Here is a 71,001-nt window from a genome sequence, read left to right as displayed (position 1 = left end):
CTGTTTTTTTAATTTTTAAATGATCTTTGTTTATCTATTGGATAGAGACAGCCAGAAATTGAGAAAGAAAGGGGGAGACAGAGAGGGAGAGAGACAGAGAGACACCTGCAACTCTGTTTCACCACTTGCAAAGCTTTCCCCCTGCAGGTGGGGACCAGGGGGCTCGAACCTGGGTCCTTGCGCATTATGACATGTGCTCGACCAAGTGTGCCACCACCTGGGCCCTCCTGGTCAGTGCTTACCCACCCTATGGAAAGCTCCTTACACACTACTTTCGATCTAGAAGAATCTTCCCACATCGTTCCCTCTACTATGAGCATGAATGTATTCCTCCATCTCTCAAAATCATTGTGCATGTTAACTCATCGTCAAGCCATTTCTTTAAAAATATAGATTAATTTTTAGGGTGGTGGTAGAGAGCATAATGATTTTGCAAAGAGACTCTCAAGTCTAAGCCTCCAAAATTCCAGGTTCAAGCCCCTGCACCACCATAAAGTCTGAGCTGAGCAGGGCTCTGGCCAAAAAAAAAAAAAAAAAAGAATATGTAAAAATATAGATTCTTTTTTTTTTTTTTTTTTTAATGCTGGGGCTCAGTGCCTATATGACGAATCCACTGCTCCTGGAGGCTATTTTTCCCATTTTGTTGCCCTTGTGGTGTTATTGTTGTTATAGCTGTTATTGTTGTTGGATAGGACAGAGAGAAATGGAGAGAGGAGGGGAAGACAGAGAGGGGGAGAGAAAGACAGACACCTGCAGACCTGCTTCACCGCCTGTGAAGTGACTCCCCTGCAGGTGGGGAGCCGGGGGCTCGAACCGGGATCTTTATACTAGTCCTTGCACTTTGTGCCATGTGTGCTTAACCTGCTGCGCTACCGCCCAACCCCAATTCATTTTTTTATCTCCAAGTTTTTAACTGGTGTACACTATGATAAGATTCTAAGAGGATCATCTCCAAGGTATACACAGCATCTCGCTTATGTGTCACCCATGTCACCCACTGCCCCCACCACCCAAGGCCTCCCCCTCTATTCTTGAATAACTATCATCGTTTCATAGGGTCCAAGCAATAGTTTGGTTATTCATTGAGTGCTTTATCCCTTTCAGGTTTTTATTTAACACAGGTGAGTGAAACAGTTGCTAGACTTTCATTTCCTTCTTTGACATAAACTATATTCACTTTTGGCTGTATACACACTTCGGTGCCCAGAACACGTGTAGACGGTTACGTGTTGCAACTTCTTATTTGCTTTGGATCTTTAAAATTATCTTTATTTATTTATTGGATAGAGACAGTCAGAAATCGAGAAAGGAAATGGGAGATAGAGACAGAGAGAGACAGAGAGACACCTGGAGCCCTGCTTCACCACTTGTGAAGCTTTCCCCCTGCAGGTGGGGACCAGGGGGCTTGAACCTGGGTCCTTGCTCACTGTGACATGTGCGCTCAGCCAGGTGCACCACCACCCGGCCCTCATTTTGCAATTTCTTTTTCTCTTCTTTTCTTTCTCTCTTTTTTCTTTCTTTCTTTCTTTCTTTCTTTCTTTCTTTCTTTCTTTTCTTTCTTTCTTTCTTTCTTTTTTCTTTTTTTTTGTAATTTCTAAAACACCCAACTTACCTTTCCCCCAAGAATCTGTATGTCCTGGGTTATCAAATTCTGGTATGACTCGAATCCCTCTCAGTCGGGCATATTCAATCACCTTCCGGACGTCCTTGGGTCTGTAGACATGAGACAGAGTATAGCTTCCCTGGGAAAGCACATCATGTAAGTGAAGATGCAGGAAGAGAACTCAGCCTCAAAGTTCAACAGCTTTGCTGGCTCTGCTGTGCCTGCCAGAGGCAATTTTCCCAATGTCATAATGTACAAGTCGTTTATTTATTTATTTATTCCCTTTTGTTGCCCTTGTTTTATTGTTGTGGTTATTGATGTCATTGTTGTTGGATAGGACAGAGAGAAATGGAGAGAGGAGGGGAAGACAGAGAGGGGGAGAGAAAGTTAGACACTTGCAGACTTGCTTCACCGCCTGTGAAGTGACTCCCCTGCAGGTGGGGAGCCGGGGGCTCAAACTGGGATCCTTACGCCTGGTCCCTGCGCTTTGCGCCATGTGCGCTTAACCTGCTGTGCTACCGCCCGACTCCCCGTACAAAGTAGTTTTGTCTGATGTTATGAAAGTTAATGACAATAACTCATGTTATTTTTTCTCCCAATTTCTCAGTAACCTCTCAGCACGCTGCAGGTAACTCCACATTGTCCTTCTTCCAGGAAGAGCCGCTATCACACCCCCTAATGACAGTATAACAAGACAGACAGGAGATACTTGTCTCCAGGAACTGGAAACTCCCAAGACATTGCACTGGTCATGCTTAGGGCCAAAGTTCACACAATATCATGAAACGTAGTAGCTGCCTTTCAAAGTCATTTTCACTCTTATCAGTTAAAATAAAACTGATAAATAAAATAAAATTGATTTGATGGGGACAGAGGAATTGAGAGAGAAGGGAGAGCTAGAGAGGAGGAGAGAGAGACATCGGCAGAGTTGCCTCACCACCTGTGTAGCTTTCCTCCTGCAGGTAGGGGACCCCAGTCCCTGAGCACTGTAATGTGTGCGCTGAATCTGCTGTACCCCCAACAGCTCCTCTTATCAACTGTAAATATTGCCCTCATGGACTTTCTAAAATTACCTCAGAGCCTCAGGCATGAGAGTCTTTTGCATAGCCATTATGCTATTCCCCAGCCCTTTTAAAACAATTTTTATTTATTTTAATTTAAAGAGAGAGAGAGAGACCAGAGCACTGTCCAGCTCTGGCTTATGATGGTGCTGGCAATTGAACCTGGGATCTCAGTGCCTCAGTCATGAGAGTCTTTTGCAGAACCATTATGCTATTTCCCCAGCCCCTAAAATTACCTGTTTCTTTTTCTCTTTCCTCCTTTCTTTCTTTCTTTCTTTCTTTCTTTCTTTCTTTCTTTCTTTCTTTCTTTCTTTGTCTCTCTTCCTCTTTCTTTCTCCCCCTAGACCCTACATAGAGTATATGAAAAATTAGAAGTTGGTATTGGTTTTAATTATGAATAAAGATGTATTACTAGTGGGTTGGTAAGCGACCATAATGGTTAAACAAAGGGTCTCTCCTGCCTGAGGTTTCGAAGTCTCTGGTCCAACCCCCTGCGCCACTGTAAGCCAGAGCTGAGCAGGGATTGGGGGGGGGGGTTGGTATTAGTACTGTGGCCCAGTTCTCAGGTACAGACTACAAATTTCAACTACTGAAAATTAGTCCTAACCCACCTCCTAAATCAAACTGGTAGTTAAACAATGTTAATTTAACCACCTATAGACCTACAGGGATGCAGAGGTTACACAGGCTCGTGGGCCCCAGATCAAATCTATGGGGTTTGCAGTTAACAATATTTATAGACTTTTTTCATAATTGGGAGCTACTGTCTTCCCTGATCCAGCTTTCTAGTCCTTTTTACAACTATGACACCATCTCCCCAGACAATAACCTGGGTCCACCTGCATATCAGATGTCAGGCTCAGGCAAAACCTAGTAAAGTCACGGGCCCCTCTGGAATACACCTGAAACAGACCTACTAGCTTTTTCCAAAACGGAGACCCCAAATCTTCATCTGCAATATTCATGCCTTTAGTCATGAATTAGTTCATGACTATTTAGTTCAGGATTAGTCAACAATTTGTTCTGCATTATATCTTAACTCTTTTTCAGCCACCAGGCTCCTGATGTTACCATGATGCTGACCAGACTTCCCTGGACAGACAACCCCACCATGTGTCTTATAGCCCCACCTCCCCAGAGCCCTGCCCCACTAGGGAAAGAGAGAGAAAGGCTGGGAGTATGGATCCACCTGTCAACGCCCATGTTCAGCAGGGAAGCAATTACAGAAGCCAGACCTTCCACCTTCTGCATCCCACAATGACCCTGGGTCCATATTTCCGGAGGGATAAAGAATAGGGAAGCTGTCAGGGGAGGGGACTGGATATGTAGCTCTGGGGGTGGGCATTGTCTGGAAATGTGCCCCTCTTATTCTATGGTTTTGTCACTGTTTCCATTTTATAAATAACAAAAAAATTAATGGGAGTCAGGCAGTAGTGCAGTGGGTTAAGCGCACGTGGTGCAAAGCACAGGGACCTGTGTAAGGATCCCGGTTCGAGGCCCTGGCTCCCCACCTGCAGGGGGGTCATTTCACAGGCGGTGAAGCAGGTCTGCAGGTGTCTGTCTTTCTCTCCCCCCTCTCTGTCTTCCCCTCCTCTCTCCATTTCTCTCTGTCCTATCCAACAACGACAACATTAATAACAACAACAATAAAACAAGGGCAACAAAAGGGAATACATAAATATTAAAAAATTTAGCTACTTGTGTATAGTCAATACAGAGAACAGAATTCAGTTCCTAGGTGCTAAGGGACTACAGTTGATAAAGGCAGACTCGTCAGCCATAGGGCCAGAGGCTTTATTTCTTCAGAAAAATTTTTTTTACAAGAAAGAGACTGGTGTTGATGAATAGAGGACTGATACACTTATTTACAGATGTCAAAATGTATAGATTGTGCCAGGTGGTGGTGCACCTGGCTGAGGGCACCCATTACAGTGCACAAGGACCTGGGTTCAAGCATCTTCATTCCCCACCTGCAGGGGGAGGAAGCTTCACGAGTGGTGAAGCAGGGGTGCAGGTGTCACTCTGTCTCTCTTCCTCTCTATCTTCTCATCCCCTCTCAATTTCTCTGTCTCTATGCAATAATAAATAAATAATTTATTCAAAGTGTATAGATTTCATTTCCATCCACATCCTCAAAAATAATTTCAGGTGAAGAAAAGACAGTTGAGAAATGTGTACAATGACGTCTGCCTGGATCAATGACATTGTTCAGCCATGATAAGATGTTGCGTATTTTGAAAGGAAAACCTTTTTACTAATGAGATGCGGTATCTGGGATCTACTTCAAAGAAATGGCTCAGTGTAAGGAACATGAAATGAGTCAGACTTTGATTACTGAATGTAGGTGATAAGAAGACCCATTGAAGAAGATGCTTGCTAAGTCACTAAGTCCTAACAACATTTTGCTAATCAGATTCCAATAACTCACCTTTTTGCTTAACTGCGGAAACGTGGCGCTCTGGTATGGGAACGCCTGGTCATCCACTATGTGCCAGTGTAGCACGTTGAACTTGTTCATGGCCATGGCGTCCTGCGGGGAAACGTGCTCAAGTCACACATAGCAGAAACAACACTCAACCCAGCTTGCGGCTGCACAGTCAGGACCGTGGCTGATGTGTCTGCTTCTGTCTGAAATCCTTTTCCCAGGCCAAGAAGTCCTCACTGGGGAATGCATGTGCTTTGCTTAGCAAGGCCCAGGATGGAGCCCTGGCAACACACGGGACGTGCTCTGGCCCCGGGGGCGGGGTGTGTGTGGTGTCTCTCCTCTCCCTGCTCCCTCTGTCTCTCTAGCTGAATGAAAAGGCGGCACAGAGCAGTGTCATCTCATGTGTGGGGGCCCCAGTTCAACCCCCCCGAGTTTTCAAGTCAAAGAATGTGCAGGAAGTATGAATGTTCCAATTCATACATTTTACATGCCTGTCATTCTCAGAAAGTCACCACAGGGAATCTTAGTGGAGGAGAAGTGAAGGGTGTTGATCCAAGGGTACAGACTTCCAGTATGGGGTCTGATGTGCAGCAGTGATGGGGTCGATACTGCCCAGGACATTCAGGGAGGATGCCAAGAAGTGGACCTGGGAGTCCTCATCTCACACTGAAAATGTACCTTTCCTTAGCATCGTGTCTAGTGGTATGGTATGTCTTTCCTTTCCTTTTCTTTTCTTTTCTTTTTCTTTCTTTTTTTTTTTCTTTGCCAGAGCCCTGCTCAGCTCTGGCTTATGGTGGTGCAGGGGACTGAACCTGGGACTTTGGAGCCTCAGGCAGGAGTGTCTGTTTGCATAACCATTATGTTGTCTACCCTGCCTATATGATATGCTCTTTTTTTAAAAAAAATTTATTCATTTATTAATGAGCAAAATAAGAGGAGAGAGAGAAAGAACCAGACATCACTCTGGTACATGTGCTGCTGGGGATTGAACTCAAGACGTCATGCTTGAGAGTCTAATGCCTTACTTAGCCACTACACCACCTCCCAGACCACCATATGATATGCTCTTATTAGGGTATCCTAACTGATTTACTGGGATAGTCATTTTGCAACCTGACATGTCAAGTCATTATGCTGTCCACTTTTTTGCTGATACAGGGAAGTATGCCAATTATATTTCAATGAACTGAGAAAATTTGGGATCCGATATATTACTTTTGAAACAAAGATGATTTTAAGAAATTCTTTTATTATCTGCATTTTATTTATGGGTAGAGACAGCTAGAAGTCGAGAGGGAAGGGGAATGACAGAGAGGGAGTGACAGAGAGACACCTGCAGCCCTGCTTTACCACTCCTAAAGCGTGCTCCCTGCAGGTGGGGACTGGGGACTAGAACCCAGGTCCTTGTGCACTGTAACATGTGCTCTCAACCAGGTTTGCTGCCTGCTGGCCCCCAATTTTTTTTTTTTTTTTTTTTGCCACTGAAGCTCCTCTGGGACTTTGCAGCAGTGTGACTCCATTTCTCCCACTAGACTCTTCTCCCTCCTCTCTAAATAAAGGGTGAGGAAGACAGAGGGAGAGAAACAGAAGGCTACCACAGCACTGCTCCTCTGTGAGTGAATCTTCGCCTTTGTGCGGCGCAGCTATGTGGTGACTGGCAAAGGACAGAAAGAGCTTGGCCCACTGTGCTCAAGGCCCCTCTGATGAGATCAGTCCAGAAGACAGTCTCAACAGAAATGACAAGCCAGGGCTCCAGGCTGCTCTGGGGAATCTCCCTAGATATAAACGTGAACTCATACTCTGGTGCACCTGGTTAAGTGCTCACATCACAGCGCACAAGGCACCAGGTTTGAGCCCCTGGTCTCCACCTGCAGGGGAAAAGCTTCACAGGTGGTGAAGCAGGGCTGCAGCTGTCCCTCTGTCTCTCTCCCTGTCTATCTCCCCCTCTCTGTCTCACAATAATAAATAAATAAAGAGATGAAAAAAAAAAACCCACCACCAACAATGTCTTTCTCTTTAACAGTCCTGGCTACATATTAGAAAGTGCCCCCGCCCCACTTCACACCAGGAATCAAGTAGATTTTTTCTCAAGTGGAGTCTCCCCTTCTCAATGGAGGAAAAATACTTCCCTAAAGAAGGAGGGGAGAAAGCCCAGGATTTACACTGATGCACGAAAAATGAATCCACTGGGGCCCGTCCAGCAGTCACACCAGCATAATGTGGCGGCATACAAGGACACATCTTCTGAGAAAAGTAGTATCTAGCTCAAGAAAACTGGTGACAGACAGGGACCTGCACTGTAGGTGAGGGTGTCCGCAGCTAACTCTCCCGGGGAGGCAAGGAGTTGTACCCAGGTGTCAGCAACTGGACTGTAAACCACAGCCCCCCCCCCGAAAAATTATAAAAAAAGAACACATCCTCAGACCAGCAGATGGACTAAAAGACTTACCAAAGTTTTTAAAATAGCTTTAATTGGCAGATAGTGTCTGGCTGTATCAATCAAGATGCCTCTGTGAGGAAACCTTGGAGAATCAGAAACACTGGATTCAATGATGCTGATCTACAAAACACATTTAAAATTTATCTTTAGTATTTCTCTTGACTTAAATAGTGAAGTCTATACCCATCTATGCAAGCATTAAATAAACAATTTAAAAATATCTTTATTTATTTATTGGAGAGAAATGGAGAGGGAAGGGGAGATCGAGAGACACCTGCAGCCCTGCTTCACCACTGTGAAGACCCCATCTGTGAGTTCGCTTACTTATTGAGAGAGAGAGAGAGAGAGAGAGAGAGAAAGGAGAGACAGACAGACATCTGGAGAGAGACAGAGAGACACCTGGAGCCCTGCTTCACCACTTGTGAAGACCCCATCTGTGAGTTCGCTTCCTTATTTGAGAGAGGAGAGACAGACAGACATCTGGAGAGAGATAGAGAGACACCTGCAGCCCTGCTTCATCACTTGTGAAGACCCCATCTGTGAGTTCGTTTCCTTATTTGAAAGAGAGAAAGAGAGAGAGAGAGGGGAGAGAAAGACAGACATCTGGAGAGAGACAGAGAGACACCTGCAGCCCTGCTTCGCCACTTGCAAAGCTTTCCTCCGCAGGTGGGGACTGGGGGCTGGAACTCGGGTCCTTGTGCACTGTAAAGTGTACGCTTAACCAGGTGCGCCACCACACAGCTCTGATAAAACACTTATATAGAAAACAAAGTATGAAAAAAAAAGTGAAAGTATTCAATTTGTGTTTACCACCTAAGATGAAATATTTTGGGAGGAAAAAAAGTTCCAAGAGCAAAGTGGCTGAAAAAGCTTGGTTTTCCTGCAGCAACCTGTTAGCCCCAACAAGCTTTGGCTCCATGTAATAGTCATACTTACAATCCCATTAGGATCTTGATGAATTAACTGGCTAAAGGTCTCTAAGCCTGGGGAAAGTAAAAATACACTCATTATTGTTCTGGTTGATAAAAGAACAAAGCGACACAATAAAAGCTAAGCTGCCCAAACATAACCAGATAAGGCACAAACGTATGAATACTGTGCTGTAATATCCCCCCGAACAGGCTTTCTAAAACCAGAGCTCAGTTTTTAGTCAGTTGTTACCTATTCAACATTGTTACGTAAAAAAATACCTTATTTCATAGTACTCACGCTCTGGGCTTTGTCTGAATGACACACACGTAAAAGGGCAGTGATGTTCACGTTGAGATGAGCCATGAAAGTAAAGGGCAGATACGAACGCTCTCACTCACACTCGGGACTTGAGGCGGGAGCACACAGCGGGGGAACACAAAGCGAAAGGTGGGCTTGGTAGGGTGAGGCACTCTGGGAGGACGGGGCAGGGAGCGGCTGGAGAGAGCCCTGGGGTCCTGGTGCGGGGTGATGCTTACGGCCTAGGTGGCGGGGACCGTGCTCTGCAGAGAACTTCTACAGGGAGATGAAAACATGTGCCTGTGTGCCAACAACTGCACTGTGACTTAAAAACTCTTTTCATTAGCTTTATCTATTGGCTGGAGAGAGAGAAATTGAGAGGGAAGGGGGAGAGAGAGAGGGAGAGAGACACAGAGACACCTGCAGCCCTGCCTCACCACTTGTGAAGATCCCACCAGTTAGATCCCAGTTAGAGTTCCTTATGAGAGAGAGAGAGGAGAGAGAGAGAGAGAGAGAGAGAGAGAGAGGCGAGAGAGAGAGAGAGAGGTGAGAGAGAGAGAAAAGGAGAGGAGAGAGAGAGAGAGAGGAGAGGAGAGAGAGAAGAGGAGAGAGAGAGAGGTGAGAGAGAGAGAGAGAGAAGAGAGGAGAGGAGAGAGAGAGAGAAGAGAGAGAAGAGAGAGAGAGAGAGATATCTGGGACTCCTCCCCATGCTTCCTGTCTGGCAAGGTTCTTGCTCTGCTGGGTGAGCTATCTTTTTTTTTTTTTTTTGCCTTTTCATATTTAGAAATATTTGACTGGGGGGTTGGGCGGTGGCGCAGTGGGTTAAGCGCATGTGGCGCAAAGCGCAGGGACCGGCGTAAGGATCCCGGTTCGAGCCTCTGGCTCCCCACCTGCAGGGGAGTCGCTTCACAGGCGGTGACGCAGGTCTGCAGGTGTCTATCTTTCTCTCCCCCTCTCTGTCTTCCCCTCCTCTCTCCATTTCTCTCTGTCCTATCTAACAACGAATTGCGTCAACAAGGGCAATAATAATAACCACAACAAAGCTACAACAAGGGCAACAAAAGGGGGGAAAAATGGCCTCCAGGAGCGGTGGATTCCTGGTGCAGGCACCGAGCCCAGCAATAACCCTGGAGGAGGAAAAAAAAAAAAAAGAAAAGAAATATTTGACTGAACCTCTATACTATCTAATTTGCAAATCGAATCCTTTTTTAAAGTTATTTGTATTGAGGGGTGGCTAGGGGGCTAATGGTTTACAGTGCAGTTGTTGGGGGGCAAGGTAGACAGCATAGCGGTTATGCAAAGAGACTCTCATGCCTGAGACTTCAAAGCCCCAGGTTCAATCCCTCGCACCTCCATAAGCCACAGTTGAGCAATGCTCTGGTTAAAAAAAAAAAGTGGAAGAAAGAAAGAAAGAAAAAGAAGAAAGTTGTGTGTGTGTGTGTGTGTGTGTGTGTGTAGGAGGCAGTGGTACATCTGGTTGAACACACACATTACAAAGTGCAAGGACCCAGGTTCAAGACCCTGGTTCCCACCTGCGGGGGGGGGGTGCTTCATAAGTGGTGAAGCAGGGCTGCAGGGCCCTCACTGTCTCTCTCTCTCTCCCTTCCCTCTCGATTTCTCTCTGTCTCTATCTAACAATAAGTAAATAAAAATATTCTTAAAAAGAAAAAGAAATTATAAATCAACATTTCCATAACATAGTGATATTGAAGTGGGGGTGGGGTGGGGGCAGAACAGGTTAATAAAAAAAGTGATGGAAAAATAGCTCCAGTGTGGTACCATACATGTGTGAGGCCTGCATTAATTACCCAATTCATTATTGGATTACTTACCAATAAGGGGAGGGAGTTACCTAAACTCGACAGAAGTGAAGACTCAAACTATGACAATGCTGTACTCAGAGCTGCAAAGACTCCGTCCTGAACATGTTTCGTTCATGTGGATTTTTCACTTCATGTCTTTGCTACAGGAGAGTTTATTTAACTGCAGTCGACTTTATACCAAAATCCATCATTTTAGCTAACAACTCCATTTCTAGAGAACATTTTAAGCCAAGAGGAGCTCCAATTTGACACCACTTGCAAATTTCCTAAACACATCCTTCCTCACCTCTCCCCAGACAGTCTCACTGTGGCCAGAGTAACTCTGGGACGAGCTGGGAATTGCCAATACCCTCGTCATTTAGGTCATGTGACTTAGTTTGTTAGCAAACAGAAAATAAGGATTTCTTGCACTAAAATCTTGTCACTGCCCGCTTTCAAAATTATTTTTATCAAGGCAAATATCACTATCACTCTGGTCCCCTAACAAGACAGATCAGACTAGTAAAGTCTTCAAACTGTGTGACATTGTGTATCAACTATCTAAATGATATTTTCAGTAATTACAGTAATAGAGTGAATGTTATAGATACTACCTCCTGTTTTGAAGTGAGATCATCACCATAGTTTACTGTTGTGACTCTAAAGCATAGAACAAAAAAGATAATTGTTGGTCTGCTTCTACATTCTGCTTCTAAGACCCCTTCTGTTTCATTGGTTTAATCCCCCCTGCTTAACCCTGTATTCTGTTTACATAACCACTGTTAACTAAGCACCACCCTGCCTGCAGGGCATTGGTTTAATCCTCACTGTTTTGCATGCTTTTTCCTTCTACCCACCTCCTATCCTATGTACATCTTCTTTGGACCTGACTCTTCCTCCTCAGGATAGATAAGGACAGCATTGTGATTAGAGATGGCTTAGATTGCGCTGTGTTCCACATGAATAAAGACTGAACTGCGTACCACTCAACCATGAGTCCCTGGTTGTCTCTCTCTCCTGCCTGCAAAGCTAGCCCGTCAGATAATTATTTTGATTTAATTGCATCCAACCTGAATATAATCTAAAGTCATCTTTCTTTCCAACTACACCAGAGAATTCAGTTACAATCAGCACTGTCCTGTTCTCCAGCTCTGCTGTTTGCAGGTGACTGCAACAATCCTTTGCTACTTAGAGAATAGAGCAAAAATAATGTTGGAACAACAAGAGTCAATTCCCAAGTCCCTAGACAGAAACAAAATGCCCCCTGGAACAACATGATTGGGTCATTCACAGCTTTGTGGACATCACAGTCCTGGGGGCACCAGTGAGTGGTGGCATTGTAGAAAAGGAATGACCCAGGACAGACAGGCTAAGCCATCTCTCTCTCATGCTTCAGGCGGCACACATCACGGCAATGATCTCACAGTGACAAGTGGATGCTATAAAGGGTTCAAGGAAGCTGCCCTGCTGTGCCGGACTCCCCGAGTCAGAAGCTGAAGATGCCAGAGTCCCTACCGAGTAACAGTGAGACCGCACAGGACTTACCTCGAAGCACTCCCCAGACTGTTCTCGCACTGAGGACGGCCACTGGCTCTTGCACATTCAAAGTATCTTGCATGGGGGGTGGGGTTGGGGAGGGAAAGTTTCTGTTAATGCCTCAATGGCACGGAGTCAATTTCCTAAATGCATAATTAGTATTTCTGGACAATTCTTAACTTTTTTTTTTTAAAAAGGTTTACTTTTTATTTTTATTATTGAATGGAGACAGAGAGAGATTGAGAGGGGAGAGACAGAGAGACACCTGCAGCCCTGCTTCATCGCTTGTGAAGCTTTTCCCCTGCAGGTGGGGACCAGAGGCTTGAACCCGGGTCCTTGTGTGTTGGGTAGTATGACAGCTCTCTTGCTTCTGCTTAACCAAATACTAGTATGCCTGTGTAAGGGATTGGGTTGATCTTATTTACAACAGTCTATTTACATAAATCACTTTTACATTTACATAAAGCACCACACTCTCTCTAGGGCATTAGTGGTTTAGTGGTAAAATTTTCACCTGTTCTGCCCCCTCTCTCTGTCACACCCTGATCTTCCACCAGTCGTTTTTTGCTCCACCCTCTCTATGTCACATCTTGTTTTCACCCTACTTGGAGAGTATAAAAACAGCTGCTCTTCTGATTAAAGACACTTGGAAATTGCTTTCCGGCTCCGAGAGTTCCAGAGTGTATCTCCTGCGAAGTTAGTGCGGCACGAGTTCCTGATCCCTCTCCCACGCAGCAGCCTAGATCGGCTCCAGTTGAGTTCTCTCCAAGCCAGAGAGCACTAGCTCGGGAAGAAGCACCCTTAGGCTATCTCGGCATCTGGGACAAGGCATTCGTGGTCTCTGATTCCCTGTCTGGAGGCGGGGTCGTGGTCTATTTTCTGGACATTGGTTACGCCAATGCCCTTGGCGACTGCACTGAAAGCAAGCCCCTTTTTGCTTATGTAAGGTAGCTGCATAGGCCTGTAACATAGGTCCTTGAAAAGAGCTTGATCTGAGATCCTGTGTAGCTATAATCTAAGTATCTGGGTGTTCGTTTTTAAGAGTGATACAGGCCAGTCGAAAATGCGGAAGCATTCCATCCCAGACTATGGATCGCAGGAGGAGAAAACGAGCGTCAGGATTATAAATCTTCCTTTCCAAACTCGACTGAACACTGGCAATGAATTTAGCGAGGGATTCATCAGGTTCTTGTTGAAGGGAGAGAATGGGCGCTGAGGCCGCTCCCATAGGTGGTGTTAATCGCTCCCATGCTTTTAATGCACACAGGCGTACCTGATCAAAATACCCCAGTGGAAACTTGGCTTCCACCTGTTGAATCTCTGTTTCTAATTGGCCTGTTCTAAACAATGCATCAAAATTCTCCTGACTGATTTTGAATATTTTTCTGCGATTGTTGTAAACATTCGTTGCCAAAGAATGCCTCCCATTGCAGGAAGAGGGGGCCTGGGAGCGTAGCGCGAGTTACATCCCTCCAATCTTGGGGAGTATTAAGGTTCTGAAGCAGGTTTTATAAAACGGACCTGGTCCATGGGGCATGAACACCGTCATCCTTGAAAGCCTGGCGTAGTTCCTTCAGGTCTGTGGTGGAATATGGATACCAGGCCTGAGGTTTTTGTCTATTGGGGGCAACATTGACCGGAAATGTGTGGACTCGCTCTGATAAGTGTGTAGCGGTAGGAGGAGTCACCGAAGTGGAAGCTTCTGGACAAGCGGCTGAAGAAGTGGTTTTGGAGGCTACAGGAGAATTTGGACATGTGTCTGTCAAAACAGGGGTGGGCGAAGAAGCAGCCGTGGAGGCAGCAGGAGGTTCCGGACATGTGTCTGCCAAAATGGGGGTGGCCAAAGAAGTGGCTGTGGAGTCCAAAGGGGAATTCGGACATGTGTCTGCCAAAATAGGGGCCTCAGGGCAAGATGCCAAAATAGGGGCCTCAGGGCAAGATGCAGAGGAATTAGGGTGGGTCAGGATCACCACAGGCCTTTGCTTCTTCTTGTTTTTAAGGTGCTGGTTAAGTTCTATGATCACTTCCTTTATCTCTTGGACCTCAGCCTCTAGGTCCTTAAGCCTTTTGAGAGGTTGCCCTATATATCCCTTAAAAGCTGCTATGATGATCAACAGGATATAAGGTGCAGCCCGAGAAAAATGTCCCAGATATATAAAAATTGTATACTGGAAAAAGAATGCAGAATTTGGAAAAGATTTTCCATGGTGGAGAGATCTCAGGAAAACAATAAGAAAGAAAAAAAAAATCACAGTGCCTTAACACAGTATTGCAGATACCCAAAAGGTGTGTACTTATCTAGGATGTCTTCTTGTAAATCTGCTGCTTACGTGTCTCTGGTTCCGGGCGCCAGATGCCGGGATAGCCTGAGGGTGCTTCTTCCCGAGCTAGTGCTCTCTGGGTTGGAGAGAACTCAACTGGAGCCGATCTAGGCTGCTGCGTGAGAGAGGGATCAGGAACTCGTGCCGCACTAACTTCGCAGGAGATACACTCTGGGACTCTCGGAGCCGGAAAGCAATTTCCAAGTGTCTTTAATCAGAAGAACAGCTGTTTTTATACTCTCCAAGTAGGGTGAAAACAAGATGTGACATAGAGAGGGTGGAGCAAAAAACGACTGGTGGAAGATCAGGGTGTGACAAGGAGAGGATCAGGGTGTGACAAGGAGAGGGGGCAGAGCAGGTGAAAATTTTACCACTAAACCACCAATGCCCTGGAGGGAGTGTGGTGCTTTATGTAAATGTAAAAGTGATTTATGTAAATAGACCGTTTTCAATGAGATCAACCCAACCCCTTATACAGGCATACTGGTGTTTGGTTAAGCAGAAGCCAGGGGGAGCTACCCAACACTTGTGCACTGTAGTGTGAGCACTTGGCTGGGCACACCCCTGCCCCCCTTCTTCCTTTTTATTCAAGGCTTATTTGTACACACCGGGCACATGCTCACCATAAACCCCATGGACTTCATCCCTGAACGCAGGCATTTTTTTGCTACTCCTTGTGCTGACATCTCAGATCTGTTTTCACGCCCAAGGAGGTGGGTTAGTGTGGTGTCTGTGGCAGGGTATACCAGCACTGGGCAACCTCCAGCCACTGGCTATGTCAGAGTGGTGAATAAACACACCTTAAAAAGTATGCCCTAGGGGGTCGGGCGGTGGCGCAGTGGGTTAAGCACATGTGGCGCAAAGCGCAAGGACCGGTGTAAGGATCCTGGTTCGAGCCCCCGGCTCCCCACCTGCAGGGGAGTCGCTTCACAGGTGGTGAAGCAGGTCTACAGGTGTCTGTCTTTCTCTCCCCCTCTATCTCCTCTCCTCTCTCCATTTCTCTCTGTCCTATCCAACAATGAACAACATCAACAATGGCAATAATAATAACCACAACGAGGCTACAACAACAAGGGCAACAAAAAGGGGGGAAAATGCCCTCTAGGAGTGGTGGATTCATGGTGCGGGCACCGAGCCCAGCAATAACCCTGGAGGAAAAAAAAAAGTATGCCCTAAGCCAATTCCAAAGATTCAACAGTATTACTTCACTGTGGCTTACTTAACCAATCATTTTTTGATAACTATGGACTGACTGACATTTAAAAGAAAAATAAAAAAGGAGTCAGGAAGCTGGGTGGGAGTGTCGGCAGGTAGAGTGCGGGATCTATGTGTCTAAGGCTCCTTGCTGTCAACGTGTTGCGGTGCTGCTTTGGCCTCTGTCTCTGTTTCACCTCTGACACTACCATAGGAAATGAATAAATATGTTTAAAGATATTCATGTTAACAATGCAAAGCCATAGCTATAAAGCAACTAGGAAACGTGGTTGTCTAAATCTACAGACACATATACTAAAGAATTTTAATTTTTTAATCAAGGTTTATAGTCCATATACTCTGTGTTGAAAAAGAATGGTTAGGGAAGGCTACAGTCCTCTGTAAGATGCCCAGTCAACAATGTGACTGTCATCAAAGGCAACACTCGGCCTTTTCTCGAGACATCTGCACACCACACTGGACAGAGAATCACAGCACTGCCTCCCATTCCGCAATGACTGTGCCTCCTTTCACAGCCAGGTTGTACTTGTGATTTTGTGTTTTTAAAATCTCATCTTATGGTGTATTGCACCAAGGCAAAAGAGGTTCTGAAAAAGAATGACAGAGGACCTAGTGGGGGCTGTATTGTTAAATGGGAAACTGGGCAATGTGATGCATGTGCAAACTATTGTCTTCACTGTCAAATGTAAAACATTAATCCCCCAATAAAGGAAAGAAAACCATCTTACTGGTTTACCTTTGGCTTACCATTTAGGGGTGATTTCAAAACCAGGAATTACAAAATCCCTGGGGATTACAGGTTACAACAGTTCAACTCTGAGGTACTCACAAGACTCGTCTGAAGAGAGGCTGGGGAAGGAGTCACACTCTGGGTCTTGGGCAACTGAGACGTTGAGTTGCTGAAGTTTGCTTCTACTGGAAAATACTGAAGGGCCATGAGTCTTGTAAGAAAAAATATAGGCATAATATCTGTGTGAGAAATCAAACAAAAATTTAAAGCATTATAAGCAAACTTTAAATATAGGTATAGTGGTGGACATTGTAATAGACTCTTTAAAAATTTATATGATTGTTATTTATTTTATATATATATATAGAGAGGGAGAGATAGATAAGACACCAGAGCACTGCTCATTTCTGGCTTATGGTGGTGCTGGGGATTGAACTTGGGACTTCAGAGCCTTAGGCATGAGAGTATTTAGCAGAACCATTGTGCTGTCTACCCAGCCCTGTAATAGACTTTTATGCAATACAGTATCTGTCCCCTATCTGCAAACTCAAAGCACCCGGGAGAGCTTTTAGACTAGACCAACATCCGGTCCTTCTCAGTCAGAATCTGAGTGGGATCCCAGCATGCCCCTGTCACAGCAGCAACACAGTCTCTCCACCCCCGGCTCTCTCCACCCCTGCTTTCTTCTGTGCGCCATGGGCACGCACACGGGCACGGGCAAGTATGCTGACTGTCTGATCTCCAGCCTGTCACTCCGTGATGTGATCTCAGAACTCCTCCCTCACTTTTACTCTGAAGCACACTCACTTCTTTTTTTTTTTTTAATTTATTTATTCATGAGAAAGACAGGAGGAGAGAGAGAGAGAACCAGACATCACTCTGGTACATGTGCTGCTGGGGATCGAACTCAGGACCTAAGAGTTAAGAATCCAATGCCCTATCCACTGCGCCACCTCCCGGACCACAACACACTCACTTCTGTACTTGAGGCCTATGGCCCTTCTTCTTCTATTTTTAAAAACATTATTTATTCCCTTTTGTGGCCATTGTTGTTTTATTGTTGTAGTTATTATTGCTGTTGGATAGGACAGAGAGAAATGGAGAGAGGAGGGGAAGACAGAGAGGGGGAGAGAAAGACAGACACCTGCAGACCTGCTTCACCGCCTGTGAAGCGACTCCCCTGCATGTGGGGAGCCGGGGACTTGAACTGGGATCCTTACGTCGGTCCTTGTGCTTTGCATCGCGTGCACTTAACCTGCTGTGCTACCACCGGACTCCGGCCTATGGCCCTTCTAAGGGGTGAGCCTTCTCACTCTGTGTGAGCAATCTTACCTATTAATACTTTAATATAACTTTTTTTTCCTTTTCATTCAAAAGGACAGAGAGAACTTGAGAGAAGGAGAGAGAGAGAGAGAGAGAGAGAGAGAGAGACCTGTGACCTGCTTCACTGCATGTGAAGCATCCCCACTGCAGGTGGGGAGCCGAGGCTGGAGCCCAAGCCCTTGCCCGAATCTTTGTGTTCAGTACCAACTGGTGTGTGTCTCCGCCTGGCAAACTCTTTGCTTCAGCTTCTGGGGCCAATCTTCAGTTCTCTGCTGACCGTCCCAAGGCCTGAAGCATTTTCAGGGTCTCAAGCTGTTCTGCCTGGTGGCAGATGTGCCACTACCCAGTCCACCCCCCACTTTTTAAAAAAAGAAATTGAAGCTGTTGAGGCCGGGTGGTGGCACATCTGGTTAAGTGAACACATTACAGAGCACAAGGACCCAGGTTCGAGCCCCCACTCCCCACCACAGGAGGAAAGATTTGCAAGTGGTGGAAGCAGTGCTGAGTGTCTCTCTGTTTCTTTCCCTCGATTTCCCCCTTCCTCTCAATTTCTGTCTGTATCAAATAAATAAAGATAATAAAAAATTAAAAAGAAATTGAAGCTAGAATGTGGGGGAAAAAGTCAATGTATATAAAAAATAGGGTAAAAGTTTTGAAACAAGGATGATGGACATATTTAAAAGATGCCAGCCTGTATCTAAGACTGTGGGAGAAGTCCAGCAGCTGCTAGGGGGTGGCCGGGGATCCAGCCCTCTGGTGATGGGAGCGGCAGAAACAAAAAAAGCTGCGGTGCTTGTGGTGTAGAACTCTACACTGTGAACTTACGGTCTTGTAACAAATCATGAACAATGGATAAAAATTCTTGAGGGGCAGGGAGGTGAGGCAGAGAGGTAGAGAGGGTAAGGAAAAGAAAGAAAGAAATCGAAGCTGTCAGCAGGTTATCCCAAACGAGGAAAGTGCTGGCCCTGTGGACCGAAACTCCCAGAACAGAGTAATTCTGAGTTCTGAGGCAGCAGTGTACGACATTATTTGGGCTAAGCAAGTCTTTTAAGAATGGGGGGAATGAAATGACTAGCTGATTAAAACAATCAGCGACTGAAACATTCTAGACCTCATTCTCCAGTTGGAAGAAGCAGCCACTTGCAGCTAGCTCTGACTAGGGTCCAGGCACTATGCATTCCTACACACCTTGGGTTCTGAGAAAACCTCCATCCGTTTGCAGTCCTTCTGACCTCTTCTACCCCCGTCACCGTGTTTTTATTCTGAAATAGTTTCTGCCCCGTCTGAGTTCCTAAATGTCCTTTTCAGTGCTTTCAAGTCTGAGACACAAGGACATGTTTATATCCCAGTTCGTAGCAAGACAGGGTGTGATCTGTAGCCACGTCACACACAGGGATGTAGTCTTTAGCCATGTCACGCGCAGGGATGTGATCTGTAGCCATGTCACGCGCAGGGATGTGATCTGTAGCCATGTCACGTGCAGCAGTAATCAGCCGGGGGAACCTATTCAGATGGTCACCTGCACCGCCGTGAACTGCCAAGCCTCCTTTGTTAACCGGCCTACAGCTGACCGGTGCCCTGGCCACAGAGCCCCGCTAGCTGTGCCAGAACACTTTCTTGCCATCCTCTCACTTCTCCAACAGGCACGTTACTGTTCTCATCCGCAGATGCACAAGGAAAAACCCAACCTTACAAACAGAGCTAGATCTCAAACACGCTAAGCTGTTTGCTTGTGAAAGATTTCCTCCCATGATTCCCACTCCACAACCACCAGGAACCTTCTAATTCTCAGTATCCTAAGGCACCTGTCTTGGTTCTTCAACTTTTCACCCTAACTCCAGACATTGCTGACCTCAAAGAATCATCTAATTACACAAAATCTAAAGACAAAAGCAACCCAGAGGCTCTCGAGACCCTGTGAACACAGCAAGGGTCACAAGCAGGGACTAAGAGGCAGTCCAGACGGTACTGCGCTCACAACGCCCCTCAGGGCAGACCCACCTGCACCAGCCTCAGGTGAGGATGCCACCCCTGATCTAGGGAGACACCCCGAGCAATCTCCATTGTATAGGGTGCTGGGCGGGGTGGACAGCATAATGGTTTCTGCAAAGAGACTCTCCTGCCTGAGGCTCCAAAGTCCCAGGTTCAGCTCCCACTCCCCACACCACCACAAACCAGAGCTGAGCTGAGCAGGACTCTGGCAAAAAGAAAGAAAAGGAAAGAAAGAAAAAAGGGAAGAAGGGAAGGAAGGAAGGAAGGGAGGGAGGGAGGGAGGGTAAAGCATTTCCTGAGGCCAGTGAAAGAGCCCCTTGGATAGTGTTGTTTTGCCATGTGTACATGGCCCCCACCACATTGAAGAATGCTTTGGTGCTGTCTGTCTATCTGTCTGTCTGTCTCCTTCTCTCTCTCTGTCTTTGTCTAAAAAAGGAAAAACTGCAAAGAAGAAAGTCCATGCTGCTGGACAGTCATCCATTTCCCATTCACTGTGTCCACAGGGGGAGCAGACATAGAGACGGTAGCAGTGTGAGGGTCCGTAGCTAAGCACTGAGGGGGGTCCACCCACTGCAGTGTGCTGGTCACTATGAGACAAGAACCACTGGAAAGGAAGAGAAGACGGGGGACAACGGGCAAGTTACACGAATACAGACAGGTGGCTGTAGAAATAACAGTCAACCCACATCTGTGACCTTGGGAGAACTGCTGTCGCTTCCCATGGAGGGAGTGGGGACACAGAAGTCTGGTGGTGGGAATGGTGCAGAATCACACCCCTGTTATCTCATGATTTTGTAAATCAACACTAAATTATTACTGAAATTAAACTAAATAGAAATGACAACAAAAGACCCAGGGTCAGGTCCTGCAGGAGGAAAGCTGCACACTGGGTCGGACACTGAGATAACTGGTGGCTTTCCTGATCTCTCCGTTTCTCTTCATTTTTAACTTTCTGACTTTCACTCTATCAGAAAAAAAAAACTTTCAGAAATGGTGGAGCCATGCAGGCATCCAGCCCCAGCAAATACCTTGGTGGCAAGCAAACAAACACCAATGACAAATATACAAACACTAAACAGGAAACTGCTGGGAGCAGAACGTAAGGCTGGCTCTGGGAAACAAAAAGAGAAGCAGCTAACGGTCTTTGATGACATGAACAAGGGCATAGCACACACAGTACAAAACACAATGATTCGCACAAGGATCTGGGTTCGAGCCCCCGACTCCCCACCTACAGAGGGGACGCTTCACAAGCAGTGAAGCAGGGCTGCAGGTGTCTCTCTTTCTCTCTCTCTCTCTCTCTCTCTATCTCCCTCTCCTCTCTCAGTTTCTTTCTGTCCTGTCCAATACAATGGAGAAAATGGCCGTCAGGAGCAGTGGATTCATAGTGCTGACACCGAGCCCCAGTGATGACCCTGGAGGCAAAGAAACAAACACAGACAGCCAACTTTTATAAGGCACAGACATTTTGGGAGGCAGAGGGAGTATTAAGGCAGGATTCCAGCCTTAAGCAGGTTTTTTTTTTATTTTATAGATTTGGGGTGGGCAGTCAATTACTAACCTGGGAAATTCCTGCTTAGGGCATTTACCTTCGAGAATTCCCTTCACATAACTTGCTCCCAGGGCCGGGTGGTGGTGGTGGTTGAGCGCACATATTACAGTGCAGAAGGACCCTGGTTCGAGTTCCCGGACCCTACCTGAATGGCGAAAGCTTTGCGAGTGGTGAAGCAGGACTGCAGGTGTCTCTCCCTCCCTCCCTCTCGATCTCCTCTTTCCCTCTTGACTTCTTTCTATTTATTTATATACATATATCTCCAGGGTTATTGTTGGGGCTTGGTGCCAGCACTACAAATTCGCTGCTCTTTTGGCCATTTTCCCCATTTCTTGGGCATAGGACTGAGAGAAACTGAGAGAGTGTGGTTCCTTGCACTTCTTATTGTGTGTGCTACCGTCCGACCTCCAGATTTATTTTATTAAATAGAATTTTATTTTAATGAGGGGGATAAAGAGTGAAAGGTATAGAGAGCTAGAGAGAGAGGGGGAGGGAGAAAGACAGATAGATAGATAGAGAGAGAGAGAGACAGAGACTCCAGAGCCCTACTCAGCTCTGGCTGATGGTGGTGCTGGGGATTGAATCTGGGACCCTTGGTGCCTCAGGCATGAAAGACTTTTTGCAGAACCATGATGCTGTCTCCCTATTCCACCCCCCCCCTTCGATTTCCGACTGGCCTCTAAGAAATAAAGATAATAAAAATAAATAAAATAAATAAGCTCCTCCCAACTCCCTTTCACCAGCCCCACGTCGGTCCGGAAGACACCCAGCCCGGATTCCGAACCGCTTCTTCACCCGGCACCGCCTGCAAAGCCCGGGTCACTCGGGCTCAGGAGTGTTCCACCCGCAGGAGCCGGGCGACCAGAGCAGCGTGGGGGCTGCGTGTCAGCCCTGCCAGGCCTGCGCGCAGGTGGCATCTTCGGGCTGGCACAGGGCCCTCGCCTGCCCCGAGCACTCACCGCCGAAACGCCTCCTGCAGGAGCGAGCAGAAGGGGTCCGCCCTGGAAGAGGGGTCGTGGCTGATGCGGAAGGTTTCCGGCGACAGGTGCAGCAGGTGCGGCGACAGCTGCACGGACAAGGGCAGGGGCCACAGGCCGGGGTTCCGCAGGGCAGAGGCCGCCGCCAGCAGCGCGCAGAGCAGCAGGTGCAGCCGCATGGCCGCGCACCTGCCGGGGAGGGTCTGCGGGGCGCACCTGCCGCACCTGCCGGGGAGGGTCTGCGGGGCGCACCTGCCGCACCTGCCGGGGAGGGTCTGCGGGGCGCACCTGCCGCACCTGCCGGGGAGGGTCTGCGGGGCGCACCTGCCGCACCTGCCGGGGAGGGTCTGCGGGGCGCACCTGCCGCACCTGCCGGGGAGGGTCTGCGGGGCGCACCTGCCGCACCTGCCGGGGAGGGTCTGCGGGGCGCACCTGCCGCACCTGCCGGGGAGGGTCTGCGGGGCGCACCTGCCGCACCTGCCGGGGAGGGTCTGCGGGGCGCACCTGCCGCACCTGCCGGGGAGGGTCTGCGGGGCGCAGCTCGCGTCTGGAGGGGCTCGGCCCAGCACTCAGGTTTAACCACTGGCTGGGGGGCGGCGCCCCAATCCGACCCGCCCCCACCCGCCTCCTCCCCCTTTCCTCTCAGCAAGCCCAGCCCAGATTGCTCCAGGGTAGGTGATGTGAGACCCACCCCCAGCCCCCAACAAGGCCAGGGGGTCTGGGAAGAAGGGGGCCTGGCGATGGAGCTGGAGAACCATGGCGACTGTGTCTCCCGAGAGAACTGGAGAATCCCAGCGCAGTACTCCCACCCCCAAACTGGAGAATCCGAGCGTGCACAGTATTCCCACCCCCAAACACCAGATAAGCGATGCATTTCTCGGTGACTTGGGCGCAGTGCTAACAGCTTTGACCGGTGCTTTCTCCCCCCCAGGGCTCCCCAGGGCTGGGCTCCCAGCAGGTGCGAGGCTGAATGGTCTGCAGCTGAAGCCCCTGCGGGCATCTCTTGGCAGCTAAGAGGAGGGGACATTTAAATCTTTACAAGGAAACTGTGGACCAAGTTAATAAATTTATGATACAAGGAGAAAATGTACTTGATTTTTGTTGTTTTTTACTATTTAAAAAAATTTTTTTATTGGGGGATTAATGGTTTGCAGTCGACAGTAAAATACAGTAGTTTGTACACGTGTTACATGTCTCAGTTTTCCACATCACACTCTAACCTCCACTGGGTCCTCCTCTGCCATCCTGTTCCAGGACCTGAACACTCCCCCCACCCCAGAGTCTTTTATTTTGGTGCAGGACACCAACTCCAGTCCAAGTTCTGCTTTGTGATTTCCCTTCCGATCTTGTTTTTCAACTTCTATCTGTGAGTGAGATAATCCCAGACTCATCCTTCTGAAAAAAAAAAAGTCTTACTAATACAGAAACGTTATGGGCTCAGTTTAGGTAAGATGATACTGATGTGAACGTATCGGAATTAGTGTTCTTTTTTTTTTTAAATTACTTATTTATTATTGGATAGAGACAGAGAAATAGAGAGGGAGAGAGACAGAGAGACACCCGCAGCCCTGCTTCACCACTTGTGAAGCTTTCCCCCTGCAGGTGGGGGCCAGGGCCTTGAACCCGGGTCCTTGTGCACTGTCATGTGAGCACATAACCAGAGGCACCACCGCCTGGCTCTAGGAACTGTCCTTGTCATGAGGGGCCAGTGCAATCCAAGTACTTTTCAGAATAGCTTGAGAGTCAGGAGAAAGCTCACGTGCAGGAGCACACTGTGAAGGAGGCGCTGGGCTCACAGAGCACGGCAGGAACTCCACGGATGATGGAGCAGTGCTCGCTGTCCCTCACTGTCTCCGCTCTGTCCATAGAAAGAAAAAAGATGGGGAGATAGCGTCATGGTTATGCAAAAGGAAATGCACGTCTAAGGCTTCAAAGTCCCAGATTCAATCCCCTGCACCATCTCAGGTCAGAGCTGAGCAGGGCTCTGTTCTCTCTCTTTCTGCATCTTTTTCTCCTTAAAATAAATCAATTCAGACAAATCTAGTAATACTGTTGATAATGATAGTGATGGCAGAAGTGTACCGTGTAGGCCACACGCCGTTAGGGCACATTCTACGCACAGGGGCTCATCCTCCGAAAGTATTTTTTTTAGGTTTGACTCATGGGAGTCGGGCGGTAGTGCAGAGGGTTAAGTGCAGGTGGCGCAAAGCACAAGGACCGGCATAAGGATCCTGGTTCGAGCCCCCGGCTCCTCACCTACAGGGGAGTCGCTTCATAGGCGGTGAAGCAGGTCTGCAGGTGTCTTTGTCTCCCCCTCTCTGTCTTCCCCTCCTCTCTCCATTTCTCTTTGTCCTATCCAACAATGATGACATCAATAACAATAACTACAACAACAATAAAAAACCAAGGGCAACAAAAGGGAAAATAAATAAATAAATATAAAAAAAGTTTGACTCATGACCCATCGCAAAATAGAATAAGGACATCACAACCTTTAATCAAGCTCACCAATTAGACAACTATTACACAGATAAGTTCACAGATAAGGTTCAAAGAAAGTATTAGAAATAATAACTTATTCTTTTGAAAAATAGGTAATACCAAAAATAAGTAAATAAGAGGAAAGAAAAATAGGTAGTACTGTGAGAAAGGCTAGGTTCCATCACCATCCTAGTCAGGTGTTTCTGAGGTAGAACAGAGACTCTCCATGGACGGATCAGAAGGAAGAGAGCAAGATATCGTGGCACATGTCAGGAGAACTGAGGGCTGTAAACCCCCAAGGACAGGAGAGCGGATCTGTGTCCAGGGCTTGGGGACCTGGGGGTAAAGAGCCAGGTGGGGTTTCCCATAACAGGGAGGAGATGGCTTCTCCTTGAGAGTGAAAGGTAAATTTCATGTAAAGAGGGCAGGGGAGGCAGCATAATGGTTCTGCAAAAGGCTCTCATGCCTGAGGCTCCAAGGGCTCAGGTTCAGTTCCCAGCCCCACTCTAAGCCAGAGAGGAGAAGTGCTCCTGTCTCTCTCTTTCTCATGAAAATAAATAAATAATATGTTTTAAAATATTTTTATATTTATTTTATTTATTCCTTTTTGTAGCCCTTGTTTTTTTTACTGTTGTTGCAGTTATTATTGTTGTTATTGTTGTAGTTATTGATGTCGTCGTTTTTGGGTAGGACAGAGAGAAATGGAGAGAGGAGGGAAGACAGAGAGGGAGAGAGAAAGTCAGACACCTGCAGACCTGCTTCACCACTTGAGAAGGGGCTCCCCTGAACCGCGATCCTTACGCTGGTCCTTGCGCTTTGCGCCACTGCACTTAACCTGCTGCGCTACCGCCCGACTCCCATAAATAATATATTTTTAAAAATTTTGTGGGGTAGTCGGGCGGTAGCGCAGCGGGTTAAGCGCACGTGGTGCAAAGCGCAAGGACTGGTGTAAAGAATCTGGTTCAAGCCCCCACCTGCAGGGGAGTCACTTCACAGGCAGTGATGCAGGTCTGCAGGTGTCTATCTTTCTCTTCTCCTCTCTGTCTTCCCCTCTTCTCTCCATTTCTCTCTGTCCTATCCAACAACAACGACATCAATAATAACTACAATAATAATAACAATAATAATTGCCACAACAGTAAAAAAACAAGGACAACAAAAGGGAATAAATAAAATAAATATTAAAAAAGGGAAAAATTTTCATGGGGAATATTATCATGTATGAATTGAATGCCTGGAGCACACCACCCACACTCTGGGCTTTCAGGTGTGGGAACTGGGAACTGGGAATGGGGAGTGCTTTCTTTCAGGTGTGGGAACTGGGAACTGGGAGTGCTTTTTCTGCCAGAAATGGGCAGAGCACTGAGGTGGGGAGAACTTCTCAGCCTCGAGGGCCTTCTCTGGCGCTCACCCGGCACAACCCTCCTTCCTAAGAATCCACAGTGGGCTAGAGGTTCACAAGAACGGGCATGACTTCAATCAGTGTGACCCAACACATCAACAAAAGCAAGACCAAAGACCACATGGGCATATCAATAGATGCAGAGAAAGCCTTTGACAAAATACAACACCCCTTTATGATCAAAACACTACAAAAAATGGGAATGGATGGAAAATTCCTCAAGATAGTGGAGTCTATATATAGCAAACCTACAGCCAACATCACACTCAATGGTGAAAAACTGGCAGCATTTCCCCTCAGATCAGGTACTAGACAGGGCTGCCCACTATCACCATTACTATTGAACACAGTGTTGGAAGTTCTTGCCATAGCAATCAGGCAGGAGCAAGGAATTAAAGGCATACAGATTGGAAGAGAAGAAGCCAAACTCTCCCTATTTGCAGATGACATGATAGTATACATGGAAAAACCTAAGGAATCCAGCAAGAAGCTTTTGGAAATCATCAGGCAATACAGTAAGGTGTCAGGCTACAAAATTAACATTCAAAAGTCAGTGGCATTCCTCTATGCAAACACTAAGTTAGAAGAAATTGAAATCCAGAAAATAATTCCTTTTACTATAGCAACAAAAACAATAAAATATCTAGGAGTAAATCTAACCAAAGAAGTGAAAGACTTGTATACTGAAAATTATGAGTCACTACTCAAAGAAATTGAAAAAGACACAAAGAAGTGGAAAGATATTCCATGTTCATGGGTTGGAAGAATTAACATCATCAAAATGAATATATTACCCAGAGCCATCTACAAATTTAATGCTATCCCCATCAAGATCCCAAGCACATTTTTTAGGAGAATAGAACAAATGGTACAAATGTTTATCTGGAACCAGAAAAGACCTAGAATTGCCAAAACAATCTTGAGAAAAAAAGAACAGAACCGGAGGCATCACACTGCCAGATCTCAAACTATATTATAGGGCCATTGTCATCAAAACTGCTTGGTACTGGAACATGAATAGACACACTGACCAGTGGAATAGAATTGAGAGCCCAGAAATGAGGCCCCACACCTATGGACATCTAATCTTTGACAAAGGGGCCCAGACTATTATATGGGGGAAGCAGAGTCTCTTCAACAAACGGTGTTGGAAACAATGGGTTGAAACATGCAGAAGAATGAAACTGAATCACTGTATTTCACCGAATACAAAAGTAAATTCCAAGTGGATCAAGGACTTGGATGTTAGACCAGAAACTATCAGATACTTAGAGGAAAATATTGGAAGAACTTTTTTCCGCATAAATTTTAAAGACATTTTCAATGAAACGAATCCAATTACAAGGAAGACTAAGGCAAGTATAAACCTATGGGACTACATCAAATTAAAAAGCTTCTTCACAGCAAAAGAAACCACTACCCAAATCAAGAGACCCCTCACAGAATGGGAGAAGATCTTTACATGCCATACATCAGATAAGAGTTTAATAACCAACATATATAAAGAGCTTGCCAGACTCAACAACAAGACAACAAATAACCCCATCCAAAAATGGGGGGAGGACTTGGACAGAATATTCACCACAGAAGAGATCCAAAAGGCTGAGAAACACATGAAAAAATGTTCCAAGTCTCTGATTGTCAGAGAAATGCAAATCAAGACAACAAAGAGATATCACTTCACTCCTGTGAGAATGTCACACATCAGAAAAGGTAACAGCAGCAAATGCTGGAGAGGGTGTGGGGTCAAAGGAACCCTCCTGCACTGCTGGTGGGAATGTCACTTGGTCCAACCTCTGTGGAGAGCAGTCTGGAGAACTCTCAGAAGGCTAGAAATGGACCTACCCTATGACCCTGCAATTCCCCTCCTGGGGATATATCCTAAGGAACCCAACACATCCATCCAAAAAGATCTGCGTACACATATGTTCTTGGCAGCACAATTTGTAATAGCCAAAACCTGGAAGCAACCCAGGTGTCCAACAACAGATGAGTGGCTGAGCAAGTTGTGGTCTATATACACAATGGAATACTACTCAGCTGTTAAAAATGGTGACTTCACCGTTTTCAGCCGATCTTGGATGGACCTTGAAAAAATCATGTTGAGTGAAATAAGTCAGAAACAGAAAGATGAATACGGGATGATCTCACTCTCAGGCCGAAGTTGAAAAACAAGATCAGAAAAGAAAACACAAGTCGAACCTGAAATGGAATTGGAGTATTACACCAAAGTAAAAGACTCTGGGGTGGGTGGGTGGGGAGAATGCAGGTCCATGAAGGATGACAGAGGACCTGGTGGGGGTTGTATTGTTAAATGGGAATCTGGGGAATGTTATGCATGTACAAACTATTGTATTTACTGTTGAATGTAAAACATTAATCCCCCAATAAAGAAATAAAAAAAAAGAGTGGGCATGACTTTCAGCTCCGCTGCTAAGGTGACGTTACTGGAAGACCTTCCTGTCAAGTGGTGACTTAGCTTCTGCACCTGGGTACCCCTAGCCTCACTCAAATTAAAAAAAGTTACACTTCTAATGAATTCTTGAGGGCGTCTCACACACACATGTGCCTGTGTATTTATATGTGTGTTGTGTGTGTGATAAGTGTGCATTTGGGTCTACTAATATAACACTCATTTGTAACATTATGTAGGCTTCAAGTATATTGCCTTAAAATCAACATTTACATTTTTTATTATCTTTCTATTTATTGAACAGAGACAGCCAAAAATCAAGAGCGAATGGGGTGATAGAGAGGGAGAGAGGGAGAGAGAGACCTGCAGGGATATCACTTCACACCACTCCTACCACCAGTCTTGTGCCCTCCAGCAGTGACTGACATAGTTGACGCCTAAGGTCATGTAGATGGTTGGATGTGTGTGACTGTGTGTGACTGTGTGTGTGTGAGTGTGTGTATGTGAGTGTGTGAGTGTATGTGTGAGTGTGTGTGCATGTGTGTGTGAGTGTGTGTGTGTGTGTGAGTGTGTGTGTGAGTGTGTGAGTGTATGTGTGAGTGTGTGCATGCGTGTGTGAGTGTGTGTGCACATATGTGAGTGTGTGTGAGTGTGTGTGAGTGAGTGTGTGTGAGTGTGTGTGTGTGAGTGTGTGAGTGAGTGTGTATGTATGAGTGTGTGAGTGTGTGTGAGTGTGTGAGTGAGTGTGTGTATGTGTGAGTGTGTGTGAGTGTGTGTGTGTGTGAGTTATGTATGTGAGTGTGTGGGAGTGTGTGCGTGCATGTATGAGTGTGTGTGAGTACATGTGAGTGTGTGTGTGAGTGTATGTGTGAGTGTGTGTGTGAGAGAGAGTGAGTGTGTGTGAGTTATATATGTGAGTGTGTGTGAGTGTATGTGGGCATGTATGAGTGTGTATGCATATATGTGAGTGTGTGAGTGTATGTGTGTGTGCGCGTATGTGAGTTGTGTGTGTGCATGCATGTGTGAGTGTGTGTGTGTGTGAGAGAGTGTGTGTGTGTGTGAATGAGTGTGTGAGTGTGTGTGAGTTATGTATGTGAGTGTGTGGGAGTGTGTGCGTGCATGTATGAGTGTGTGTGAGTACATGTGAGTGTGTGTGTGAGTGTATGTGTGAGTGTGTGTGTGTGAGAGAGTGAGTGTGTGTGAGTTATATATGTGAGTGTGTGTGAGTGTATGTGTGCATGTATGAGTGTGTATGCATATATGTGAGTGTGTGAGTGTATGTGTGTGTGCGCGTATGTGAGTTGTGTGTGTGCATGCATGTGTGAGTGTGTGTGAGAGAGAGTGTGAGTGTGTGTGTGCATGTATGAGTGTGTGTGCGTACATGTGAGTGTGTGTGTATGTGTGTATGTGAGTGTGTGAGTGTATGTGTGAGTGTGTGTGTGAGAGTGTTTGAGTGTGTGTGAGTTATATATGTGAGTGTGTGTGAGTGTATGTGTGCATGTATGAGTGTGTATGCGTATATGTGAGTGTGTGTATGTGAGTTTGTGAGTGTATGTGTGAGTGTGTGTGCGCGTATGTGAGTTGTGTGTGTGCATGCATGTGTGAGTGTGTGTGAGTGTGTGTGTGTGAGTGTGTGTGTCAGTGTGTGTGAGTGAGTGTGTGTGTGTGAATGTGTGTATGAGTGTGTGTGAGTGTGTGTGTGTGAGTGTGTGTGGGAGTGTGTGTGTGCATGTATGAGTGTGTGTGCGTACATGTGAGTATGTGTGTATGTGTGTGTGTGAGTGTATGTGTGAGTGTGTGTATGTGAGAGAGTGTTTGAGTGTGTGTGAGTTATATATGTGAGTGTGTGTGAGTGTATGTATGAGTGTGTATGCATATATGTGAGTGTGTGAGTGTATGTGTGAGTGTGTGTGCGCATATGTGAGTTGTGTGTACATGCATGTGTGAGTGTGTGTGAGTGTGTGTGTGAGAGAGAGTGTGAGTGTGTGAGTGCGTGTGTGTGTGAGTTATGTATGTGAGTGTGTGGGAGTGTGTGTGCATTTATGAGTGTGTGTGCGTACATGTGAGTGTGTGTGTATGTGTGTATGTGAGTGTGTGAGTGTACTTGTGAGTGTGTGTGTGTGAGAGTGTTTGTGAGTTATATATGTGAGTGTGTGGGAGTGTGTGTGTGCATGTATGAGTGTGTATGCGTACATGTGTGTGTATGTGAGTGTGTGAGTGTGTGTGAGTGAGTGTGTGTGAGTGTGTGTGAGTGTATGTGAGTGTGTGTGTATGTGAGTGTGTGTGTGTGTGTAGTCTTTTTTTATTTGTATATTTTTGTTTTGTTTTTTGCTAATTTTTATTCACCTTCGTGGTTCTACTTCCACTTCCTTTTTCAGCCGCATCTACACCAATAAGGGTTTCCTGGTGTCCTTCCTTTTTCCCCTTCCCTCTCAGCTAAGAGAAACAGGTGTTCCTCCCTGTCAGTGATGAAATAAAAACAAATGTTCCTGGTCACAAGCATTTCAGGTCCTGGTGGAACTGGGACTCAGAGCCCTCTGGTCATCTTCCCCTAGTGTTTCCCCCTGTGGGAATATCAACCAAAAGTCCTTTTTGGGGTGCAGAAGGAAGGCTTCTGTAATAGTTTCTCCAGTGGACATGGATGTTGGCTGGTCTATCCTCAGTTGAGGGGGAGGTGGAGATAGAGAGGAAAAGAGACAGACAGACACCCGCAGCCCTGCTTTACCACTCGTGAAGCTTTCCCCCTGCAGGTGGAACCAGGGGCCTGACCCTGGCTCCCTGCACCTTGTAATATGTGCGCTCAGCCAGGTGCGCCACCACCCAGCCCCCAAGGATTCGGCCGTCTTGATAGACAGCGCTCCATCCCTCAGCTAAATCTGCTGCTTCTTTTCCAGGAATCTTCTTCCAGGGTTTCCTGTATTTATCCCCCCCCCCAAGTTTTATTTATGTAGTTATCCATTCCATTTATATAAATAAATAAGTATTGTTTTCGATGGGTTATGTTGTTTTCACCGGGCTGGCTTCACGGGCCGGTAACAGATGACCAGGGACTCCTGGCTGGGTTGTACGCAGTATCTCTTTATTCATGCAGGACGCAGCACAATCTAAGACGAGCTAAGCTAAACTCAAAGTACAGTACCGTAAAACTCACAATGCTGTCTTTATATATACTTGCCAAGTAGGGTGGAAACAGGATGTGACATAGAGAGGGTGGAGAGAAAAGTGACTGACAAAATCAGAGTGTGACAAGGAGGGGGCAGATTAGGCGAGAATCCTATCACTGAACCACAAATGCCCTGGAGGGAGGGAGGTGCTTGTTAACAGTGGTTATGTAAATAGAATGAAGTGGTTATGTAAATAGAATAGTGTTAAGCAGGGGGATTTAAACCAAATGAAACAGAAGGGGTCTCATGCATACCAACAAATAAGCAAGGGGTTCTCACCTGTATTTTCTAGTACGCATTCAGAAGAGTTTGGTTTTACATTAAACTTTTTATCTGTTTAGAATTCATTTTTACCTATGGCATTAGTAACATGTGGCTGTTTACTTCCCCGATAGCTTCAGCAGTTTCTGAAGGCTCTGTTCTTGCTCCAGAGCAAGCCTTATGTTCTTTTGTTATAAAGTTGTTCATGTAATTGTGGATCTACTTTGGGGGCTTTCAATTCTGTTCCACTGACCCATGTGTTTTGTTTTTATTTTTGTTGTTTTTGTTTTTCCCTCTGAGATTATCTGTGGGACTTGGTGCCAGCACTCTGAATTCACCATACCCGGAGGCCATTTTTTTCCTTTTCCTTTTTAAATTTTATTCAATAATATAGAGAGAAATTGAGGGTGGGGGGGGGAGATAGAGAGACACCTGCAGCCCTACTTCCCCACCTGTGAAGCTTTCCCCCCTGCAGGTGGGGACCAGGGGCTTGAACCCAGGTCCTTGTGCGCTGTAGTTGTGCGCTTAACCAGGTGCGCATCACCACCTGGACCCCAATAATGACAGTTTTACATCTTCCTTTCCAGCTGAGACACATTTCCTTTCTCTCACTTGTCTAATAAAGGCTTCTATGGAGTTAACTTTTGTCCTTGTTCTCTTAACGATGTCAGGGCCTCACACCCCTGCACTACTTCCCAGCCCCATCTGCTAATTTTATCCACTTTTTCTTGCAAAGGAATGCCAGCCTCGAATATGAAATAATATAGAGGTTCAAAAAAAAAAAAAGATTTATTTCAAAGGTACTTTACGTCATTTGAAATGAAACTGATTGTACAACAGAACGTGGTAGGACGTGTTCCTATTTGTTGCTTCCTCCTCCTCCTCCTCCTCCTCCTCCTCCTCTTTTTCCGTCTTCTCCTTCGTCTCTTCCTTCTTTCCCTTCTCCTCCTCCCTCCTCTCCTTTTCCAGTGTTTCCTCTTGTCTTGGCTCATTTTTCTATGTTGTACTCATGATCACAGTATCCAGTAAAAAGAGGTTGCGCAGCTATGCCTCGCCTGTGGAACACGTCAAATGTGAGTAAGATGTTTAGACGCGGCTCAGTGAAGACAAAAGAGTCAGGCCAGAATCACTGAAGCCCCGGATGAATGGCTGAAGCGAGACTGTCAAGTGGATTCGTGGCCATGCGTGAAGCCGCGCCACAATTCAGCCCGCTTCTGAAGTAGACGCAGAAGCTCAAAGAGCTTCTCTTGGAGGCACTCCTTTCCCTTCTACAAGAAGATGCTCGCTACCATCTCACATGCAGTGACGCACATTTTCATCAACAGCACAGACTCAGAAAGGCAGCAAGAGGCTGCACTGACTAAGGAGGCTTGAAAAACTCACCCAGGACTAAACAAAGCCAGAAAGATTGATGTGCGTCTCACCTGACCATCCTGCAGCGGTGAACTGTCAGTCTGTTGTAGGCTTCCTTGGTGGAGCTGACCTCTTTGTTGCTCCAGAGTCTCTCCCCAACTGCACTCGCCCGAGGCCTAAAACCACACCCCCAGTACCAAAAAGCTTATATTCAAATTTTCTTTCTTCCTTTTTTTCTTTTTCCTTCAGGTTTATCACTGGCGCTGGGTCCCTGCTCTATGAATCTACTGCTCCTGGAGGCCATCCCCCGCCCCCATTTTGTGGCCCTTGCCATTATTTGTTGTTGTTGTTGGATAGGACAGAGAGAAATGGAGAGAGGAGGGGAAGACAGAGAGGGGGAGAGAAAGACAGACACCTGCAGACCTGCTTCACCGCCTGGGTCCCCTACGCCTACACTGAACTTCTCTGTTCCAGACTCTTGGAAACAGAGTTGGCAGTCAGCTGAGGTCAAGAACAAACACCTCATCACAGACCCCTGCGAGCGTCAACCCAGCTTTGACCTAGCACGTTATGACTGGGCCCTCCTCCATCGCTATGGAACAGGCCATGGCCGGTGCGCCGCTATGTTCCATCGCTGGGGAGCCAGAGACGACCCGAACTGCCCCTGCGGCTCCAGACAGACTATGACCCACAGAGTCAACGACTGCCACCTCTCCAGATTCAAAGGAGGTCTCGAAACTTTACATCAGGCTCAACCTGACACTGTTGACTGGCTACGGAAGAAGGGCAAACGCTAGAAGAAGAACCGCCTGGGAAGCGACTCCCCTGCAGGTGGGGAGCCGGGGGCTCGAACTGGGATCCTTATGCCAGTCCTTGCGCTTTGTGCCACCTGCGGTTAACCCACTATGCTACTGCCCAGCCCCCTCATATTTCCTTCAGTAGGCACATGACTCCCGTGCTTCGGGAAACCCTGGGGCTGTTATACCGGGAGCAGAAAGGGAAAGTCTGGCACCTACGTCGAGTGCTCTCAAAGTCCGTACCACAGTCTCGGCATGAGGTTGGTGGCGTCCACAAACTCTCCCCACAGACAAGCTTCTCCTCCGAGGACAAGTTGTTTCTGCCTCTCAGAACCTGCATGAAGGCCACAGGTTTGACAGCAGCTAAATGGCGGCACCTCAAGGCTCAGGTGCAGAGACAACACAGATCTTGCTTTATCCTCAGCAGTCAGCATGGCCTTGACAGACGCCCTCAGCTGTGGCGCACACACAGAAAGACTGACTAGAAGTGGAAGGAATAACCTAAGATGGAAACGCTGAGAGACTGGGGCCGGGCGGTGGCGCACCTGGTTGAGAGCACATGTTACACATGCTACATATGTTACACATGCTACACATGTTACACATGAGCATGGGGCGGGCTGTGCTGTCTCCTCTCTGTGTCTCTCACCAGCTAGGAGGGGGGCAGTTGGGACTGGTGTAATGAATGGTGCAGACTGGAAGCTCCAGTGTCAAAATAAATGAATGAGTGAAAGAAAGGGAGGGAGGGAGAGAGAGGGAGAGAGAGAGAGAGAGAGAGAGAGAGAGAGGGAGAGAGAGAGAGAGAGAAGAACTGTAATAGCAAAGCAGTGGTTCCCAGAGGACAAGGAGGATAAAGCAGGTAGTGGGGCTAAGTGTCTGGTGACGGACGACGGGAATTGAATGGGATCAAGAAGCCGTCTCTGCAGAAGTCGGTCTACCGCACCATGAACAGAGAAACGGCAGAGAGAGCGCCAAGACGCGGCTGTGAGAATGGGGCTGGCATCTAGGAGAAGCTGCTTTGGAAGTTCTTTTGCTTAAGTATGAATATATTGTCATTCGTAAAGGTTGTTGTTGTTGTTTTTTTTTTTCCTCCAGAGTTAATGTTGGGGCTTAGTATTGATACTACAAATCCACTGCTAAAAGGGCCATGTTTCCCTTTTAATTGGACAGGACAGAGAGAAATTGAGAGAGAAAGGGGAGACAGAGAGACATCTGCAGACCTGCTTTGCCACTTGTGAAGCTTCCCCCTTGCAGGTGGGGAGCCGGAGGCTTGAACCCGGATCATTCTGCTTCGTACTATGTGCGCTTAACCCGGTGTGCCACCACCCAGCCCCTCATTCATGACGTTTAAAGGATCCTGACAGCTGCTGTTTTCAGTCACTACAAACAGAAAATGCCAAGTTGAGGACAGTGACTCAGCAACAAGCCGGTGATGATGCCTAGTGGGAGGTTCAGGAAGAAAAGTCACAAACCAAGCCAAGGACCGGCGGCGTAAGGATCCCGGTTCGAGCCCCCAGCTCCCCACCTGCAGGGGAGTCGCTTCACAGGCAGTGAAGCAGGTCTGCAGGTGTCTGTCTTTCTCTCCCCCTCTCTGTCTTCCCCTCCTCTCTCCATTTCTCTCCTATCCAACAATGATGACATCAAAAACAACAACAATAGTAATAACTGTAACAACAATAAAAAAAGCAAGGGCAACAAAAGGGGGGAAATAAAATAAAATAAATAAATAAACAAATAAATAAAAAGAAAAGCCACAAGCCAAGGTTCTGACAGTTGCTTCACTTACCAGGAAAATTAAGAGGTTCCACGGCATAGTACGCCCTCCAGTCCTCCCCGGAGTTGATGTAGTCCAAATACCAGGGGGCGGAGAGGAGCACAGGGTAGCCGGCTGCCGTGACCCTGGCTTGTTCTAAGTGGTAATCCCTATTGATCCATACTTGAACTACTGTGTCAGGATGAAGCTGTTCCAGTCACAAATCAAAGATACACCGTTAGAACTGCCAAGTATAACAGAGGACGCTGAATCTCAGGGTGCGGCAGCTAGGGACACAGCCTCTAAGAACACTGAGAAGCAAGTGCTTTCTTCCTCTCCCAACCACCTGGAGATAATTTCAAACTCTGCTTGTCGTGGGGTCTTGAAATTTGAAGCTCTGTCAGACTTAAGGCTGGCTATTCAACGTTAAGCCATTTTGATATTACATCACTCACAGCCAATTTCATCACACTACTGTCTTATTTATTTTGGCAACTGTGGAGACATCATCTGTTTTCTGGAAAAAGTAATATTAGCAGCTGGGCTTGCAGACTCTCAGTTGCCCCAAAGGAAAAGATCTGTGATTATGTCAGAGAGGAGTGCTATTCACATATAAGGGTGCTCACTGAGCTGGGGAGATAAGGGGCATGGGGTCTGCCGGAAAGAGTGAATCTCCATGCCTGCTAGCCAGTAGCCAGAGACAGGTGGTGCTCGAGTTCAACAAACAAGCCTGTGCTGACAGTTTTCCTTACAATAAAATTACCTTAATAGCGATGGAGACTTCTGTGTTTCTCTTTCCTTCCTTCCTTCCTTCCTTCCTTCCTTCCTTCCTTCCTTCCTTTCTTCTTTTCTTTCTTTCTTTCTTTCTTTCTTTCTTTCTTTCTTTCTTTCTCTCTTTCTTTCTTTTTCTCCCATACAAAAATATTTAGTGGCTTTTATTGCCTTTATTTAAATTTTTTATTTGTCATTAATAGTTTCTTATTAAGATGGTAAGATTGCAACGTCTAGCTCCACACCACACCCACCACCGAAGTTTTGAGTCCCCACCCTCCCACCTCCCAAAGAGAACTAACAGAGTTCTCACAAGTCTTACAAATAGTTTGCTGCTCCTGTTTTGTTTGGATTTTTTTTTTTTTTTTTTTTGGTGGGGCAAGCTCATGTGAATCAGCTCTCTGGGTTCCACATCTGAGTGAAGCCATCTGGCCGCTGTCTCTCATCTCTTCACTTATTTCACTAAACATCATCACCTCTAGTTCCATTCATTTTGTCCCAAAGGACACACTATCCTCTTTTCTGATCTCGGAGTGGTATCCATGGAGTATCTGTCCCATGAGCCAGTCATCTGATGATGGCTATCTAGGCTGCGTCCACTCTTTGACTATCATGAATAACGCAGCCGTGAACACAGGGTTGCATGTGTCCTTTCTAATTAGTGCATCAGTGTCACTGGACAGACGTCCAGGAGTGGTATTTCCATTTTTATTTGTTTAAGGACTCTGCATAAAGACTCATATTTCTATAGATTTATTCTGATCTCCTGAAAAGAGGACCTGACCTTAACGTGTGTCAGTTGGCTGTTAGTAATGAGATGGAGGGAGGGAGGAGGGGCCAGTGGGCGCATGCATAAAGGAGCAAAGTCCCTGGGGGCAAGGAAACAAAGACTGCCGGTTCCAGCCTCCCTTTCCCACCAGAGAAGCTTAGGAGATGGGAGCTGATTTTTTGTAACATCGGGAGAAGCTTCATGAGAATGCCTTCCTGTGTGAAATACCCCGTCTTCCATGTTGCCAGAATCACATGTGGCCCTTACCTTCGCATGATCATCAAAAGCCTCTTGCCAGATGATGGGCCTCTTCTTTAGAGTGGAAATAATATTCAAAACCCTACCATTAAAAAAAAATTACCCAGTTACTTCCGATCACAAGTTTAACAATAGCTTTACTTTATGGATTTTATTTTTTTTGCACCAGTGTTTTGCACAGGTACAGCTTCACCGTTCCATGGCCAACATTTAATTCTTTTTTATTTTTATTTCAGAGAGAAAGCATGTGAGAGAGACAGAGACAAAGGCAGAGGGATGGTCAGCGCAGCACTGCCCCGCAGCATGTGGAGCTAGCGCATTCTCCCTCTGCCCCTTCGTGGAAAGAGTTTGCGGTTCCCACTGTAAAGCCCCGCTCTTCAGCAGGCATCGGTACAGGGTAGAGGTGGCTTATACGTGCACGTCCCAAAACAACGATCCCTCACACCACCGCTCACCGGACATTCAGAATATGGCTACTGGAATAAAGACTTGACTCCTTCCTTCTCTTCCTTTTGAAGTGAAACACAGAGAGTCAGAACAAAAGCCTCTTCCAGCCCCAGGGGCGCAGTTCAGCGCACGACGCCCTAGGTTTGATGCCCAGCGACACGAGACAACAACAAAAACCCCACAGAAAGCAAACCTGAGAATACGGGACGATCTCTCAGCAGAAGTTGAAAACAAGATCAGAAGAGAAAACACAAGCAGAACCTGAACTGGAGTTGGCGTATTGCACCCAAGTAAAAGAAGACTCTGAGGTGGGTGGCTGGGGAGAATACAGGTCCAAGAAGGATGACAGAGGACCTGGCGGGGGCTGTACTGTTATATGGAAAACTGGGGAATGTTATGCATGTACAAACTACTGTATTTACTGTCAAATGTAAAACATTAATTCCCAATAAAGAAATTAAAAACAACAACAACAACAAACCTTAAAGTTTGGGGAAGGAAGGATGGTTTCCATAGAGAAGAAGAGATAGAGGAAGATACAGCTGGTGACGGGGCCCAGGCTCACATCAGAGGGTGGATACCAGACTTCAGGCGGGAGCAAAGTGAGCCCGGACAGAAGCGACAGTGCGATTCTACAGAACCAAGGGATCTCAGGGAGAAACGTCTCAACACATACGAGTGTGGTTCCCACACTGGGGAGGGAGCACAGGTGTAGAACACAAGAAGCATTCTAGGACTCAGCAGAGGGGTAGGTCCCAGAGGCTGGGTGCTGATGGAGAGTCCAGCTGACAGGGGCCTCACAGCTGTTGTCACCTAGCTCAAGTCACTGTAAGAGGCCTACAGTCACCTTTTAACCTTTTATTTTATTTTATTTTATTTATTATTTTATTTATAATTGGATAGAGACAGAGAGATAGAGACAGCCCTGCTTCACTACTTGTGAAGATTTCCCCCTGCAGGTGGGGGCTGGGGGCTTGAACCTGGGTCCTTGAGCACCGTAACCAGGTGCCTAATATCCTGGCCCCTCAGACAGCTTTTTTTCTCAGTTTAATCACATAGTGAATGTTGTTCCCCTCTTTATGACTATTTATCTGGGTAACATTTATACTTTGGCAAGAGGTTGGTGAGATATTGGGAAAACAAAACACTACTAACTAACGGGAACATCCCTACCAGACATTCCTTGAATAAAAACCCAAATAGGCTTCTCAGGAACTTACTTTTGAATGTAGAAGGATTCTAGTTCTCTAACATCTTTGAAACGTTTATTCTGCTTCATGAACTTTTGGATTTCTGCATTGGACTTCCTTAAATAAAAATAGAGTATAATTGAAATTTTTGATTTGATTTGTTGTTTATTTATTTCCTTTTGTTGTCCTGTTGTTTTATTGTTGTAGTTATTATTGTTGTTGTTATTGATGTCATCGTTGTTGGACAGGACAGACAGAAATGGAGAGAGGAGGGGAAGACAGAGAGGGGGAGAGAAAGACAGACACCTGCAGACCTGCTTCACCACCTGTGAAGTGACGCCCCTGCAGGTGGGGAGCCGAGGGCTCGTACCGGGATCCTTACGCCGGTCCTTGCGCTTTGTGCCACATGCGCTTAACCCGCTGCACTACCGCCCGACTCCCCACATTAAAAAAAAAATTTTTTTTAAATATTTATTTATTTATTCTCTTTTGTTGCCCTTGTTTTATTGTAGTTATTATTATTGATGTTGTTTTTGTTGGATAGGACAGAGAAATGGAGAGAGGAGGGGAAGACAGAGAGGGGGAGAGAAAGACAGACACCTGCAGACCTGCTTCACCGCCTGTGAAGCGACTCCCCTGTAGGTGGGGAGCCGGGGGCTCGAACTGGGATCCTTACGCCGGTCCTTGTGCTTTCTGCCACCTGCGCCTAACCTGCTGCACTACCGCCGACTCCCGCTGTTTATTTATTTTTCTCCATGTCTAATCCGTGTTTTTATACTGGTCTACAGGATTACAAAATTACAGGCTATAGTTCCACACTTCATCCTCCACCAGATTCTGTGCCCTATCCCCATCCCCAGCGATAACCACCAGAGTTCTCATGATGCCTGAGAGACAGCTGGGCCACTTTTTTCTTACATATATATAATCTCATGTGCTTCAATTCCCTATATTCCATATATGCTGAGTCTATTTTTCAAAAATATTGTCTTTATTTATTTATTGAATAAAGACAGAGAGAAATTGAGAGGGAAGGGGAAGATAGAGAGGAAGAGAGACAGAGACACCTGCAGCCCTGCTTCACCACTCATGGAGCTTTCCCCCTGCAGGTGGGGTCCAGGGGCTTGAACCTGGGTCCTTGTGTGCTGTAACATGTGCGCTCAACCAGGTGTGACACCACCCAGGCCCTCATCCTGAATCTATTTAAAGTATCATATATCCCAAACATCCTGTGTATAGATATGAAACTATTAACGTTTGTATGTGTTCTCTTCATTTCACTCTGCAAATGTTTTTTTCTGGCTGCTGGTTTTCTGTAGAACTGACTTTCCCTCCCCCCACCTTTCTCTGTCTCTGAAAATGAATTTTTTTTTTTTTAACCAGAGCACTGATTAGCTCTGGCTCATGGTGGCGCAGGGGATGGAACCTGGGACTTTGGAGCCTCAGGCATGAGAGTCTTTTTGAATAACCATTATGCTGTCCACCCCGCCCACATAGCCATCGTTACTATAGTCTTCTAAATTTTTCAGTTTTCTTCTTCACTCCCTCCACTCTCCCTTTCCCCTCTCCCTTTCCCCTCTCCTCTCCTTTCTTCCTCCTCCTCCTCCTCTCCTCCTCCTTCTCTCCCTCCCTCTCCCTCCCCCCATTCTCTCTCTGAGGTCACAGCTTCTTTCAATACACAGGGGACAGGCTAAAACATGGCTTTTATTGATTCTTTGTTAAGCCATCTATTTCTGTATTCTAAAAAACCAGCTAGCAGCTCAGAAACTGTGTTGCCAAGTTTAGTCCTTGCAAAAAGATATTATCCACAAAGGCTCCCTCTTTCCTGGCAACCCTATACTGTTACTTTCAGATGCAACATGTAATAAGATAGAATGCTACAGGCATAAAGGATCGCCATACCAACAGAGCAAGTCCACTTCATCTCCTCCCAAGTGAATGAACTCATCTGGAAACACTCGACTGATTTCTGCGAAAAGTCTGGACAGGAAGGTGTAAGTCGAATTCAGAGCAGGGTTGATAGGTCCATACACTGTCGAAAACTTCTCTTTAGCGTCACACACAGTCAAAAGGTTCTTCTGACCTGCAAGAGAATGTAGAGATTCTTTTTTAAAAAATGTTTAATCACGAACACGTGACTTTGTACACGGCTTTTATCTGTTTATTGTCGTGAAGTCATAAGAGGTTTTATGCGGAAATTGATGAGCGTATTTCCTGTGGTGATCTCTGTCAAATGAGGTGAGGGCAAAGCCTTTTCCTTTGTTTTCTGTATTTATTTATTTATTTTTGGATAGAGACAGAGAAATTGAGATGGAAGGGGGAGAAAGAGTGACACCTGCAGCCCCCGTCTCATCACTCGTGAAGCCTCCTGCCTGCAGGCGGGAAGTGCATGTTAAACCCAGGTCCTTACACACTGTAGTGTGTGTGCTGAACCAGGTTCCCCACCACCTGGCCCCAAATGCATTTTCATTCTTTTTATAACAAGCCTTCTTTTCCTTTAAACTCCCTGAGATATCATCCAGACATCCATTTCAAATATCAGTGACTCCAAGTCTTTCAGCTTGCCCCCCCCCACCCCTTTTTTTAAAGCTGTGTCAGGTTTTCTCTCTTTAACACAAGTAGACATCCTAGCTGCAGTTCACATGTAACCTAGCAACAACAGCTGCATCAACAACAAAACACTCCTCTGCTCCTTCTGCTCCTTTTATCTGGTCTGGGTATCACCATCCTTAGTCATTGAGTCTTGTTCCTTCACCCACAGGCAATGAATTGGCTCCCACCACTACTCTGGCCCAGGGTTTAATTCTTTTGTTTGTTTGTTAGTTTGTTTATTATTAGAGAGAGAGAGGGAAATTGAGAGTGGGAGAGGAAGATAGAGAAGGAGAGAGGCTGAGAGATACCTGCAGCCCTGCTTCACCGCTCACGAAGCTTTTCTCCCTGCAGGTGGGGACCAGGGACTTGAACCCAGGTCCGCATACACTGTAATGCGTGCACTTAACCACGTACACCACTGCCTGGCCCCACGGCAATCTGTCACTTTACAGGACTTCCTGTCACCAGGTTCCATTATGCCACTTTGCAAGAAAGCCCACTCAGCTCGGTGGGTCATGAAGCCTCCAACGGTCCGCATTCAGATTCTCCACTGTCTATACTTCTCGACTTATTTCTCTCTATTCTCCACGTCTACCATAAGGATAGTACTTATCTGGAAGTGTACCACATTTAGAAAGCTTCTAAAAATAGAAAAACAAGAGACAAAGAAAATGATTTACTAGAGCTAGGAAGGTGTCAAAAATAGATTTGCACAATGCAGTCACGACTGAGTCCAAAGCGAAGAATAGATCCATCAGGTTATTCCAGAAAGCTCTTTGATGCATTTGTGTTTCTTGCTTGTCTATTAGATACTTTTGAGGGATTAAAATGCTACCACTACTCTGAACAAGCAATCAAATCAACCTGCTATATATAAAAAGGGCCAGGCAGGTGAAGTAAGGGCATACATGACTGAGGCTTACAGAACACTACCGTGCAGAAACATCGTTCTGTGCTGCCTTGAGCTAGGAGTGAAGCACATAGTAAAACATGGAATATGCTAAAATCAACTAACAATGTAGTACACAATCTATCCTACAATAAGCATTTAATACTGGTAAAAGAACAACACTCATCCAGTGATTGTAAATGTAGGGCACTATGTGAAATCCTTTTTTACTAATTTTTTAAATATTTATTTATTCCCTTTTGTTGCACTTGTTATATTGTTGTTGTTATTGATCTAATTGTTGTTGGATAGGACAGAGAGAAATGGAGAGAGGAGGGGAAGACAGAGAGGGGGAGAGATAGACAGACACCTGCAGACCTGCTTCACCGTCTGTGAGGTGACTCCCCTGCAGGTGGGGAGCCGGGGGCTCAAACCGGGATCCTTACGCCGGTCCTTGAGCTTTGTGTCACCTGCGCTTAACCTGCTGAGCTACTGCCCAACTCGTGCAGAGTACTTGTAGTGATTAATTTTTATGTGATGCTAGGGGTGTGGCTTGGGACCCCACACAATCACAGTACAGCCAGGCCACCTCTCGCATAACTGTTATTTTGTCTTTTTTGAGAGGGAGTAGGGAGACAGAGCTAGAGACCCAAAGTTTTGCCCCACCATCTTTGGAGTTCTGCCTATCTTCTTTGTCTTTGTGAAGCTTATGTGGTGCCAGGACTCCAGCCCAGGGCCTTGGCATGTAAGGCAGGCATTCTGCTGCTTCTCACATTCCTGACCCTTCCCTGTGGCTTTCAAACTGGTCACTTAATCATCTAAACATGACTTAGTAGATAACTACTACTATTACTGCCACCACCACCCCCAGGTTAGAGGTGGGGAAGCAAAGGCTGAGATGTTCCTTCAGTTGTTTAAAATGACAAAAAGCAGGGTTCTGATGTAGGGTTCTGATTTAACACCCCAGTGGCAGTGATGAGCAATTCTGTGCGTTGATGCCACGAATCCCAACTCAAGGACACTCCTCTTCCAGACGCATGAGTATGTTCCTTCACCTTTCAAAGGCTTTTATTGATTTTGATTTTCATTTTTTTTTTGGAGGCAGAGCCTTGCACATGCACAATTTCACTACTCAGGACTACTTTTTTTATTCATTTACTCATTCATTCATTCATTCATTCATTCACTCATTCATTCAGACAGAGAGAGAGAGAGAGAGACTGCAGTTCCAGAGCTTTTGGGGGCTGGGGGGCATATCTTGCAGATGGTGGCGGGCTTCAAACCTGGGTGCTTGGTCACATGCTTGCAAGGCACATGGCCCACCTAGTGAGCAACGTCTCCAGCCTTTTCGGGAATATTTTAAGTGACCTCTTTGTGAAACTGCTGCTTGGGTTCATTCATATTTATTCATTTGTTTACTTCATCACCAGGATTATTGTTGGGGCTCAGTGCCTGCGTGACGAATTCACCACTCCGAGGGGTTGTTTCCCTTCCTTTCTTTCTGTCTCTCTTTCTTCCTTCCTCCCTCCCTCCCTTTTATTATTTTTTTTTGATAGACACAGAAATAAATTGAAAAGGAAGGAGGGATAGAGAAAGAGACACTTGACACAGTGCTTCACTGCTCATTAAGCTTCCCGCCACAGGTGGGGACCAGGGGCTTGAACCCAGGTCCTTGTGCCTGGAGACCTGTTGGTTCTATTGGCTGTGCCGCTGCCCAGTCTCTTGAATTCATTCATTATATTATACTTTTTTTCAATATCCTTTTTTCCTTTGGCCTTTGTTTTTGTGCTGCAGGCAGTGCTTAGGGAGTTTGACCGGCTCGAATTCTGTCCTCTGACTCTATCCTACCCACCTGTGAGTCGCGATGAAAGAAATAAGGTGAGTAAACACCATTCACAAAGATACGGACTTGCCATGTTCACACTTTGTAAGTCATGAAACACGCTTTACCTTTACCCCAAGACTGTGTGTGTCCAGGGGTATCAAACTCTGGCAGGACTCGGATCCCTCGGCGCCGGGCAAATTCAATCACCTCACGGACATCCTTTGGTCTATACACATGAGTCAGAGTATAGCTTCCCTGTGAATGCAGTCATGAAAATTAAAACGTAGCAAGTCAGGATTTGTCTCTGGAAGTTGTTAAAAGTTCTGTTCTTCCCAGACAATATTTTTACCCCACCAGCATGTTAGCTGCTGGGCTCAGGTAGAAACTAGTAAAGTCACGGGCCCCTTGGAATAGACCTAAAATAGACTCCCAGATCCTTCCCACATAAAGACTGAAAATCTTACCCGCTCTATTCTTACCTTTGGGTTTCTGGTTACTAAACAATTTGCCCTGCTTTATATCTTGCCACCTTTCAGCACCAAGTTGCAGATGTTACCTACCATGTCACCATCCTGACTTCCCTGGGCAGACGCCCTCACCCAAGTGTCCTGGAATCTCCCCCCCCCCCCAGAACCCTGCCCCACTAGGGACAGACAGAGACAGGCTGGGGGTGTGGATCCACCTGCCAACACCCATGTCCAGCAGAGAAGCAATGACAGAAGCCAGAACTCCCACCTTCTGCAACCCATAATGAATTTTAGTCCATACTCCCAGAGGGAGGGGGCAGGTGGTAGCACATCTGGTTAACTGCACACATTGCAGTGCGCAAGGAACCCGGTTCAAGCCCCTGGTCCCCACCTGCAGTGGGAAAGCTTCATCAGTGGTGGAGCAGGGCTGCAGGTGTCTCTCTGTCTCCCCTCCCCTCTCTATCTCTATCCAGTAATGAATAAATAAATCATTAAAACTAATCTTGCTAGCCTACTTGATTATAACTATTACTAATTATGTATGTTGATTGACAGATTAATAATGAATGCTTTGGCTTCCCACACTCCAGTTTTTTTTTTTTTTTTTACATTTTTCATAGCTCTTAAGATGGTTTACATTTGCAATAAGACATTAACTATGAAAACACAAGTTTTAGGACTTTGGGAGGCATAGCTATGGAATAACAGGGGATAGAACTGAACTTCCCCAACCAGCAAATATCTGAAAATACAAGTTTTATAGAACTTAAAAACTATGTCACAGCCTGTTAAAAGTTCAAACGTTACACGTTTACCTGGTATGTTTATATTCTCCCCATAAGAGGCAGCAATGAAGCAGAAACTTCTCATGACATTCTCTGAGAAGCAGCCTTGTAGACATATGACAGTAACGTGAATTACTATTCACCTTTTTGCTTAACTGCGGAAACGTGGCACTCTGGTATGGGAACGCCTGGTCATCCACTATGTGCCAGTGTAGCACGTTGAACTTGTTCATGGCCATGGCGTCCTGCGGGGAAACGTGCTCAAGTCACACACAGCAGAAACAACACTCAACCCAGCTTGCGGCTGCACAGTCAGGACCGTGGGTAATGTGTCTGTGCCCTTTTAACTGCTCCATCCCAGTAGCTGGGGGCAGAGGGAGAAGAGAGGAATGCAGGAGTTGCCTATGGGAGGACCTAGATTAGACCCCACACCACAAATACTCTGTCTCTCTGTCTCTGTGTCTCTGTCTCTCTGCCTCTCACTGTCTCTCTGTCTCTTTCTGTCTCTCTGTATCTCTCTGTCTCTCTGTCTCCCTCCAGGGGTTATCCCTGGGGCTCAGTGCCGGCACTATGAGTCCACTGCTCCTGGAGGCCATCTATTCCATTTTACTGGACAGGACAGAGAGAAACTGAGGGCAGGGGAGATAGAGAGGGAGAGAAAAAGAAAGAGACCTGCAGATCTGCTTTGCAGGTGGGGAGCCAGGGGCTTGAACCTGGGTTCTTGCGCTTAGTACTAAGTGCACTTAACCAGGTGCACTACTGCCCGGCCCCCTGGTTTCTCTCTATCTCATAAACATAATGATAAACTTTCTGTAGGCAAAAACTCTATCAACGTAGTTTTCAAAATAAATTTAGAAAATGTAATATAATGAATGATGGATCAATGGATCATAAGATAGAGTCAGATGCAGAGCTCTTGATAATAGATTTATAACCCATGTAATAGAAAGGAGAACTTAGACCAACACAGCTAACATTCCGGAGACAAAAGCATCATCAAGAATGAGTTTACACAAAGTGTTTGCAAGACCGGGAGAGCTAGGGTGCTTATTTTGGTTCCTTAGACTTTCAGGGTTCTAGAATTCACTGTGCAGGATTCCTCTCTCTCTCTCTTTCTCCCACTCTTTTCCTTACTGGGGGGATTAGTGGTTTACAGTCAACAGTAAAATACAGTGGCTGGTCCATGTGCAACAGCATTTCTCAGTTCTCTAACCCCCCACCAGGCCCTCCTCTGCCATCCTGTTCCAGGACCTGAACTCTCCCCCACCCGAGTCCTTGACTTTGGTGCAGTACACCAACTCTAGTCCGACTTCTGCTTTGTGTTTCCCCTTCTGTTCTTATTTTTCAACTTCTGACTATGAGTGAGATCATCCCATACTCATCCTCTTTCTGGCTGATCTCACTTCACATTATTTCTTCAAGCTCCATCCAAGATGGGGTGAAGAAGGTGAAGTCACCATTTTTAATAGCTGAGTAGTATTCCATGGTGTATATAGACCACAACATGCTCAGCCACTCATCTGTTGTTGAACACCTGGGTTGCTTCCAGGTTTTGGCTATTACAAATTGTGCTGCTATGAACATAGGTGCATGTTGGTATGCTTCTAAAAACCCCTTCTGTTTCATTAGTTTAATACCCCCTGCTTAACACTGTATTCTATTTACACAACTACTGTATTCTATTTACATAACCACTGCAGGGCATTGGTTCAATCCCCACTGGTTCATGATATGTTTTTGATGCCTGTATAGGGATTGGTTTGATCCCATTCAAAGCGGTCTATTTAAATCACTTTTACATTTACATAAAGCACCACACTCCCTCCGGGGCATTGGTGGTTTAGTGATAGAATTCTCACCTGCTCCGCCCCCTCTCCTTGTCATACCCTCATTTTCACTAGTTACTTTTCTCTCCACCCTCTCTGCATAGCATCCTGTCCCCACCCTACTGGGCTAGTATATTTATAAGGACAAGATTGTTTGTAGTAGTTTTGAGTTACAAACAATCTTGTCCTTATAAATATACTAGTAGTTTTGAGTTTAGCTTAGCTCGGCTTAGATTGTGCTGCGTCCTGTATGAATAAAGAGATACTGCGTACAACCCAGCCATGAGTCCCGGGTCGTCTGTTACCCGCCCGTGAAGCCAGCCCGGTGAAAACAACAGGTGCACACAGATCTTTTTGGATGGGTATGTTGGGTTCCTTAGGATCTATCCCCAGGAGAGGAATTGCAGGGTCACAGGGCAGGTCCATTTTTAGCCTTCTGAGAGTTCTCCAGACTGTTCTCCACAGGGGCTGGACCTGACATCCTCAAAGGTGGTTCTCTTTGGAGGGTGGAGGGAGGAGATACAGGAACTTGGGTGGAGGGTGTGGTGTATAAGTATACATTGTAAACTTTTAATCTTCTAACAAACTATTAACAACAAATTAAAAATTATTAAAAACAGAGTAAGTTTACAGTTGTCAGTAGAAAACAATACAAATAGCTACTGAATAAGAGAAGCTATAAAAACTAACTAAAAACCAATGGATAGGGGCCAGGTGGTGGCTCACCTGGTTGAGTGCACATGTTACAGTGTGCAAGAACCTGGGTTTGAGTCCCCAGTCCCCACCTGCAGAGGGAAAGCTTTATGAGTGTGAAGCAGGGATGCATCTCTCTCTCTCTCTGCCTCCCCTCTCAATTTCTGGCTGTCTCTATCCAATAAAAATAAAGATAACTTAAAAAAAAACTTTAAAACCCCTAACATTAAGCCAAATCATCACTAGCACAGCAAGTTAGCAAAGAACAGCACCTCTCTAGAAGGCAAACTTTGCACCTTAGGCCAGGAGTCAGAAGGCATCTGTTAAGATGACGTGTAAGCGACTTTAAGTCCCAAAAAAGAAACATCGAAAAAAAAATGAAGGCCTCCTCATGCAGACCATCTCAACAAAACCCAAGTATAATGAAGGTTTCTCTGGAGACAGAAGGTAGGCGGTAGGTAGCTCACTTGGGAGAGCACAGGCCTTCCCGCCGTGAGGACCTGGGTTTGAGCTCTGGCTTCGCATGGTAGCACCACTGACAGCACCAGGGGTGCTCAGTGAATGATGGAGCGATGCTGTGGTGTCTTTCCTCTACCTTCCTCTTCCTCTCTTTCTATCTGAGACAAAAAGAATGACAAAAAATTGCTCTGGGGACAGTGGAAGCTTGCATGTGCAAGATCCCAGTGACACACACAGCCACACACACACATAGTCACACACACAGTCACACACACACACACACATAGTCACGCAGTCACACACACACTCACACCCCAGTGACACACACACACATAGCCACACACACAACAACACACACACACACACACACTCACAGAGTCACACACACAGCCACACATAGTCACACACACAGTCACACTCACACAGTCACACACACACAGTCACACACACACTCACACCCCAGTGACACACACAGCCACACACACACATAGCCACACACACAGCAACACATACACACACACACTCACACAGAGTCACACACACACAGTCACACTCACACAGTCACACACACAGTCACACACACACATAGTCACACACACACACACACACACACACACACACACACACACACACACACACGATTGCTCTGTAGTTCTACATGTTAACCTAGAGGCTCATCAGTGTGAGACTGGCAAAATATATCATGGACTGTAAAAGGATATTCACCCACTTATAGAGATGATATAAACATTAAATATGTCCATAGCATAATGTTTCATTTATTTATTTTTAAATATTTGCTCATTAATTTTAACTAGAGACCAGAGCACTGCTCAGCTCTGATATATACGGTGACGGGGGTTGAACCTGAGACACCAAACATTTACGAACACGAGATACTCCCCAGGCCCCACAATACAGTTGTTGCCTTTCTTTCTTTCTTTCTTTCTTTCTTTCTTTCTTTCTTTCTTTCTTTCTTTCTTTCTTTCTTTCTTTCTTTCTTCTTCTTCTTCTTTTTGCCTCCAGGGTTATTGTTGGGGCTTGGTGCCAGCACTATAAACCCACTGCTCCTGGAGGCCATTGTTTCCATCTTATTGGATAAGACATAGAGAAGTTGAGAGAGGAAGGGGAAACAGAGAAGGAGAAAGACAGACACCTGCAGACCTGCTTCAGTATTTGCATAAAAATGTGACTAGGAGAATCAAGTGTTTAGAAGAAAATATTGGCAGAACTCTTTTCCATATGAGTTTTAAAGACATCTTCAATGACAAACCCAATTACAAAGAAGACTAAAACAGAAATAAACCTATGGGACTGCATCAAATTAAAAAGCTTCTGCACAGCAAAAGAAACCACCACCCAAACAAATAGACCTCCCACAGAATGGGAGAAGATCTTTACATGTCATACATCAGACAAGAGGCTAATAACCAAAATATACAAAGAGCTCTCCAAATTCAGCAACCAGAAAACAAATGATTCCATCCAAAAATGGGGAGAAGATATGAACAGAAGATTCACTAAAGAAGAGACCCAAAAGGCCAACAAACATTTGAGAAAATGCTTCAAGTCTCTGATTGTCAGAGAAATGCAATAAAGACAACAATGAGATACCGCTTCACTCCTGTGAGAATGTCAGATATCAGAAAAGGTAACAGCAACAAATGCTGGAGAAGGTTGTGGGGTCAAAGGAACCCTCCTGCACCGCTGGTGGGAATGTCAATGGATCCAACCCCTGTGGAGAGCAGTCTGGAGAACACCCAGAAGGCTAGAAGTGGGCCTACCCTGTGACCCTGCAATTCCTCTCCTGGGGATAGATCCTAAGGAACCCAACACACCCATCCAAAAAGATCTGTGTGCACCTGTGTTCACAGCAGCACAATTTGTAATAGCCAAAACCTTGAGGCCACCCAGGTGTCCAACAACAGATGAGTGGCTGAGCAAGTTGTGATCTATATACACAATGGAATACTACTCAGCTATTAAAAATGATGAATTCACCTTCTTCCCCTCATCTTGGATAGAGTTTGAAGGAATCATGTGAAGTGAGATCAGCCAGAAAGACAAGGATGAATATGGAATGATCTCACTCATGGACAGAAGTTGAGAAATAAGAACAGAAGGAAAATACAAAACAGAACTTGGACTGGAATTGGTGTTATGCACCAAAGTCAAAGGCCTCTGGGGGGTGGGGAGGGCTCAGGTCCTGGGACAGAATGACGGAGAAGGACCTAACCTGTTCCCACCACCATGAAAGCAGGAGGCTGGGGGCCAAGTGGTAATTCCCTTCTTAAGAGCCTTCTCTTGCTGTTTCCTTGTACTTTTCAACTGAAAGAATACATTTCCCAGCAGAGGGAGGGATGGAAGCCCAGTGCTTATACTTAGTAAGTGAAAAAAAATCCAAAGATTCCAACCCACATGAAAGTACAAATAAGCATTGCCAAGTAATAATATAAAAAGACACGTCATCGGTACAGGCAATGGATCCAGATGAAATAAATACCTACCAGCGTTTTTAAAATAGTCTTAACTGGCAGGTAATGTCTGGCTGTGTCAATTAAAATTCCTCGGTGAGGAAACCTCGGAGAATCAGTAATGCAGGCTTCATTAATGGTGAACTAGAAAACAAAATAAAAATTTAATTTACACTTAGAATCGTCTCTCGGTTTCAGTTCAGCGAGGGCTGCATCTGTCTTTGAATTAAAAATAAACCAGGAGGGTTGAAAGGAATATGTGCAATTTCCTTTTATCCCCTGAGATAAATGTTTGGAGGAAAAAAAAAACCAAAACTTCAAGAACGAATGAGTAGCCAGAAAAGCCATATTTTTCTTATAGTAACATGTTTACCCAGCAAGTTTAGTCACATATAATAATCATACTTACTTTTCGATCAGAGTCTTCATAAATCAATTGGCTAAAGGTCTCTAAACCTAGGGGAATTATAAAATAATAAAAATTTTGTTGTCCAAACATAGATCCATGACCAGGTGTACTAAATAGAAACAATTTAATATATATGCACTCTCTCTGACTGGGACAATTAAATAGAAACCATTGAATATACACGCACTCTCTCTAACTGGAACAATTAAATAGAAACCATTGAATATATATTCACTCCCTCTAACCAGGACAATTAAATAGAAACCATTGAATATATACGCACTCTCAATTAAATAGAAACCATTGAATATATACGTACTCTCAATTAAATAGAAACCATTGAATATATACGCACTCTCAATTAAATAGAAACCATTGAATATATACGCACTCTCTCTAACTTGTTTTCTAAAATCAAAGTTCCACTTAAATCCCTGCCATCATCTAACAGAAAAAATTTATTTCATAGCACCCATTCTCTGGGTAGAGTTTGAATGATAAAGATATTTTATTTTGGAAATACTTAATAAACCAGTTCTTTTTAAAAAAAAATTGTTATCTTTATTTATTGGATAGAGACAGCCAGAAATTGAGAGGGAAAGAGGAGAGAGAAAGAGAGAGACACCTGTAGCCCTGCTTTCAAAGCTTTCCCCCTGCAGGTGGAAACTGGGGGCTCGAATCCAGGTCCTTGTGCCCTGTAACATGTGCGCTCAACCAGGTGCACCACCACCCGGTCCCATAAACCAGGTCTTAAAGGGTCTGAGGAGACAAAGTTTGGCTTTGCTTGACTATTGAAAGCACAGGCTTAAGCAGTTTCTCTAAGGTGCTGAGTGATGGCTCACCTGCTTACACACACACATTACAGCACACAAGGACCGGGGTTCAAGCCTCTGGTCCCCACCTGCAAGGGGAAAGCTTCACTAGCAGTGAAGCAGGGCTGCAGGTATCTCCCCCCCCATCTCCTTCTCTCAGTTTCTCTCTGTCTTTATCCAATAATAAACAAACAAATAAAAATATTTCTTAAAAAAAACCAAAAAAACAGTTCGAGTCCCCAGCTCCCCACCTGCAGGGGAGTCGCTTCACAGGCGGTGAAGCAGGTCTGCAGGTGTCTGTCTTTCTCTCCCCCTCTCTGTCTTCCCCTCCTCTCTCCATTTCTCTCTGTCCTATCCAACAAAGAGGACATCAATAACAACAACAATAACTACCACAACAATAAAAAACAAGGGCAACTAAAAGGAAAATAAATAAATAAATATTTAAAAAATTAAAAAAATTTAAAAACAAAACAAAAAAATTCTATAGTAGGAAACAATAAAGCCATATAGAGTTTACCTCTCAGCACTCCCCAGACTTCGTTGGCCTTAAGGACAGCCACTGATCCTGACACATTTAAAGCATCTAAATGGGGAAAAAATCTGTTTCTTAATACATCAATAATGCACAATAAACTTCCTCAGACATGTAGTCGGTCATGGGATCACTTTTGTTAGAGCGAGAAACAGACAGTGAGGGGGAGAGAGAGCAAGAGGTACCATCTGTGGTACTTCTGCTGCTTGGTGGTCCTCTGTGGTGACAGGATTTGAATGTCCTGTGGGGTGAGTAAATCCTGCCCTTGAACCAATTTTTTAAATATTTGAGTTATGAGAGGAGAGAAAGAGAGAGAGAGAGAGGGAGAGAGAGAAAGAGAGGAGAGAGAGAGAGGAGAGAAAGAGAGAGAGAGAGAGAGAGAGAGAGAGGAGAGAGAGAGAGAGAGAAAGAGAGAGAGAGAGGAGAGAGAGAGAAAGACAGAGAGAGTCCTTTTGATACATAATGTGCCAGGAATTGAATCTTAGATTGCATGCTGACAAACCTTGTTTTCTTTGCTGCATCACCCCCTAGACTGCCATCATTCACCCCCCCCCCCAATTTTTTTATGATTCGTGATTCAGCCATGGTTCACAAGACTCTAAGATTACTGGGATGTAGTTCCACATTACACCCACCACCAAAGCTCTGTGGCCCTACACCCCCACCCCAGGAACTACCAGAGTTCTCACAAAGTCCTAGAGACACTTTAGTTACTTTTTTTTTTTTTTTTGGCAAGTCCATGTGCTTCATTCTCTGAATTTCACATCTGAGCAGAACTGTGTGGTAGCGTCTTCCACTGCCTTCCCTCCTGAACATGAGCACCTCCTCTCTCACTCATTTTGTCCTGAATGACTTAATATCACTTTAAAATGGCAGAGTAGTACCCCAGTGAGTATGTACCCCATAATTTCCTTTTGTTTTACTTGTGACTTAATATTGATCCACAGAATTATAAGATAATGGGTAAAATTCCATACCATTCCTGCTAACAGAGTTCTGAGTCCCCAGTCCCTCCATTGGAAGCTACAGTCATTCTTCTAAGGTCATAGGTATAAGTTGACTATTATTCCTATATAACTGTCTATTTTTATATATTCTCCCTTTTTAAAAACTTTTTTATTAGCTTTATTTATTGGATAGAGACAGCCAGAAATCGAGAGGGTGAGGATGACAGAGAGGGAGAGAGACAGAGAGACACCTGCAGCCCTGCTTCACCACTTGTAAAGCTTTCCCCCTGCAGGTGAGGACCAGGGTCTTGAACCTGGGTCCTTGTGCACTGTAACGTGTGCTCAGCCAGATGTGCCACCTCCTGACCCCTTAGCCCATTTCCCCCCCAAGTTTTCTTCCTTTTTAAGTCACACCTACACCGACTACTACTTCTGAATGTCCTTCCTTTTGCCTCTTCTCTTTCTGGGTCCCGATGGAATTGGGGTTCAGAGCCCCCAGGTCATCCTCCCTTAACATTTCTCCCTCTCTGAGAGTCTAGATCAAAATTCTTTATGGGGTGCAAAAGGCGGGGCTTGGCTTCTGTAACTGCTTCTCCGCTGGACACTGCCACCACTTCCTTAGGCTGTCACGTGCCAGTGAGCACTTAGGCAGCTTCCATATTTTGGCCTTTGTGACTAATGCAGCTGTGAACATCTCTTTGAATTAGTGTTTTCATGTCCTTTGGAGATACCACTAGCAGTGGAATTGCTGGATCATAAGGTCCTTCCATTTTTGTCTGTGGAAGGACTCGGGAAGAGCTTGCATTTCTTTTTTTTTTTAATATTTTATTTTATTTATTTATTCCCTTTTGTTGCCCTTGTTTTATTGTTGTAGTTATTATTGTTGTCGTCATCGTTGGATAGGACAGAGAGAAACGGAGAGAAGAGGGGAAGACAGAGAGGGGGAGAGAAAGATAGACACCTGCAGACCTGCTTCACCGCCTGTGAAGCGACTCCCCTGCAGGTGGGGAGCCGGGGTTCGAACCGGAATCCTTATGCCGGTCCTTGTGCTTTGCGCCACCTGCGCTTAACCCGCTGCGCTACAGCCCGACTCCCCAAGAGCTTGCATTTCTATCAAGAGTGTAGCCAAGTCCCCTTGGCTCCAAACCCTCAACAGCACTAGCCACGTGCTGGGTCGTTGACACTGGCCATCCTCATGGGCTGAGGTGGGATCTCCTCATGGCTTGCTTGTCTGTTTGTTTTCCTTCTATTTTATTTGATGGGGCAGAAAGACACTGAGACAGGAGTGGGGACTAGTGCATTACTCTGCAGAGCAAAAAAGTCTGAGATAACAGTTAGCTCTGAGTGCTGAGAACATGAGTGATGTATTTTCCCTTTTTACATTTTACATGTAAAGATTTTGTTTTCTTTTTCCTTCTTTCTTTCTTTCTTTCTTTCCTTTCTCCCTTCCTTCCTTCCTTTCTTTTTTTCTTCCTTCCTTTCTTTCTTTCTTCTTCTCCTTCCCTTTCCATTTTTTTTTTTTTTACAAGAGCCCTGCTCAGCTCTGGCTTATGGTGGTGTGGAGAACTGAGCCTTGAACTCTGGAGCCTCAGGTATGAGAGTCTCTTTGCATAACCATTATGCTATCTACCCCCACCCTGTAAAGATTTAAAATTTTTTTAAAAATTACCTTTACTTATTGGATAGAGACAGCCAAAAATTGAGAGGGAAGGGGGAGATAGGGAAGGAGAGACAGAGAGACACCTTCAGCCCTGCTTCACCACTTGCAAAGCTTTCCCCCCTGGAGCTGGAGACTGGGGGCTGGAACCTGGGTCTTTGTGCATTGTAACATGTGCATTCAACCAGGTGTGCCACCACCTGACTCCCCCGACCCTTTCCCCATAAAGATTTTCTACAATGACTAGGTATTACTTTGATAATCAGATTTCAGTGGTCATTGAAAAAAAAAAAAGGGACGGGGGATTACAAACTCACTAGGCAAGCCCTCATGGTGAGTCATGCATGTGCTGAGACTGTCTTGGGCCCTTCTGTCTGCAAAAACAAGAAGACACATTCACAGGAGACAGACACTCACAGGACTCATCTGAAGAGATGCTGGGGAAAGCATCACACTCTGAGTCTTGGACAACCAAGGCCGTGAGCTGCTGCAGCTGCCCATGTTTGTTGAGTCTGGGAGACCGATGACGCGTCTTGTGGGCACCGAAAATATAGCCGTGGTACCTGCAGGAGGAATGCATCCACGCAAGGCTTTAGACCATTGTGATTCTACATACATATAATACATATGCTAGACATTTAATTGACTCCTCAAATCATGCGACAGTGTTTTCGTCCAACTATAATCTCTGACCCCGTGTCATACTGTAGAACCCACTAGGGAGTCCTCAGAGACAGAATCAGTCTTTCTCTCTGTCTTTTTAATTTGTTTTCTATATTTATTTATTTATTATTGGATAGAGACAGAGAGAATTGAAGAGGGAAGGGGGAGATAGAGAGGGAGAGAGACAGAGAGACACCTGCAGCCCTGCCTCATCACTACTAAAACTTTCCCCCTGCAGGTGGGGACCAGGAGCTTGAACCCGAGTCCTTGTGCGCTGTAGTGTGTGCCACCGCCTGGCCCCCAATCCATCTCTCTTTCCCTCTCTGCCATCAGGTGTAAAGCTGAGGCTCAGACCTCGACAGCTTAGCCATTTTCTTCCTCTGTTTTTTTCTCCCTCCCCCCATAGGGGGGGTTCATGGTTTACAGTCGACAGTAAAATACAGCCGTTGGTCCATGTGTAACATCTCCCAGTTTTCCACATAACTGTCTGACCCCCACTAGGTCCTCCTCCACCATCATGTTCCAGGACCTGAGCCCCCCCCTCCCCTCAGAGTCCCTGACTTTGGTGCAGTGTACCAACTCCAGTCCAAGTTCTGCTTACTGTTTCTCTTCTGTTTTCGTTTTTAAACTTGTGTCTATATATAAAAATCATCTCATATTCATTCTTCTCTCTCTCTTTTAATATCAGAGCACTGACAGCTACCATGTGCACTCTGCCTTGTGCTTCACCACTGGGCCCCCAAACCAGAACATCTGAAGAGCAGAATCCAAGAATGAGGACTTTATAAGCGCTCTCCTCCGCCCCACCCTCACCGCACTGAAGTGCTCCAGGAATTCCCCGTTCAGAACGAGTCATGAAACATGAATGCTAATGCCGTCATTCTCACCAGTAATGGTGAGGCCAAGTTTCTCATCCCAAGTCCGTGAAGAGAAGATACCTCTCTCTCTCTCTCTCTCTCTGCACATAACGTGTGAACCGCTTGCAGCAAGCGGAGATGGAAAGAATAGACTTGTGGTCCGGGAGGTGGTGCAGTGGATAAAGCTTTGGACTCTCAAGCATGAGGTCCTGAGTTTCAGCCCCAGCAGCGCATGTGCCAGAGTGATGTCTGGTTCTTTCTCTCTCCTCCTGTCTTTCTTATTAATAAATAATTTTTTTTTTTTAAAAAAAGAAGATGCAAGATTCCTCAAGAAACTGTCAAAGGAGAATAGCAACTATTCCCAACATGTTTCCAGTTTCATGGCTTCCCAGTGTGTGAGGCAATCATTTCTTCTTGCTTAAGCCAGAGTGAATCAGGCTTCCTATTTCTCTCCAATAAAAATATCTCAGTACAAAAATCTCCCCCAGTAAGCTTCGTGACTGGTAAAGCAAGGCTGCAGGTATCTCTCTGTCTCTCTCCCTCTCTGTCTTCCCCTTCCCTCTCAATTTCTGGCTGTCTCTATCCAATAAATAAATAAAGATAATAAGAGAAAATATTTTTAAAAATCTCCCCCAGTAAGGTCACAGCCCACAGAATTCCCACTTAAGTCTTGGAAATTTCCCTTCTGCTGTCCCCAAGTGTCAGAGAAAGAACGTATTATGTAAGCATTTAAAGGCACTGAGAGAAAAAAAAAAGCTTCATAAGCAGCCTTTTAAAAAATATTTATTTATTTATTTATTTCCTTTTTGTTGCCCTTGTTTTTATTCTTGTTATAGTTATCATTGTTGTTGATATTGTCATTGTTGGATAGGACAGAGAGAAATGGAGAGAGGAGGGGAAGACAGACTGGGGGAAAGACAGACACCTGCAGACCTGCTTCACCGCCTGTGAAACGACTCCCCGGCAGGTGGGGAGCTGGGGGCTCAAACCAGGATCCTCATGCTGGTCTTTGCGCTTTGCGCCACCTGCGCTTAATCTGCTGCGCCATTGCCCGACTCCCTAAGCAGTCTTTTATAGATTTTGACAAGTCAGTAAGTTGTGTATGCTATGTGTCTGTCAGAACGTCTTGTGCTTTTCCAGAGAAGTAAGTGGAGGTAGGATGTGTGTGGGAATTAACTAGGGAGTGGGGGAGTGGGGTGATGAAGGTGCCAAGGGCCTTTTCCCGATCATCATCCTATTGGTGGGTTCGCGGCCTAAAGTACAGCGCTGACGGAGGGTACAGTCTCACTTCTGTGGTGTCTGCAGACCACTCTGCCCCAGTTGAGGTCCTTTCCACCCCATGCACAGGGCTCAGGAGTCCTCCCCCGCCCAGCCCATGCCCATAGGGCTCTCTTTTATAGGAGAGCCTTGGCACATTCAAAAGGAAATTAAGATAACTGAACTGTGTACTTTGAAGTGCTTGAGATGACAAATCATATCTCATGCAGATTTAATTGAAAGTTAAAAAAAAAAAAAAAACTAGAGGAGGGAGTTGGGCTGTAGCACAGCAGGTTTAACGCACGTGGCGCAAAGCACTAGGACCGGCGTAAGGATCCTGGTTCGAGCCCCCGGCTCCCCACCTGCAGGGGAGTCACTTCACAGGCAGTGAAGCAGGTCTGCAGGTGTCTGTCTTTCTCTCCCCCTCTCTGTCTTCCCTTCCTCTCTCCATTGCTCTCTGTCCTATCCAACAACGATGACAACAACAATAACTACAACAATAAAACAACAAGGGCAACAAAAGGGAATAAATAAATAAATAAATAAAAAGATAAAAGAAAAAAACTAGAGGAAATTAAAATTGTTAGTAAATTTGAGAGCTGAGTTAGGTGCGACTCCTCCTCAAATAAGGAAACTCTAGACCCACAAAAAGTCAAACTTCTGAGATAGTGGTGTCTGATGTGTTGAGTCATGTCAGCCTTTCAGGAACTGAGAGAGCACAACTCTTTGCTAATTTAAATAATGAGCAGTTGGAGCTGAGAGCTGGCTGAGCTGTAGAGCTGTGGTTTCAGGTGTGGAGCTCTGGGCCGGATCACAGGCCCCACATGGGGGCACCATGGACACACCAGGGATGAAGACCAGTGGGGCTCCCTGGGTGACGGGATGGTGCACTATGTAGAGAAATGAAACTGTAAGAATAAAGGATACGGGGGTTGGGCTGCAGCGCAGCGGGTTAAGCGCACGTGGCACAAAGCACAAGGACCGGCTTAAGGATCCCGGTTTGAGCCCCCGGCTCCCCACCTGCAGGGGAGTCGCTTCCCAGGCGGTGAAGCAGGTCTGTAGGTGTCTGTCTTTCTCTCCCCCTCTCTGTCTTCCCCTCCTCTCTCCATTTCTCTCTGTCCTATGTAACAACGATAACATCAATATCTACAACATTAATAAAACAAGGGCAACCAAAGGGAAAATAAATAAATAAATAAAAAGAAAAAAAAAACAAAAACAAAATCATGAAACATCTCAGCTAAGGGAAAAATATTAAAAAAAAAAAAACAGAATGAAAAACAGAAATTCACATGTAGCACGAGATGCTCCATGCTCTGGAAGATGGAAAAGCAACCGTGTGTCAGACAGACAAACCCCTCTGCCTCCAGAGTGTCTATCATTCAAAGCAGGGTTTGTGATGGAAACTAGACTCTGCAGAGACAGGGCCCCCCGAGTTCTGCGCTGCCAAGGACGTAGGCTGTGAGTATCGCTAAACCCCAGGCAGTTTCTGGGACGCCCCACGCTGTCAAAGGCTTTCTAATGGTAGCTTGCTTTTCCTCTGGAACAGTGTCCCTCCTGAGACCCTGGAGCACTGATGTGAGCCTCCATGGTCTCAAGCCCTAAACACAGGACGGATGCTTTACAACCTGGTTCCTAACAATTCAGGGTATGTCTAATCGCTGCTTTATCCCTGGCAATAGTTAGCTGGGTAAACTATCTGGATAATCACCCATACTGCCTTGAAACAAGTCTTGTGTATAAACTGTTTCACAGAAGAGTCCAGGCCTGGCTATGGAAACTAATTATTGCAAATTAACCCCAAAGGGACAGGGTGACCTGAAATTGATATATTGGCTAGTCAAAGACTCAGTACTCGGTTCACAGGAGCTGTTTTACAAGCAACAATTAAAATGCTAAAACTAAACTTACATAGAAAGCATCAGAACTCATGTCACTGCTACCCTCACTGCCAACTCTGTTTTCAGGGAAACATTCAAGTTTTGAAACCTGTTGTAAGCTTTGTTTCAGGAGGAAATATACCAAATCTTTTCAAGATCCAGTAGCCAAACATCTGGAAGTTGGATGACCTGTTGGCATCAAGCTCATCCCTTTTTGCCTGGAACCCAACCCCTGACTTCCCAGCCTCCCCCCCAACACCTGTTCAAAGGTTCCTCCAGTCAAAGGCAAAGGGAGGCAGATGTGAGTGCCACTCCCAAAGCAAAGAGGCTTTTTCTTGTCCCCAAAGTCCGCGTGACCCTGCTTGTCTTCTGTTCAGCTGCCACCCACGGCACAATTACCCACTAATGTGCAGGCTTGAGGAGCCAAACTCCAGAGCCAGACAGGCAGCTGCGAGGACAAGCACAAGCCTGAACGTGGGGACAAGAGAAGCAGGAACAGCCTTTGCGAGACACCTCAAAGTGAATACAGACCCACGGCACCTTTGCACGGGAGCAGAGGCTTGGGGAGGGGTCCAAAATTCGGCAGTGCCCAACTGAAAAGCTTCTCTGCATCAGAACTGTTTTGTGTTAGATTTGTAAAGATTTTATTAGTGCTTTAATATTGATTCACAAAACTATGGGGTACAGTCCCACCCTGTTCCCACCACCAGAGTCCCCATCGCCCTCCACTGGAAACTGCGGTGGTCTTCTCAAGTTCACAGATAGGGGTGACTGTTATTTCTAGAACAATCTATATTTATAGATAGTTGCCCATTTTTTCCATGGTCCTGCCTCCCCTTCCTTTCTGAGTCACACCTACACCTTGTTACTACTTCAGAATCGCCTCCCTCTTCCCCTCTTGTCTCTCTGGGTCCTGATGGAATTGGGATTCAGAGCCCTCTGGTCATCTTCCCCCGACATTTCTCCCCCTCTGGAGTCTGGACCCAAATTCTTTATGGGGAGCAGAAGGTGGGAGTTCTGGTTTCTGTCATTGCTTCTCTGCTGGACATGGGTGTTGGCAGGTGGATCCACACCCCCAGCCTGTGTCTGTCTGTCCCTAGTGGGGCAGGGCTCTGGGGAGGGGAGGCTCCAGGACACATGGGGGAGGGCGTCTGCCCAGGGAAGTCAGGATGGAAGAAACATGATCTTAACTGCAATTTGGTTTCTGAAAGTCTGTATCAGAATTGTTACAGATTGGGGAGCTAGTCAGCTGAGGGGAACCCCGGTCACCAAGCTGTTTGCAGTCCCTTTCCTGGGAGCACTCCCTTCAGGTAAGTAGCTCCTGGACCTCTTGGTCCCCTTCACCCGGAACAAGGTCTTCAGTCTCTGCTTGGCCACCCTCCGCCTGGCACTTGGCAGAGTTCACCCTGCACCTTCTTTCTGGGGCAGGGTGAGGGCTCGAGCTGCTGCACCTCTTCTAGACCACATTTTTTAATTCGGTGAGCCGGTCCCAAGAGTGTCACCCAGGCGTGTCTGTGCACGTGACAGGAGGAGGCTAGGCGGACACAGCTCCCCAAAGCGCACCCCTCTGTGTTGTGGGGACCCCTCCTCCCGGTTCCCCTAAGGGAGCACTCACCGCAGAAACGCCTTCTGCAGGAGCGTGCAGAAGGGACCCAAGGTGGAGGCGGGATGGTGGCTGATGCGGAAGGTTTCCGGCGACAGGTGCAGCAGGTGAGGCGACAGATGCACCGACAGGGGCAGGGGCCACAGGCCCGGGTTCCGCAGGGCAGAGGCCGCGGGGGCGAGGGGCGCGGGCGCCAGCAGCGCGCAGAGTAGCAGGTGCAGCCGCATGGCCGCACACCTGCCGGGGAGGGTGTGCGGGGAGTACCTGCCGGGGAGGGTCTGGGGGGCGCACCTGCCTGGGAGGGTCTGCGGGGCGCACCTGCCGGGGAGGGCCTGCGGGGGCGCACCTGCCGGGGAGCGTCTGAGGGGCGCACCTACTGGGGAGGGTCTGCGGGGCGCACCTGCCCGGGAGGGCCTGGGGGGCGCACCTGCCGGGGAGGGTCTGGGGGCGCACCTGCCGGGGAGGGTCTGCGGGGCGCACCTGCCGGGGAGGGTCTGGGGGCGCACCTGCCGGGGAGGGTCTGCGGGGCGCACCTGCCGGGGAGGGTCTGCGGGGCGCACCTGCCGGGAGGGCCTGCGGGGCGCACCTGCCGGGAGGGTCTGGGGGCGCACCTGCCGGGGAGGGTCTGGGGGGCGCACCTGCCGGGGAGGGTCTGCGGGGGCGCACCTGCCGGGGAGGGTCTGTGGGGCGCAGCTGCCGGGGAGGGCCTGCGGGGCGCACCTGCCGGGGAGGGCCTGGGGGGCGCACCTGCCGGGGAGGGTCTGGGGGGCGCACCTGCCGGGGAGGGTCTGCGGGGCGCAGCTGCGGGGGAGGGTGTGCTGGGCGCACCTGCTGGGGAGGGCCTGGGGGGCGCACCTGCCGGGGAGGGTCTGGGGGGCGCAGCTGCGGGGGAGGGTGTGTGGGGCGCACCTGCCGGGGAGGGTCTGCGGGGCGCACCTGCCGGGGAGGGTCTGCGGGGCTCCTGGGGTCCTGCAGCCTCGGCCGACTTTGCTCTCCCGGAGGTGGAGTGGAAGCCCGAGAGAGATCCCGAGTCACAGGGCCAGGTCTGCCCTCCCCCTGCCTCCACCCCCACAGCCCGCAAGCCCCAGGCGCCACAGCGCGGCAGAGCCTGGGAGGTTTCAAGAGAGAGGAGAGGGAGAGGATACACAGACCTCAAAAGGGACCCAGCGGCCACACTAAGGACTCACTGTACAAGGAAGAAATGCACTTGGAAGGACTAATACTGTCTGAGTCTAATTAGGAAAAAAAAAAAAAAAACTATTTCAGAAAAGGATGAATATGGCAAAACACTCTCCAACTGAGGGTTATTACACTCCAAGTCTGAAGCCAAGACAGGCTGAGAAAGCACGGCTAGAATGGGTCTGCTGACAAGTTTTGTCTCTTGTTTCTATTGCTTATTCCCTTACCGGTGACTCAGTGCTGTGCATCTGTCTAATGGGGCAGAGTGCTCTGAGCACCTCTCAAAGAAACAAAAATCTGCTTGTGATCTGACTAAATCTGGAGGAGGGCACCAAAGTAAAAACCCTGTGGTGAGGGGGAGGGTGGACATTCAGCCTCCCGGGGCAGGGGGTGGGGGTAGTGGGAAGGGGGTGGGAGGGGACACAGTCTTTTGGTGGTGGGAATGGTGTTATGTACACTCCTATTAAATTGTAGTCATATAAATCACTATTTAATTAATATGAGAGGGGGAAATTGATTGTATGTCTCGAACTTTTAAAAACACAGACTGAGTCTTTTTAATATATAGGGTGAGTCTTTGATATGTTGACTCTCTCAAAAGCCTACACCAGGGAGAACAGAAGCAACCAGTGGCACAGCTATATACAAGATGCTGGGTATTATAAGCAAATCCTAACAAAGAGACTTTTCAAAGTTAACCCAATTACCAAATAATGTGATGATAACAATAACTATCCACTGTCTTCTTGAACCCTAAGATAGCAGGAACCTCACATTTCCACTATAGAGCCTATATTTCTCCCAGTTCTGGAACCTTAGGGTGGGGCCCACTTTCCTGCATGCTTCTCTCAATTCATACTAAATAATATTGCATCCGCTGATCACAACCTAATCAATGCAACGAGTGCCACCTCAGCATGCTTCACTTCAGACTGTGTCCAGAGACTTCAGGTGTGGAATGACAACCCTTCAGCTTCATTACTCAGGTGAGAATGTTCCTTTCATAAGATTCTCTAATTCTATTCCAGGTAGTTCACTTCCTAACAAAGTCCCCAAACCTAGATATAGACCAGGTCCCCTGAGATAGAGCATATGTTCACATGTATCCATAAACTAAGGCAAAATATATAACTGAAGGTCATTTGTTTGAAACTTGGGACTTTTTCAAAGCTGTCTGCAGACAGAATGTTGCGATATGGGGTCTTTGGAACACATAGCAGGCGGTCTTCCTATGTCTCTCTCAATCACTGATGAGGAAAGAATAGAGTGTTACGGTTCTTTATTAAAATATTTAATTTATTTTTGATAAGAGACAGAAGAAGTTGAAAGGAAAGGGGAAGTAAAGGAGAGAGGTAGAGATAGATAGATAGAGAGAGAGAGACCTGCAGCACTGTTTCACCACCTGTGAAGCTTCCTCCCTACAGATGGGGACTGGGAGCTTAAAGGTGGGTCCTGTTGTTCGCCAGAGATCCCAAGTGGTCCCTCACTTTCAGAGGTCAGGAGGCCCTGAGAGAGTCACTCGGGGGTGTGAGGCTGGCTCTAGGGCATAGCATGGGATCTTGTGCCCCTAGGACTTGTGGGCTCTGGGCAGTGTTGTCCTGAAGACATGCGTGAGCTGGTGTGTGAAGGACCGGAAAGTCCAGCCCGACCCCCAGGAGCCCTGGCCAGGATGTACCGTCTCTTGTTGAAGACTGGCTGCTTCACTGAGGGAGCCTGAGGCTGCCTTCAAGAGCTGACTGATCAAAGTGCCGCCCGAGTGAGTGCCCTGTGGGAGGACACAGCTGGAGGCTAAGCCCCTCTGATCACTTGTCTTCATTTTTAATTTTTAAAAAAATCTTTATTTATTTATTCAATAGAGACAGCCAGAAATGGAGGGGGCAGGGGGAGACAGGGAGAGAGAGAGAGAGAAAGAGAGAGAGAGACACCTGCAGCCCTGCGTCACCACTCGTGAAGCTTTCCCCTTGCAGGTGGGGACCAGGGCCTTGAACATTATAACATATGTGCTCAACCACATGTGCTACCACCCAGCCCCAATTTGTCTTTCTAAAACTAGATTAATTTTGGTTTAATGAGAGAGATACACAGAAAGAAAGACACAGAGAGATATCAGGAGGGGGCAGAGGGTGGCGCACCTGGTTAAGCACTCACATTACAGCGCACAAGGACTCAGGTTCAAGGCCCTGGTCCCCACCTGCAGGGGGAAAGCTTCACAAGTGGTGAAGCAGGGCTGAAGGAGTCTTTCTGTCTGTCTCTCCCTCTCTTTCTCCTCCTCTCCTTTCAATTTCTCTTTGTTTCTATCTAATAATAAAATAAATAAAAAGTATTTTGAAAGAGAGAGAGAGAGATCAGAGCACTGACTAGCTCTAGCTTATGGTGGTGATGAGAACTGAACCTGGGACCTCGAAGCCTCAAGCATGGGTGAGAAAGAAAACCTTCCGAGTGGGAGTCGGGCTGTAGCGCAGCGGGTTAAGCGCAGGTGGCGCAAAGCACAAGCACCGGCATAAGGATCCCGGTTCGAATCCCGGCTCCCCACCTGCAGGGGAGTCGCTTCACAGGTGGTGAAGCAGGTCTGCAGGTGTCTGTCTTTCTCTCTCCCTCTCTGTCTTCCCCTCCTCTCTCCATTTCTCTCTGTCCTATCCAACAACAATAATAACTACAACAATAAAAAAACAACAAGGGCAACAAAAGGGAATAAATAAATAAAATAAAAAAAAAGAAAAAAAAATCTTCCGAGTATCTACCAAGGAATCTTTTTTTAAAAAAATTATTTTCTTTATTCATTTATTGGATAGAGACAGCTGGAAATCAAGAGGGGAAGGAGAGAGAGAGAGAGAGAGAGAGAGAGAGAGAGAGAGCCCTGCTTCACCACTTGTGAAGCTTTCCCCCTACAGGTGTGGACCAGGGGCTTGAACCCGGGTCTTGGCGCATCATAACATATGCTCTCAACCAGGTATGCCACCACCCAGCCCCAAAGCCTTCCCTTTTTCTTAGCCAGCATCCTTGCTCCGTCTCCACCGCCGTTCACCCTACGTGACATGTGCTGAGCTGAGATCACATGGAGCTAAATAAAGAAATGCAGCCGGCTAGGAAGCAGACGGCAGGCGCTCAGGATATGTGCTGCACTTAAGAGGTGGACGTTCTTCAAAGGAGACGGCGGCCATGGGAGACTGAACTGAAACGACGGATGACAGCCAGAGGGCTCAGTGCGCTGCTCTAGTGAGCTAAGCCTGGTAGCCACGTGGCTGTATTTCCATTTCTGTGAGTGACCTGTCCACAGCCAGAAGCTGCTGGAGACTAGGAAACACTGGTACCTTCTTCTCCTCCCTCTCCTGCTCCTGTTCCTCTTCTGCTCCTCCTTCTCCTGCTCCTATTTATTGGCATTAGGGTTATTTGAGTTTGGTGTCAGCATGAGGAATTCACAATGCATATTCTTTTTTCTTCTGCTAGGGCTGAAAGAAATCGAGAGGGACGAGGAGAGACAGAAGGAGGAAGAGAAGGAGACTTGCTACGCTGCCTCGCCGCTCATGAAGTTTTCCTCCACAGGAGGGGACCTGGGGCTTGAACCATCATCCTTTGGGCGCGGTAAGCTATACACTCTGTGGTGTGAGCCACCACCTGTCCTGAGACACTGCCGTGTCACAAACCCCGCTCTGCACTGCCTGCTACATGTCACATGTGTGCATATTCCATATCTGGGTCGGGGTCCACAGGCTGGGGCTCGTCCCACGGGTGGGGAAAGTTCAGAGGTGTGAGAGCAGGAATTGGACTCCCCCTGCATTCTCTCCCCTTCTCGGCAAGCCTGGTCTGTCCCTCTTCTGAGATGGAGCCTGATCTTGGATATTCACACGTGAAATGCTTCTGCTGTGCTGTTGGTGGTGGCTGGAGCCACACTAGGCGGATGCCTGATGGGGACAGACAGCATCTGCACACGAAGCAATGTCCCTGCATGCTGGCATAGGGGAGACAGACAGCATCTGTACACGGAGTGTCCCTGGGTGTTGGCACAGGGGAGACAGACAGCATCTGCACACGGACTGTCCCTGTGTGCTGGCACAGGGGAGACAGACAGTGTCTGCACACGGAGTGTCCCTGCGTGCTGGCACAGGGGAGACAGACAGCGTCTGCACACGGACTGTCCCTGCGTGCTGGCATAGGGGAGACAGACAGCGTCTGCACACGGGGTGTCCCTGCGTGCTGGCATAGGGGAGACAGACAGCATCTGCACACGGAGTGTCCCTGTGTGCTGGCACAGGGGAGACAGACAGCATCTGCACACGGGGTGTCCCTGTGTGCTGGCATAGGGGAGACAGACAGCATCTGCACACGAAGCAATGTCCTTGCGGGCTGGCATAGGGGAGACAGACAACGTCTGCACACGGAGTGTCCCTGGGTGCTGGCACAGGGGAGACTGACAGCATCTGCACATGGAGTGTCCCTGCGTGCTGGCATAGGGGAGACAGACAGCATCTGCACACGGGGTGTCCCTGGGTGCTGGCACAGGGGAGACAGACAGCATCTGCACACGGACTGTCCCTGCGTGCTGGTACAGGGGAGACAGACAGCGTCTGCACACGGAGTGTTCCTGCGTGCTGGCACAGGGGAGATAGACAGCGTCTGCACACGGACTGTCCCTGCGTGCTGGCATAGGGGAGACAGACAGCATCTGCACACGGGGTGTCCCTGGGTGCTGGCACAGGGGAGACAGACAGCATCTGCACACGGACTGTCCCTGCGTGCTGGTACAGGGGAGACAGACAGCGTCTGCACACGGAGTGTTCCTGCGTGCTGGCACAGGGGAGATAGACAGCGTCTGCACACGGACTGTCCTTGCGTGCTGGCATAGGGGAGACAGAACGTCTGCACACGGAGTGTCCCTGGGTGCTGGCACAGGGGAGACAGACAGCGTCTGCACACAGAGTGTCCCTGCGTGCTGGCACAGGGAGACAGACAGCGTCTGCACACGGGGTGTCCCTACGTGCTGGCACAGGGGAGACAGACAACATCTGCACACAGACATTGTCTGCACACGGAGTGTCCCTGCATGCTGGCATAGGGGAGACAGACAGCATCTGCACACGGGGTGTCCCTGCATGCTGGCATTGGGGAGACAGACAGCATCTGCACATGGAGTGTCCCTGTGTGCTGGCACAGGGAGACAGACAGCATCTGCACAGGGACAGCATCTGCACACGGAGTGTCCCTGTTTGCTGGCACAGGGAGACAGACAGCGTCTGCACAGGGATAGCATCTGCACACGGAGTGTCCCTGCGTGCTGGCACAGGGAGACAGACAGCGTCTGCACACAGACAGTGTCTGCACACGGAGTGTCCCTGCGTGCTGGCATAGGGGAGACAGACAGCGTCTGCACACGGGGTGTCCCTGCGTGCTGGCATAGGGGAGACAGACAGTGTCTGCACACGGAGTGTTCCTGCGTGCTGGCACAGGGGAGACAGACAGCATAGGGGAGACAGACAGCATCTGCACACGAAGCAATGTCCTTGCGTGCTGGCATAGGGGAGACAGACAACGTCTGCACACGGAGTGTCCCTGGGTGCTGGCACAGGGGAGACAGACAGCATCTGCACACAGGGTATCCCTGCGTGCTGGCACAGGGGAGACAGACAGCATCTGCACACGAAGCAATGTCCTTGCGTGCTGGCATAGGGGAGACAGACAACGTCTGCACACGGGGTGTCCCTGCGTGCTGGCACAGGGAGACAGACAGCATCTACACACGGGGTGTCCCTGCGTGCTGGCACAGGGAGACAAACAGCGTCTGCACACAGAGTGTCCCTGGGTGCTGGCACAGGGGAGACAGACAGCATCTGCACACAGACATTGTCTGCACACGGAATGTCCCTGCGTGCTGGCATAGGAGAGACAGACAGCGTCTGCACACGGGGTGTCCCTGCATGCTGGCATTGGGGAGACAGACAGCATCTGCACACGGGGTGTGAAAACTTCACTTAGAAAAATGAAAACACAGAAATAGAGACCTGTGCATCATTCCGGCCAAATGACATGAGCTACTTCAAGCTTAGTGCTCTTTAAAAAAAAAACTTTATTTTCTTTATTGAGTAGAGACAGACAGAAGTCAAGAGGGAAGTAAGAGACAGAGAGGAAGAGAGACAGAGAGACGCCTGCAGCCCTGCTTCACCACTTGCAAAGCTTTCCCCCTGCAGGGGGGGACCAGGGGCTTGAACCTGGATCCTTGCACATTGTAACGTGCGCTCAACAAGGTGCACCCCCAAGCTTAGAGTTTTATGGACTTTATAAGGACCCTGATTTCTCTTCCTTTCCAAGCCACACCTACATACATGACTGCTTCCTCTAGGCCTCTTCCTTCCTCTCCCCTCCAGCTAACGGAGAGAGAGGGCCAACTTCCTGCTCAGGTGTTCTTCAAATTCTCCAACCTTTCAGTAACCGAGCCTGAAACAGGCTGTTGGTCACAGGGTTCTGAGTCCCAAAGGAACTGGGGTTCAGTTCCTCTGGGCCTTGTCTTCCCATTAAAATACTTTAAGGGGGCCGGGTGGTAGCGCGGTGAGTTAAGCGCACATGGCACAAAGCGCAAGTACCAATGTAAGGATCCCGGTTCGAGCCCCCGGGCTCCCCACCTGCAGGGGGGCTGCTTCACAGTCGGTGAAGCAGGTCTGCAGGTGTCCATCTTTCTCTCTCCCTCTCTGTCTTCCCCTCCTCTCTCCATTTCTTTTTAAAATCTTTTTAAAAATATTTATTTCCTTTTGTTGCCCTTGTTGTTTTATTGTTGTAGCTATTATTATTATTGATATCATCATTGTTGTTGGATAGTACAGAGAGAAATGGAGAGAGGAGGGGAAAACAGAGGGGGGAGAGAAAGACAGACACCTGCAGACCTGCTTCACCGCCTGCCTGTGAAGTGACTCCCCTGCAGGTGGGAACCAGGATCCTTACGCTGGTCCCTGCACTTTGTGTCACGTGCGCTTAACCCACAGTGCTACCGCATGACTCCCTCCTCTCTCCATTTCTGTCTTATCCAACAATGACAGCAATGGCAACAATAACAGTAACAACAACAACAAGGGAAAAAATGGGAAAAGCGGCCTCCATGAGCAGTGGATTTGTAGTACAAGCACTGAGCCCCCAGTAATAACCCTGGAGGCAAAAAAAAGAAAAAAGAAAGAAAACAAAGTAAGGAATTCTATTTTCAACTTTTTTTAAATTTGTGATTTAATCATGATTAACAAGATTGTAAGGTAACAGGGGTACAATCCCACACAGCTCCCACCCCCAGAGCTCCCTGTCCCAGCCCCTCCATTGGAAGCTTCCCTGTTCTTTATCCCTCTGGGAGTCTGGACCAGAATTCTCTATGGGGAGCAGAAGGTGGGAGTTCTGGCTTCTGTCACTGCTTCTCCGCTGGACATGGGTGTTGGCAGGTGGATCCACACCCCCAGCCTGTGTCTGTCTGTCCCTAGTGGGGCAGGGCTCTGGGGAGGGGAGGCTCCAGGACACATGGGAGAGGGCGTCTGCCCAGGGAAGTCAGGATGGGATTGTGGGAGCATCTGCAACTGGGTGGCTGAAAGGTGGGAAGAAATAAATAAAATTGTTTAACAAACAGGAACCCAAAGGTAGGAATAGAGCAGATGAAACTAGGGATGTTTGTGTGGGAAGAAGCTAGGAAGTCTATTTTAGCTAAGTTTCAAGGAGCCAATGACTTAGTAATTTTTGCCTGAGTCTGACTGATAGCTAACATGCAGATGGACTAACAGTATTGCCTGGGAAAATGGTGTCAGAGTTGAGAATAGGCTAGAAAGCTGGGTTAGGGCAGAAAGCAGCTCCCAAACATGTGGAAATATGAAGAGAGTATATAAATACCATTAACTGCTAACCCTGTTGATCTGACCAGGGCCCATATTTAGTACAGGAGCCTGTGTGACCTCTGGGACTCTGTCAGGTTAAGCTCCATGGGGG

The 71,001-nt window shown here is 47.0% G+C and overlaps 2 protein-coding genes across 3 annotated transcripts in view; both read right to left on the bottom strand.

Annotated features, from left to right (window-relative positions):
• Positions 1-12,375, bottom strand: part of LOC103109765 (beta-hexosaminidase subunit beta-like) — a 21,311-nt gene extending 8,936 nt beyond the window's left edge. The window contains exons 1-5 of the mRNA XM_060201018.1: positions 12,086-12,375; positions 8,466-8,512; positions 7,539-7,649; positions 5,061-5,194; positions 1,613-1,713 (exon numbers count right to left, since the gene is read on the bottom strand). Of these exons, the coding sequence (XP_060057001.1) occupies positions 1,613-1,713; positions 5,061-5,194; positions 7,539-7,649; positions 8,466-8,512; positions 12,086-12,158 (466 nt within the window). The 5' untranslated portion in view covers positions 12,159-12,375. The remainder of the gene's footprint in view (positions 1-1,612; positions 1,714-5,060; positions 5,195-7,538; positions 7,650-8,465; positions 8,513-12,085) is intronic.
• A 20,449-nt stretch (positions 12,376-32,824) lies between these two features.
• On the bottom strand, positions 32,825-62,102 carry HEXB (hexosaminidase subunit beta). 2 transcript variants are annotated; one of them, XM_007518514.3, is made up of 14 exons: positions 61,888-62,102; positions 56,033-56,178; positions 52,997-53,062; positions 51,665-51,711; positions 51,289-51,399; positions 45,947-46,048; positions 44,677-44,806; positions 41,148-41,328; positions 39,276-39,362; positions 37,618-37,690; positions 35,844-36,018; positions 34,301-34,391; positions 33,332-33,436; positions 32,825-32,962 (listed from the first exon to the last, which is right to left on the bottom strand). In XM_007518514.3, the coding sequence occupies exons 1-14, from the start codon at positions 62,100-62,102 to the stop codon at positions 32,896-32,898; spliced, it is 1,596 nt and encodes a 531-aa protein (XP_007518576.2). In that variant the 3' UTR covers positions 32,825-32,895. The 2 variants fall into 2 exon arrangements, with proteins under 2 accessions (XP_007518576.2, XP_060057040.1); XM_060201057.1 differs by lacking the exon at positions 52,997-53,062 and having other exon boundaries at positions 61,888-61,962.
• Positions 62,103-71,001: the final 8,899 nt, after the last annotated feature.

Source organism: Erinaceus europaeus, chromosome 11, assembly GCF_950295315.1.
Source record: "Erinaceus europaeus chromosome 11, mEriEur2.1, whole genome shotgun sequence".
Taxonomy (NCBI): Eukaryota; Metazoa; Chordata; class Mammalia; order Eulipotyphla; family Erinaceidae; genus Erinaceus; species Erinaceus europaeus.
This window is presented reverse-complemented; position numbering and strand designations above follow the sequence as displayed.

Coding starts and splice junctions, on each gene's coding strand:
- HEXB (XM_007518514.3), bottom strand. CDS start 62,102: ATGCGGCTGCACCTGCTACTCTGCGCGCTGCTGGCGCCCGCGCCCCTC. Junction 41,329..44,676: donor CACACAGTCTTGGGGTAAAG/GTAAAGCGTGTT, acceptor ATTCTCTTGCAG/GTCAGAAGAACCTTTTGACT. Junction 34,392..35,843: donor GGAACCTCTTAATTTTCCTG/GTAAGTGAAGCA, acceptor GCCTTCATGCAG/GTTCTGAGAGGCAGAAACAA.